Source organism: Natator depressus, chromosome 7 (genome assembly GCF_965152275.1).
Source record: "Natator depressus isolate rNatDep1 chromosome 7, rNatDep2.hap1, whole genome shotgun sequence".
Lineage (NCBI taxonomy): Eukaryota > Metazoa > Chordata > Testudines > Cheloniidae > Natator > Natator depressus.
In genome coordinates, this window is record NC_134240.1 from 10,470,165 (window position 1) to 10,541,519 (window position 71,355).

General features: G+C 42.0%; 1 protein-coding gene across 2 annotated transcripts; it reads right to left on the reverse strand.

The window, feature by feature from the left end:
* Window positions 1-33,481: 33,481 nt before the first annotated feature.
* Window positions 33,482-59,080, reverse strand: EIF4E3 (eukaryotic translation initiation factor 4E family member 3). Of its 2 annotated transcripts, none has more exons than XM_074957495.1 (7): window positions 58,850-59,080; window positions 46,319-46,391; window positions 42,084-42,178; window positions 39,969-40,029; window positions 37,870-37,936; window positions 35,361-35,516; window positions 33,482-34,368 (listed from the first exon to the last, which is right to left on the reverse strand). In XM_074957495.1, exons 1-7 carry the CDS (start codon window positions 59,017-59,019, stop codon window positions 34,322-34,324), a joined length of 669 nt encoding a protein of 222 aa, XP_074813596.1. In that variant the 5' UTR covers window positions 59,020-59,080; the 3' UTR covers window positions 33,482-34,321. The 2 variants fall into 2 exon arrangements, with proteins under 2 accessions (XP_074813596.1, XP_074813597.1); XM_074957496.1 differs by lacking the exon at window positions 58,850-59,080 and adding an exon at window positions 55,754-55,863.
* Window positions 59,081-71,355: the final 12,275 nt, after the last annotated feature.

Below are 71,355 nucleotides of genomic sequence, written 5' to 3' on the forward strand. Positions count from 1 at the left end.
CACAGCAACACTATATCTAGTTCTGCAGTGCACTTGGGCAGGCCCGTCTTCACTCCTTTGGGAAGTGCTGACTGGTGCTGTCCTGAAGCTCCATTGCTTAACCTAGCTATGATGATTTCAGCTTCATTTAGTAGCTGTGTAGAAGAAACTGCACAAGAATTCACTCAATTCTGCTGCTGTACCCTATAGCTTCAACAAAGAGCCCTCTCTGGGTTGCAATCCAATAAGAAGCTCTCTCTGCCAGAAAAACCCTCTCAGCCACACACACAAGATCCTCAGTTGAGGAGAACCAGTAGCACATAAGACTCTTGAACAGAATCCTTATTACAAGATAAGAGCCCTTTTCCCTTCTTTCCTGTCTCACTTCAGTTCCACAAGCCAATCAGTTCTGAATTTGTGTACAATTATAGCGACTCACAAAGTGTCATTAGAGGAATTCTGGGTAGAAAGTTCATGCAAATTAAGTTCTCTCTGTAGCCATACTACCCTTGTTCACTAATAGATGGGTCAGAGAGCTCCTTCCCCTCTGGAGCGCCTGCCAATCTGGAATTCTGGGAAAATATCTTATGCAAACGAAGCAGCTCTGAGGCCATTCTTCCTCCTTTCATGAGCAAATGGGAGCAGAGTATTCCTTGCACTCTAGACTATCACAAATACACCACAAAAGCCTCACCTCTGTTTAGGTCAAAATTTCTATGGTAAGGGATAAAGAGCAAAACACTTTTTATATGATAGTCTACATAAAAAGCAACAACCACCAAATTCAAGTGTATAAAATAGCTACTTGATCAAAATGCACTATGCAGGTTATGTTGGCCTAACTCCTTTATACAAATGATCACAAAGCTCTTTACTGAGACTCATGGTGAACACTTCACAGAGATAAGTTACTGTCCTTTTCGAGAAGGCAGAGCTAGAAAGCAACAGAGTAAGAGAGGGGAAATTCGGAGGTAGCTATGCACAAAACATACAGATACCTTTGAATAGTAAAGTTTGTCTGCAAATGTTCTTAAAACATGTCCTGAGATCACAGCACCTTTATTATTAATAGTAGTGTAGCTATAGTCATGGCGCTTTGTAATAACCACCTGTGGATCATTCCATTAGTATCTACGGATTAAAAAATAATAAAATAAAATTTAAAAAATCTAACCATCACTGAGTAGTTTAGAACACATTAGGGGCCAGATCCTGAGCTTGTGTTGATTTAAATGCAGCTTCAGTGATTTCCATCAGTTGAGAATCTGGCCCATCAGCCTAATCCTGCTGCCAGTCACCCGTGTAAATCCAGAATAACTCCATTGATTTTAAAACTTACACCAGCTGGGGATCTGGCCCTATATGTCCAAATTATTCTAGTATGGTTTGACATTGTGCCAATCACATGGATACAGAGTGTCTTGTAACAAATCCCCACATTCAGTTTTAAAGGCACAGGATCCCAGAGGAGTTATTCTGGATTTACATCAGAGTAACCAAGTGAAGGATTTGGCCCAGAGTATATTCAGCAAAAGATTATCTCATTGGTCTAGTGATTACAAATTGAAAAGAATGAGGCTCTTTTAAATGAGACAGCGAGAGCAGTGGATGGCAGAATAAAGGAAGCTGAAACTCTGGTTTGTAACAACATACAGAAAAAATGAAAGCTGCCATAACTGGTTGGCAAGAATTAATTTTGCCACTTTCCATGTAACAAAACATGAAATTTGTAGTAGACAAGAATAAATAAGGGCATTTTACCTTGATTCACTTTAAGCCTGCAAAAGCAAATTATTGGGTAGTTCCAAGGTGGGGTGGGGGGTGGGGGGCGGGAAATCAAGGGGAAAAATATGTTTCTGATTATTCTGCACTAATGTTGTGTTCTATCATTATGGCAGATTGCTTAATTGTGCTGCTGATTGCTTTTTCTGAAATCTTCGTACAGATGTAGGCTTTGCAGCACTGTGGAAACACCTAATTAGCAGGAGGAATGTTGCCTCAAATTTTGTTACAAGATTGTACACTTTTAAAAATTATGAAATATACAAAGTTGACTTAGTTCTCCACCATTTCTTGTTTACTTAACCCATCTCACCAGCCACTTATTCATCCCTGTAAACAAGGACCAGTGGGGAAATCAAAGAGCTTGTACTGCCAGATACAACATGGCATGAGAAATCCAAATAAACAGTTTAGATCACTTATCCCCACCTCACCCCACAAAATCCACCATTTATAACTATCTCTTGTGCATTTACTGTATGAATTTCTAGTCCTTGCATGTATGTTTGCTACTAGATGTTATCTATGTGCTTCCCAATATGCAAACTAAGGTTTCTCTTCATGAACAGGTGCATGATGCTGTAATCTTACTGCACGTTCAGACACAACATTCTTAATGATCCATCACAGGGAATAATTAGATGTTGCTTAACTCTTGTTATACTAAGCTGGGGACGGCATTCATCCCAGCTTGTTCTGAATAGTCTTGTAACACAATCACTGAAAGAAGAAATGCTTCTTTTGAATCAATTAATTTGACAAGATACATATGTAAATAAAATGGTGCTTTCTTTTGTGCTCTTTGGTGATAACTCTCGGCTCACCCAATTTTTCCCCCATGCTAATGAACATAATAGTACGAAGCTTGTTGCTAATAAGTCAGGAATGTATTAATGGTAATTTGCTTATAGAAATAATAGACAGAGCTTTAATGGTAAATATTTCAAAATGGGTTGGAAGAAATATAAAACCCTTATGCCTCAGGGCTTAAGCCAACCTCTAACTATTGGGGTTAGGAGGGAACTTCCTCTGGGGATGGGCTATAATTGCCTGTGGCAGGGGTTCTTGTTTCTCCTCTGAAGCAGTGATCGTTGGACACTGCTGGAGAGAGGATATTGGCTTGGATGGACCTTTGAGTTGATCCACGATGGCAATTCCTGTGCTTCTGTTGCACATTGAAACCCTGGACTAGGCTGTTATTTAGATTGTAAACCCCTTGGGGCAGGGTCGGGCCCATCTTTTCGTTCAATGTTTGTACAGCCCTAGTGGGGGCTTGGTCCACGACTGGAGCTCCTAGGTACTACCACAACTTAAATAGCAACATTTGATAATATGCCCACCTTATATTATGCCCATTGTTAGGGTGTATTTCCAGAAGTTAAAGATGATAGGCCACATCCTCGTCCCTTTTTCTGGCTGCTTGGTACCGCTGCCTAAAAAATTGAATGATACAGAAGGGTAAGAGCAGTAACCAATGGAAAGGGAAGAAAGAGTCCTCCTTAAATACATTGTGTAATGAGCTTGGTGAGATTAATCTGAACACCTGTCTAAGTCTCACAGTTTCCAGTAAAGAAGAGCTCCAGAAAGAAAGGCATGTGAATGTTACACTGTGAAGAATATGGCCCTTCGATATCCTACTGTCGTCAACACGTGTTGCTGTTTCCCGTTTCTTGATCCTAGCTATGGTATATGCACTTCTTTTTTGCTAGTGCTTAGCACAATAGCATCTCACCACTGTAGACAGATGCAGCCACACTGCACGAGGTTAGGAGAGCACCCTCCCTATTCAGCAGACGGAGAACTGAGACAAGAGAGGTAGAAAGAATGAAAATCACAGCCATGCATTTTTTCTACGGAAGCTCAGTGCCCAAATCCCATTTCAGTGGGATTTCGATACCTGACTCTCAGGCTCTTTGCAAATCCTAGCCTTGGAAGTCTTGGCCACACTAGAAGTCTGGGGTAGAGTCAAAAATATAATCCAGCTCTCCTGAGTCTCACTCTACTATGTAAGCACTAGGCCATCATTCCTCTGCAGACCACCCTTTGCTCCAACATGCATAGGATACGGATTGACAAGTATTTTCCAGGCAGTTAGAGAACATTGCTTTACCTACCTGGACAAAAGTCCCCATCCAATTACTGATTATCTGCAGACAAAGATCTGGATGTGAAGACTCTAACACAAACCACTTTCACTTTATATGCTCCTGAAACTCATACCATCATGTTATTTTGGGGTTGCAAAGGCCAACTGCAAAACTTCAGTTAATTTTATTCAGAAGGGAAGGGACTTAGAGGGGGGCACAGAGTCCCAGTAAATTTATCACAAGGTTCATGAATACAAACTAGGAATTCTGGGCCAGTGAGTCAAGTCATTTTTAGAAGGGCTAATCAAAAATACAGAGTCTATCCTCAGGGACTGTGGGTTAAGAACACTGCAATGCTGCAAACACAGGAGCTACTCAAGGCTGAGCCTATGTGTTCATGTACACGGCTCCTCACCCAGAAGTGTCCCAAAGCCCTTCTCCAGACCCATTTACCTCACCCAGGATCGAAATGCAGCCACTTCTAGGATGCAACACAACAACTCTTGTACTGGGGCGTGTACTGTACTGGGGCAAATAAGTACAATCCAGCTCCGCTTCTCCCTTCAGAATCTGTCCCAGAAGCTAGGTGAGTTGAACCAATGGTCCAAAAATTGCAGAACAGCAGAGTCTTGATATGTAAATGTCATTTATTTAGATGAACTGCTGCGACAACATAAACACAAGGGGCAAAGCACGCCTGGGTAATGAGTCAGAGCAGCCAATGATTACAAATAACATACTAATTATCATTCGCGAAATAATTGAAGCCTGCTTTAGTGAATTATTTTGTTTGTTTTAAAATGGAGATGTCATGAAACTAATAGAGTCTTTATTTACCTTCCTCTACATGCAAACAGGTGTAACAACCTTGAGAACTTGCACAGCATTTTACATCCATCAGAGCATTTAATAAAATTTCTGTTTCACAGATGGGGAAAGCAAGGCTCAGAGCCATTCAGTGATTTGCCCAATCTGGATCAAGCCTTATTCCTCTAGGCACCAGACATAAACATGGTCCCTGCCCCAAAGAACTTGTAGACTAAGTATATATGGGCCAGAACCTCAGCTGGTGAAAATTACTGCTCAAGTCAATGGAACTTTGTAAATTTTGAGTACCGAGGGTCTGAGCCATGATGTTTAGCCCTGAGGCAGGACACTCTGCTCTCAAATACTAACAGGAATGTTTAACTTTATGTGGGCTTCTAGCTAGTTGTCTCAATTGGCACTCCCCTCCCCTGGTAATAACCAACAGCAGGTGCATGTCCTTTAGAAGGCTATCCATTACATCTGCCTGTTCCCCAATAAGTGGAGGAAGGTGTTTCATGGTCACCGTATGCATTAGGATTGAATAATGTTTGGCTATATTAATCTGAAGTGCACAGTGGGGAATAAGGTAATTTTTCCACCCTTCTGATTATACGTAAAAATTTTATATGCGCTTTTTGTGGGTTTGATTGTAATAATTTGGGATGCTTCCCAATTTGCTCCTCTCCCATGACAGATTTTTTGGATCAGCTGCTAGAGCACACTGATGGAACACATGTTATAAAATATTTGTTGCTTTACCATTTTAAGTGACCTAGTAAGACAAGGTCACACACTTCTGGCACATGTCCCATATGCACTGCCTCCTTTGTCTCTGAGGCAATTGTTTAATAGGAACTGCAGTCAAACAACAAAGAAGAATTAAACATTTTTAAAGCAGTGTGTTGTCTCACATTTATACCTACATGCATATCTACACACATACAAGGCTGTCAGTGTTATGCCTGTGTATCTGACAGCACCTTTGACTTTGGCTAAGAAGACATGCAGGATGAGGACTGAGTCAGACACACACGCAGTAATGCATGTAAATCACTTTGTTACTCAAATTCTGTACTTCTTTATTAGAAATGAGGCACTCAAGTACTTGAAAATAATTTTAGTGGCTGTGAACTCTGGCACCCAATCGATGAAGGACATGACAGTCAATTACCCTTTCACTTTATTTTTGTCCCCTGCAATCAGTTTGGATCGATATTTTCAATCTCAATTGATAGCAGATATCAAATCTAAGATAATTTGCTCCATTGTTCTGGAAGTACTATCACATTGTGTACAGGTGGCCGCAGCATTTATGTAACCATTGACTTCACTTCCACCTGGTCCAGTCTGGACTAGAGATGTGCTGTCCAAATTGATGGAACACATCATGTCAGCATGAGTGCGTGTCAACAATCAGTTCAGCATGAGTGGAAGGGAGAGCAACGGAACTGCATCTCATTATGCCGACCGGTATTTATTTGGAGAATTAACTATCTGAAAATATTCCAAGGGGAAAAAAGGTTTACGAAGGCATGAAGAGGCAAAAGGAAAATGGAAGGGGGTGAAAATGCGGACGCTAAAGTATGCATAGGGGGAATGGATAAGTTGCAGCTGCAGCTTTATGAACAATACTGTATAAAGCCAGTATGTAGATTTCAAAAGGAACAGAAAAGTCTAGCTCAAAAACACAATCTAGGGTGACCAGATGTCCTGATTTTATAGGGACAGTCCTGATATTTTGGTTTTTTTCTTATATTGGTGCCTATTAACCCCCCACCGTCCTGATTTTTCACACTTGCTATCTGGTCACCCTAAGTCGAAATCCCTCTTAGTGATGTGAAAGGCAGTGTGGCCCAGTGGCTAGGTCCTAGCATTGAGGAGACTTAGGTTCTGTTCCTAACTTTGCTGCTGACCTCTGCATAACTTTGAGCAAGCTTTTCTTTCCCCACCCTTTATCTTGTCTATTTATATCATAAGCTGGGGCTGTTTCTTGCTATGTGTTTATAAGTGACGAATACGATGGGGCTCTGAGGATGGTTGGCCTTAACGGAATATAGTAAAGAAATTGCCCGTTGGTGGTGTGTGCTTTGCAGAGGGGAGGAGGAGAAAGGATAACAGTCCTTGGTTTCAGCCTGCTTAGCTAATCTTTCAAATATTTTTCTAAAATGTCTGTTTCCAGAAGTCACTTTCAAAATTGCCCCTAAAGATGCCTGTTTGCACAGGTTTTGTATTTGGAAAATACACTATTTATTCCACTATTTTGTATAGTGGAATAAATAAATAAAATAAATAAATAAATGATTAACTTCTAAACAAATCAACACACAATAATGACATGGTGGAGCAGATCTTTAGCTGCAACCAGCCAGAGCTCAGAGCACATGATAAGATGCAAAAGTGACTTTAAGCCACCTGGATGCTCCCTCAGCCCCATGGCCATTCTATCCTTACACAGCCCCTTACCATCATATCTGATAGGGAACCAAGAGAATACGTGACTTGCCCAAGGTCACACAAGAAGCCTGTGACAGAGCAGGGGACCTAAACCTAGATCTGCAAAGCCCTGGGCTAGTACCCTAGCCACTAGGCAATTCTTCCTTTCTGCCCCATGTTACTCCCCCAGAGCAAGTTAGTCAAGTTGTACAAACTTGTGTGGGCTGCCAACAGCCCCACACGGCTGCTATGGCAGCCAGAAATCACCAGGATGCAGGAGTGCCCCAACTGTGCCCGATTCCCATCAGCCATGACCGTAAATCAATAGTTAGCAACCTACCTAAAAGTGTTGCCTGACATTCAAAGGTTCTATGCAGCAACTGCTCCCAAGTGGCACCACGCCAAAATTTCAACTTGTCACCTGCAGCATTGTCAGCTCATGTAATATTATGGTGACTCCGCCATATTTGGGCTCTTTCTTAATGCCCCAGCTCCTGGAGTCATGTGATCACAACAGAATTTCTGCTTTCATTAAAAAAAAAGTTGTCTAGCTCTTAGGGGGGAAAAAGCTGGAAAATAGGCACCCTAAGGACTCAATACCCACAAGGCAAATAGTAAGAACCCCAAATGTATTTTTGAGGCCTGACTTGTGCTTTAACATTTGAGATGGGCAATAATACATCTATGGATAAGGGCCCCTGAAGCTAAGTTGACCCACAGGCATCACACCAAACGCTACAGGATCAGACCCATGATGGACTAACTTCACCGGGAGGAGGGGGAAAAGAGCAGAAAATGTAAGAGTCAAAGTTCTTTAAATGCATGTGTCAGAATGCAGCACAAATAGGAGTTAGTCACGGTTCTTGCAGGTATGTACTGATTGCTCATTATCAATGAAGAATGCATGCACATGTTGCACAGGGGGATTTTATGTGCGGTTAGCATGAAGTAATAGCTATGGACCTGTATATAGTGGGGGTTGTTCGTGCTAGCCCTTCCCCCCTTCAACTTTCCCACTACTGCTACTCGTAGGTCAACCACACTGGAGGAAATACTCATTAAAAAAAATGGAGGGAGGTAGTGTAGCCTATTAGGCAGAGCACTGGACCGGGACTAAAGGAGCACTAGATTCTATTCTGGGCTCTGCCACCTGACTGCTAGGTACCGTGGGGAAGTCACGTCACCCTCTTTGCCTCAGTTTCCCCATCTGTAAAATGGAGAATGCTGACCGCCTTTATAAAACGCTTTGAGATCTACTGATGAAAAGCACTGTATATAAAGAGCAGGGTATTACTGCAGATAAGGCACTGACATCTTTACTGCCATGGTGTACAGAACTACACTGATCAACAGTAGAGTAAAAATTATAGCAGACATGGGAACCTCCTGGGCACTGGGGTTTCTTTGTCCAGCCTTTTACAGAGAGGGCTTAAAATGGGGATTCTGAATGGAGCCTAAGGTCCCAACTCCCACTGAATGTTTATGCGAATTAGGCATCTAACTCCTTTAGGCTCCTTTACCTACCGACTTGCGCAGGCACAGGCTGTAGAGAAGATTCCTCGCTGGGTCTCGTCTACACTATATACAGGCCCCACTTTTCAGAGGGCAGCCCAGTTAACAGAACCTGACTAGCTCACACTGAGCTAGCGGATTTCATTGTTCACTTGCTACAGAACTATGAGTAGAAGCTAAAGGTAATGAGGATAAACCATTAGCTATATGACTGCAGCATGGAAAGGTGCCAAGATTTCCTCTTTTTGTTGAAACGCAGTGCTTGTTATAAGATTGAATATCCATTTGGGGGCAGGATTTACCTATTTTCCTTAGCGCACTCACCTCTGAAAGCACTGTAACGCTTTCCTTATTGGCATTTTATTTTGAGGAATAGGCTTGTGCGAAACTATAGCTGCTGGGATCCCGAATGGCAATAGATTTGACCACATGACCCCTGGCCCAGTTGCGCTAAGTGCCGTCAGTCAAGTTGCATATTAGGAGATACTTATGCCATTATTGTTTCATTGCATTTTCCTAATGAGGCCCTCTCTATGCAGTGCTTGTGTAGACACAGCCTGGTGCTGACACTACAGGGGAAGGTTTTCAAAGGCACAAGAGACAATTAGCTTCCAAACACCCACCAGAAAAAAACAAAAAAACAAAAACAAAGCCCCCCAACTGATCAAACCGGTTCAACGCCATCGGGAGTCAGGCCCAGCAACTATCGACCCAGTTAAAGGTATTCATAGCCCAACGAGTATGTTAGGAGCTAATGAGTTCAAACGAGACAAGGAAGACAAGAGAACAGACAGAAAGTGCTTGAGGAAGTCATTTTCAGCAACGTTAGGAATTTCCTTCATTTTCATTGTCTGGACTTAACTCCAGTTATTAAAACTAAGCATGAGTTTTGTAGACATTGCCTGCTATTAAAACCAACCAACCAAAAAAATAAATCACCCCCCTCTCTCTTATTGTCTAACCAAGTTAGAACCCTACTGTGGCCATTTCCACTGCTGTTTTCAGAAACAACGTGCTTGGCTTTAGTGCTCCTTTGGCTGCTGGATCATCGCTGTGTTGTGCCAAATGCAGTGATGTCTGACACAGTGTTCTGTTACATAACAGAATGCGACTGAGATGGCCAGATGTGGCATGTCATAACAATGATCAATTGGCATGGAAAATGCAAGAAGAAGCTGTTTTCTGCAAACAGAAGTTAGAGATGGAGTTCAGCATTGCCAATATACATGAAAACTACTACGATGGGGGGGGGGCAGAGTGGGTCAAATGCAGGCAGCTGAGTTTTCCTAGGCAAAGAGATTACCCAAGAAGAGCCGATGTTGATCATTTCTGTTACAAGCAGGTGTTTGGGATCTGGGGGATCCCTTGATTACAGATGCAATTTTGTAAGTGTGACCATACAAGCGCACTGAGATAATGAGCTGCCCTATCTTCATGAAACTGCAGTGACTCCTGAGCAGTTTTCCTTCTGTGGCCGCACAAGGGTCCTCCCTACTGACTGCAGACAGGGTCAAAATCTTCAGCATATCGCACGCAGCATTCAGGTTCAAAGCTCTCCATGGATTCTAAATCCACGGACTGTAGCTGTTGGTCCTGTGATTGTCCTGAACTGGCTCGTTGAAGCTCCTTCCTGTGTCTTAGGTATTTCTAAGGCACCTATCAGCATACGATGTAAACCCTGTACAGCTGATACAGTCAACACTCGGCCTGGGACAAGAGAGGAGGAAGAACACTAAAGAAGGAAAAGGGAGACCTGGGAAGACCAAAGATGATAAAACAAGTGAGATGGGGTATTTTAATGCAGGTGGATGTAATTGGTGTAGTATTCAAAGAGCTCCCTAGCCTAGCTGTAGCAGGGATCAGACTGAGCCAGAACGCCAAGGCAGCAGGTCTAAGATGACCCCATCAGTTTAAGCTTTATTTTAAAAGTTGCATTTCTAACATTTCCAGTTGTTTCTGAAGGTGATCCAGTCGCAGTGCTGTGTGGAATGTACCAGTAGACCACTGGTAACAGTAGCTCTATGAGAGACCGGAAGACCTCCCAGTCAGTTCAATGGGGTATTAACTCTGAAACCTAATGAGGGCAATTTAAATGTCAACATTTAAATACCCCACTGCTGACCGTGTTCTCAGAAAAAGTCCAGCTATTCTGGGATAGTGAGAGGATCTGTAGGCAATGTCCAGCTATACCTATTTTCTAATCTGCCCCTTGACTGGCAGCAAGACTATTTAAATGTATTATTTTTTCCTACGCAGCCTTTTCCGCCAGAAGTTCTGCTGACCACGGCAGTTTAGCATGGAGGCCGAAGAGATGCCTTCAATTACTTTCTATCGGTGGGGAAATCTATTTGACATTCCTTGGTTTGCTCTTGAAGAATCACAGAGAGCCAAAGCCGCATCTCAAAGCTGAAGAGCGAAGCTAGTGCTAGGTTAGAAGTAAAAGAAAAGCAGGCCCCGGTTGTGTTCAGCCAAAGAAAAGCAGCAAGCCAGCCTTCTGAGTATGAGGAGGAACTTAGGTGTAATCTGAAATACTTAACTGTCAGACATCTGGGCCTCATGAGTGTAACAAGCATTTTATGGGGGAGTGGGACCCCACTGTGAGAGATTATTAAGCAGCAGAGATACTTGGTCATAACACCATCTCAAGGGCCCAGTCCAACTCCCCCTCCAGTCAGCAGAAAGATTCCCATGGACTTTGATTGCCTGCCTTGCCACAAACTTTCTGTGTGGCCTTAGGCAAGTCACTTAGAGTAAAATTTTCACAAGTGACTGAGGCACTTAGAAGCCCATGACCCATTGACTCTCAATGACTTACACTCCTCAGTCACCTCCGTGATTTTGACAATGTTCCCCTCAGCTTCAGTCCCTCATCTGCATATGAGGGAGAATAGCCCGGCCCTACCGCACCGGGGAGTTGGGAGGACAGATTCATTAAAGTCGTGAGGGGCTCAGATAGCATGGTGAGGGGGCCACAGAAGTACCTGAAATCTAACTGCAACTGGTTTACTGTTCCTGAAATTGGATTCCCATAGGCGTGTGTCTGATAGTGTCACTTTTCAGAAAGATGGCTGTTGACAAAATGGGAGTCAGACATCTAGGGGAAAATTCCATTCTCACTGACCCCCATGGTGCCCCCTACCCCACCTGGAACAGAATGTGGTGCTTTTGTACAGAACATATATTGCTTTTGCAGGAGAAAGACAAAGCCAGGAAGTAAGAATGTCCCACAGTTGCAACCAATTTTCTGACAGCCTGTTTCATGGCATTTGGGAAACATAAGGCCAGATTATCCCTGGCCCCTTGTATGGATGCACAAAAAAGTGGGCACTAGAAGTTTTCCCCTTTGGTACAGGAATACCCTAGAGGACAAAGTGTCTAATCCCCGAGGGACACCTGTGCCTAAATCCGGTCCTTACTTTGCCTGTGCCAAGTTTACCCCCATTGCTAGAAGGCTACTTTAAACTTAATTTGGTAAAAAGAAAAAACCACCACAGGACAAATACACCAATCTAGCTTCAACCCAGGACATGGCTACTTCTTTTCTGCAGTTATTCGCCCAAGGATACAGAAATCAAATGCATTCTGAAATTGCTGGCAACTTCCAAAGCAAATCTATTTCCTTGCTTTGTCTACATAGCTCTTTTCTGTGCTGTTTATACAGATTCCTAATGCATTATGCATTTAGTAAAAGCAGGAAGAGCCCAGCCCAGAACTCCATGAGAAAGTCTCACTGAGTCATTCCAGAATTATTCTTACATATGTCCTCTTTCTCTCTTGCCATTTTTCAGCAGGGAGCATACTTGTGTATGTAAATGAGTAGGATAAATACAGTTGTATTTATTTCAGTCCTTATAGCATATAGCTGACTTGCTCCATAATTTATGTTATAGTGCCATCTTATGGTAGCTTTATTACCATTATTTTCAGTTAGACCAGGCTTTCCAGATATTTCCCCACTGATCGGTTAGACTCCAAACATAAAAAAATTAAAGAAAGTTTTATTGCCAAAAACCGTATTACCAACAGCTAAGAGCTTCCAAAGAAAGTTATAGGACAGGACATGAGCAGTGAGCTGATAACCTCTTTCCCTGAAGATGTGCTGCCTTCTCATCCAGACTGCTGGAAATAAAGATGTGTAATATTATACAAATGTGTGTCTTCCATATTACTGATTGACTATCTGTAGCTGCAGTTTCTCTATTTTATTTTTTTCTGCTGAAACAAAGGTTCAAAGATTGACTAGAAGTCTGGAAACTGATTCTTTGGAGACACCGACATACCGGGGTACAATTCAGACCAATGGGAGACTGAGTCACGTCTACCCTGCAACCTTGGGTGTCTTACAATGACTTGGTCTAGTAGCTCCCACCTGGGCCACTCACAAACAGCCTTCCAGCATGCAAGTGTCTGTGTGTAACTGCAGCCTGACAGTTACACCCTGGCTCTCACCAGCCTGGGTTATACTGCAGGGTGACCCCAACACACCCCCCAGTCCAGGCTTTCCCCCTGGAAACATATGTCCTGTACTGCCCAGCCCTCCCCTGGACAGTACAAATATTTTAAATCCATTATTCCTTGAAAGGGATCATATATCAGTTTATAATCTTAACTAGAGTTACCCAGACACTTCAATTTAAACACACTGGATTAGATAAAACAAGTTTGTTACTTAAAATGTCTCCCTTTGAAGGTGAGTACAAGCTGTGAGGCATAACACTCAAACGTCTGCAAGAAAAATAAAGATAAAATCCTTACTAGTGCCTACCTTGACAAAACTATAATATATTCAAGCAAAATTTCTCATCACCTACTTCCAGCAAGTTTACTGACCAAACTTCAGGTCAGGATCTCTTCCTCTAAGTCCAACAGCTGTTTTCCTTTATCTTCTTAGGTGCAATGCCAGAAACAGACAGGGGGAGAGGGTGTCTTAGGGTGTTTACTCCTGTTCCTCTTTGAAGAGCATTTCCAGCTGGAAACAGGTGACTAAGAATCTATGTGGAAGAATGTTCCCTGCTGGTTTTTCCTTCCACCTGTTGGAGTTTCCTTTGCTTCCCCTCCCTGCTTGATGACTCTATTTACTGCTTAAATGCAAATTAAGGCAAGCACACATTCCTTCTTTTGTTTAGGACAGACTTGAGTTCTGTCTGGGCGGGGCTGTGGAACATGTTAACAACATCATAGAGGGGAATCTTATCATTTCACATAGAGCGTTGCCACACACATTTTACCAGAATACTGACCAGCAAATAAGTTTTGAAATGAAACCTTACAAAGCATGCCTTTGTACAAAGATTCTTACAGTAGTGTGTAGGGAGTTAATACAGACGGTGTATTCTGCCACAGACACAAAAGAGAAAAAAAGTGTTTCAGATCTGAGGATTCCTTGTTTTCATGGATGTCAAAAGGTTCAGGCTATAAGAGTACCTACTGTGCCACTCATATTCGCAGTGAGTATCACTGTACTACAAAAATAGCTCCATTTGAATCTGTGGTTGAAGGTTGATCGTGGGTATTTGGAAAGCTACATTTCCGAAGAGCTTCCGTTCAAGAACACAACCTTATTCTTTCTAGAAGTAGAGAATAATTTACAGCCTAATACGGAAGATTTGCAGTGAAAAATGCAAGCAAGGTTTACAAAACAAAAAAGGAGAGAGAAGAAACAGGTCTGGTTTTTTATGTAGCTGTGCATGCACAGTATTGGCCCAGGTGGGGTGTTTTGCCTAAACATCAAGGCATAGAACAGGAAAATAAAACATTTTTTTTTCCAGCCACCCCTGAACTCTAGTAAGAAAGGCAAACAACATTGCAATAGACTAGATGTTAGTGACAGAATCTACTCAATAGCTCAGCAGTGTAGAACATTAGTATCAGCTGGGGGCACAGCTCTAGATACAAATAACTTGAGTGAGCAGATGCAGTAATTCCTCCAGGAATCCTGCTGAGGCAATAGGATTTCCCCCATCCCCGTAAATGGACAGTAATTAATTACAGAAGAAACACTGGAGCCAAGAAAATAGGTTTCCCTGCAGCAAACAAAAATTAAATCCAATTTGAGCAAACAATAGCTGTGTGCGAGCTATTGTTAATAATAAACAAAACAACTCCTGTATTCTTTGTCAAAATACTGTGGGCAAAATCCTGACCCATTGAAGTCAACGACAAAACTCCTATTGACTTCAATGGGGCCACGGTTTCAGTGCATGAATGGGGTGTTTTAGAGCAGATTTCCGCAAAGTTACTTTACAGATTGTCTTGCTGTCTTAGGGCCCAATTCTGCCACCATGACACTGAGTGGCACCCTCCTGCCCAAGTAATGCCATCCAGTTCAGAGTAAAGGATGGCTCATTGTAATGCTGGCACCAACACTGCAGAGCTGTAGTCCCCGAGTCAAGACAGCTTCCTTTTAAAAAGGACAGAATTTAAGCACACCCTTCATTTTTTGGTTGTCTGGGAGCGGGAAAGTGGGGAAATAAAAACTAAAACCCCAGAATTGATAAGTGAAAAATATTGGGGGGAAAAAAGGAAATACTAAAACATCTTTCAACCCTGAAAAAAAAAAAAAGCAACTTCAAAATTGTGAACGATTTCATCACATTGTTTTTCAGCCAGCTTTACTTCGAAAGTTATTCCATTGAGTGCAATAAAACCTCAGAGTTACGTACCGACCAGCCAAACACACACAATCATTTTGAACCTGAAGTATGTGATCAGGCAGCAGAGACCAAAAAAAGCAAACACATCACAGTCCTGTGTGAAATGCAAACGACTACAAAATAAATGAAAAGTTTAAAAAAAGATTTGACAAGGGAAGGAAATTGCTTCTCTGTTTGTTTCATTTAAATTCAGATGGTTAAAAGCAGCATTTGTCTTTTGCACTGTAAAGTTGTAAAGCTGTATGAAGTCAATGTTCAGTTATAAACTTTTGAAGAACAACCATAACATTTTGTTCAGTTACAAACATTTCAGAGTTCCGAACAACCTCCATTCCCGAGGTGTTCATAGCTCTGAGGTTCTCCTGTAACTCGGGTCAGCCATGTTACAGGCTACAGTGCAATATTTCCAGCATGTGGGGTGAATATAACCCAAAGGGTCTGGACTGACAATTCAGCACAATTTAGGTCCTGTTAACTATGTGTGTCTGCCTGATGAGCAGAATGTTGGGAAGAGTCAGCAACCTTTTCGATACAATATACAAGTTAAAACTTTCACAGTGCTACACCATCCCAGGAAAGTGACGTTACTGCTATATTGCTTCTCTAAACATCTTTCCCCATAGGGAGTGCCTGTCTGTGTGCAAAAATAATACAAATGTCTTATCCAATTTAAAAATATTTTCCATACGTTCTCTCTCTTAAACTTACAGACATAACCACTAGCAGTTCCAAGACAAATATTTAAAGAGATAGTAATCTAACTGCCCTGTCTTTCAAAACAATTTCTCCAATTTGTGGGCCCAGATCCTCACGTCTAACTGCCTGCCTGCACAAACCAAGAAGTTAAATGTACAAATCGTTCTGTTTGCACATGTGAAATTGGGCAGAGAGTCGCGCCTGCTTTAAAAATGTTGCTCTAAAATAATTGTATTCCTTGCCTGACAATTTCCTCTGTGATGCTGGCATCATCAATACCAGGGGGAGAATATCAGTTCCACCGCCCGTCTAGATTTAACAACTCTAGTCCCAGGAGTCTTATTTCAGCTCTAGTGAAACAACAAGAGTTGGCACTTAATAAATATCTAATCATTAATTAGTGCACACAAACACCCTGTGGGAGAGGGAATATGGTTTAGTCTGAGAAATTGGATGACTTGCTCAAGGCCAGATAAATCACTGGATTAGAATGCCGGAGTCCTGACTCACAGTCCCACGTGCAGCCCATTAGACCAGTGGTTCTCCATGATATTTATTCATATCACATATTTATTCATATCACATTTATTCATGATATCCACAACCACAAGAGAGAGGAGTTTTCAGCCAAAGACCACGCAGTCTGAAAAAGTAACTGACATTTGTCAAAAATAGATTTTTCCAAGGAACAGTCAACGATGCTTTTTAAAAGCAAATATGATAGGAACTCATTTGTTAGGGTACCGATTTCTCTGGTAACCCAATGCTGCACGTGGTGACACCAGGGTCCTGCCAGGGCTGTGGTGGTGCAATGCCCCAGCAGCAATGGTTGAACTTGCCACTTGACCTAAAATTAAACAGATATTTAAAAAAATGAAATGTGAGAATTTTTCCCCCTTCTCATAAAAGATTCTCATTGAAATTTAGAGCATTTCAAAGTTTTCATCCTGCTCGGCCCAAAAGCCAGACACGGTAGGTCCCTGGTCCAAGATACCCTGGTTGGCACATGCATGATGAAAATTATTCAGAAGAATAATGATCATATACGGAAAGAGAAGAGCACACAGCTCCGGGCAGCATGTGAGTACGTGCCTAACCAAGCAAGGACAGTGTGGACCTTTGTTGCCCTCCATTAGCTACATACAGCTAATGGATTTAGGCCCAGGTCCACAAAGGTACTTAGGCACTTTACCCACAGATGTATATGCCTAAATCCTTATTAAGTGCCACTGCAATCAGTAAAACCCCTGCTCGGCTGCTGCCAAAACCTGTAGGTGCTTAAATTCACTCAAGCCAAAGTTTTTGTGGTAAGTTTCCCCAGGTGCCAGTTTCCGCCTCTGAGCGTGTGCAGTGCTGCCTTCCTCTCGGCATCCGGACAGCTATCTCCCACCTAAGTCCCAGAGCAATCTGTGCGCCGGGGGAAGACAGGCATTCCTCTGCCTAAATTGCATGCAGGACCCAATCCAGTGGGCGTGCTCAGACGCCCCCTAACTCCATACAAAATGGCTGGGCAGGGGGAGGAGGAGAGAGCAGCCCTAGGGTTGCCAACTTTCTGATTGCAGAAAACTGAACACCCTTGCTTGGCCCTGCCCCTTCCCCGAGCCCCCGCCCCGCTGCTTCCCCCTCCCTCCGTCACTCGCTGCCCTCCACCCTCACTCATTTTCACCAGGTGGGAACAGAGGGTTGTGGTGAAGGAGGAGGTGAGGGCTCCGGCTGGGGGTGTGGAATCTGGGATGGGGACAGGGATGAGGTGTTTGGGGTGCAGGAGTGGGCTCTGGGCTTGGGGGTGGGGCTAAAGGGTTCAGAGTGTGGGAGGGGGGCTCCAGACAGGGGCAGGGATTTGGGGGTGTTGAGGGCTCTAGCTGGGGGTGCAGGCTCTGGGGTGGGGATGGCGATGAAATGTTTGGGGTGCAGGAGGGGCCTCCGGGCTAGGGCAAAGGGATTCGGAGTGCGGGAGAGGGTGCGGGGTCAGGAAGGGAGTTTGGGTGTGGGAGGGGACTCAGGGCTGGGGCAGGAGTTTGGATTGTGGGAGGGGGTATGGGCTCCAGGCAGCACTTACCTCAGGCAGCTCCTGGAAGCGGTGCACATGTCTCTCCAGCTCCTAGGCACAGGGGCAGCCAGGGGGCTCTGTGTGCTGCCCCCGTCCATAGGCGCCACCCCCGCAGCTCCCATTGGCCACAGTTCCCAGCCAATAGGAGCTGCGGGGCCAGCACTCTGGGTGGCACCTGTGCCATGGGCAGGGGCAGTACGCGCAGGGCCGTCCTTACCCATATGCAAAGTATGCAGTTGCGTAGGGCACGAGGAAATTTGGGGCATCAAATTTCCTGGTGCCCTACGCAGCTGCATGCTGCTCCAGCCCCTGCTCCACCTCTTCCCCAGGGCCCCCACCCCTGCTCCACCCCCCCACCCCCAAAGCCCCCGCCCCTGCTCCGCCCCCACTCCTGAGGACTCCAGAAGCGGTCGGGCCTGCACTCACCGGTAAGTAGAGCAACCTGGCCCCAGCCTGCTCCGCTCCTCTGGCTCCCAGCCATGCCGCTGGCAAGTGCTGGGGGTAGGTTCCCCGCTGTCCCCCAAGCCTGGGAGCGAGAGGAGCAGAACCTGGGGCCGGGTCACTTCAATTCGGACTGCGTAGAGCACCAAAATAGCTAGGGACGGCCCTGAGTACACGGATCCCCTAGGCACAAAGGTGGTCGGGGAACTGGAGGGACATGCTGGCCACTTCCAGGAGCTGGCTGCTGCAGCCAACTGGACTTTTACTAGCCCGGTCAACTGTGCTGACCAGAGCCTCCAGGTCAGTCGAAAACTGGATGCCTGGCAACCCTAAGCAGCCCTCCTGTGTAAATTTGGGACTAGTGGTTATAGCACTTATCCAGGAAGCAGGAGACACTCTTCTCCCCCTGTAAGTCCTCCTCTGGCTGATGAGAAGGAGTTTGAACAGGGGTCTCTCACCTCTCTAACCATGGGGCTGTTATTTAAGATCTCACATGATGTTCTTTGCTGTCAGGCAGGTATTCCACAAAAACAACCTGGCTGATTAACTGGAAGGAGTTCCAGGGAGGATTTGCAATAACCCTTTTAAAGCTCTCTCAGTGATCGATAACTGGTACACCTAGACCATGTAAATGACAAGCCAGGTGCTCTTTTACTAGCCCATTTATGGGAGGCAGCAGGTACAGGGGCCACTCTTTGTTTTCATCAGGCTGCTGGTTCCTTGCAGAGGAATGAATCCTATCTTGATTGTACAGGGATTGTACTAGCATCACTATTTCAGTAAAGCAATCACACCCTTAACTGGCAAAACCACCCTCATGTGGACACACCTCTACCGGCAGAAAGGTACTTACACGGGAGTAACCGATCCTAATGCATTTCAGGGTAAAAGCTATCCCAGTATATGAAACATTCATACTGGTATAACTGTGTCCACATCAGGGATTGTACGAGCATCACTATTTCAGTAAAACAATCACACCCCTAACTGGAATAGTTACACCAGTACAAAGTCTGTAGCCTCGGCCTCCACGTTCAAGTCATTTCAAGAGATTAATTTTCACTCTCATTGAAAATGAGGACGACTTAACGCCAAACCTAGTCGTACGACAGTGGTTCCCACACCATGATCAGGAGGAGACAACTCCATGCACTTGCCGGTCGTCGGTGGAGTTACTGGTGACCTGATTTATTGCAAAGATGAGCCGGCATGCCCAGAAAAGCAACTGCAAAAAAACAGAACAAGACAGCCTAGATGCCTTCACTAGACGCTGCTGCTCCAGCAGGGTGGGGGTGGGGGGGAGTAGAAACAGGGTTTGCCCTTGAAGCCCTGAGCTACCAATGAGAGGGATGTTTGGAGGAGAAAGAGAAGGGCCAGGCAGCATGTGCAGAGGGGGAGTAAGGAAGTTAAGTGACAGAGAAACATATGCTGGGGAAGAGGAGGACTAGGCATCAGGGAAGCATTAGCAAGTGCGGAGGATGAGAAGGGGAGCAGGTGGCAGGGAAGCAAGTGCCAGGGAGCAGAGGGAGAGAGGAAGAGGACAGATGGGAGGAAGAAAGAAAAGCAGGAGCAAAGCAGGCAGGATGATTAACCGAATCAAGTGCCTTTAAGTCAGCTCCAAATGCATGGAATACTTCCCCACCATGTTCCCACAGGGATGTTATACTATTGTGGGGCAGGAGCAAGCGAGGACAGCTCTCCAGTAACACATTGTCTGCACAGGGGGTAAGGTTGAACACCATCTGACATGCTAACTGGGAGGAGCATTTCACAGCTGGCTGCAGGTTAGAGCTGTGTGGGAGGGCCTGCTGGTAGCTCCCACCTCTGTCAGCTACACAATTTACTTACCCTGTGCATAACCCCAGGCAGCAGCAGGGCCTGTGGCAAAGGCTGCACGTTCAGTTTTGAGAGCTCTTCTTACACTGTTCTCCGTACAGTGCTCTGGCCACTTTGTCCTCTGGTAGGAAGAATCGCAGTGGGGGTTAGACAGAGTCCCACTGTACTCAGCTGGGAGATTTAGAGAATGGTGGAAAGCAGTGTCCTGTTAAACTCAGAGCAGTGAGCACTTCAGTCCTGTATGGATCCTTCTCTTGAACCCTCCTTCACCGGGTTAAAAAGGAGTAGCCCTGATCCTGACAGGTGGTGCTGATTGGGTCTGAATCAGGTGGTGCAGAGATGAGTCAAGAGGCTTCCAGGTTAACTGGATTAGGAGATTTTCTTCTATGGCATTCCAGAGTAGTGGTATATTCCTGATGGGATCTATGACCCTTATTACAGGAACAGGATACAACAGAAAGGTTGACTTCTTTGCAAAGAGAGAGCCAGGGTTCAGCTTGACAGCAAGATGATGTTGCTTCCTTTGGTGTTATTGATTTAGACTGCCCTGAGATCTTGCAGTCAGACAATCTATTTGAGGTACTTATATGGCTGCCATCACCATAGTGTCTGAATGCCTCAGTCTTTCATGTATTTATTCTCACACCACCAATGCAAGGTAGGGAAGTGCTGTTCATCGTTTCAGAGGTGGGAAACTGAGGCACGGTGGGCACAGCTAAATTGCAGCTGGGAGGTGTGATTCCCAGCACCGGTAGACAGACTGAAGCCAGCATGCTAAAAATGCTGCAGCACTGGTGACAGCGCAGGTCCACTGCCTGAGCTCAGATCCAGCAGACAGGTAGGTTTGGACTCAGGCAGCTAGCCCAGGTCACCCAGGCTGCTGCATTAGCACGCTGGCTCGAGCCGGTCTCCCCAGCCTGGGAATCATATCTCCCAGCCACAGTGTAGGCTAAGCTCCAGGCTCCCATTGGCTTCAGTGGGCATTAGGATTTTAAATACCTTTGAGGAGCTGGGCCTAAGTGAGTTGCCCAAGGTCCCACAGGAAGTCTGTGGCAAAGCTGGCACCCCAACCACGGGACCATCCTGCTCTCCGCCCCCCCCCCCCCGAAAATCCTGGCCTAATCCCAGCAATACATATCCGTGGTAAGAGGAATCAGTATTTTGTGGGCTCTAATTTAATAAGGCAGATGTTATTCAGCTGCTCCTGGAAGGGGTGTGTAACTTTGGAAAGTTCCCGAGGGTTTGTCTTCACTGCCACATCAGCTTGAGCTATAAATTGAGTTTTGCCCCAACCTGATGCCCATTCTCCCCCCCCCCCACATAAGTCAAAGGGTCTGTCTACACGGCAACAACACACCCACAGCTGGCACACCTCATCTGACTCAGGGGCTATGAAACTGCAATGCAGACATCCAGGTTCAGGCTGGATCCCGGGCTCTGGGACCCTCCAGCCCAAGCTCGGACTTCTGTGCTGCCATTTTAAAGCCTCATGAGCCCAGGACCCGGGCCAGTTGCATGTGTTTTATTGCAGAGTAGACTTGCCCTCACTTGAGTGTACAGCACCTAGCACCTTGGAGTCCTGGTCCAGAAGTGCGCACTCATTTTGGGTGCCCCCTACTCGAGAGCCAGGGCTTATCTGCCTGTGGGGCTGAGCACCTGCAGCTCCTGTGGACATGAGCTGGATTTGTCGATTAGATGCTTGGCACCTCTGAAAATTGGACCTCTTTCAGATGCCTCCCATTTGGGTACCCAAACATAGAAGCATCCAAAAATTGAATGAACATTTCTGAAACTGTGACCCTAAATAGTTACACTGGTGCTAGGGAAGCTACTAGCTTGATATTAAATTGGGGAGCGTAGGCTGATACAAACTATGCCCCTGACCCTTCAATAGAATTCACTCATAGGGAGCCAAACCTGTATGAAGCTTTACTGAAGTCAATGGGGCCCTGCCTGAGCAAAAGGAACCATGCTAGTCGACCCCTTTTGCAGGACTGGGCCATGCATTAAAGTATATTTTAGCTCCCCTCCCCACAACACCAAGCAATCCATCACACAGAAGTGTGGTGCTGTAAGTTGGGGATGTGCCAAATCATTGACTGAGGTTTTGGATCTGTACCAGCAGGCCTGAGAATCTTTGCAGGCTCCCTGATAATGTAGGAGTTTCAGAGTCATTTGCCACCTGCCACATATTCTAACTGACCCAGGCCTGTTTAGTGCAATTTTGAATCCCTACAGGCACCTGAACCCTGTAATGACTTAGACCTTTGTGCCTCAGTTTTCTTACTTGTAAAATGGGGACAATATTTATCCCTTTCCAAGTGCTTTGAGGTCTACGGATGAAAAATGCCCTATGGGAGCTGGGTGTTATCATTAATAGAACAGTGCTTCCCTACGGGATTTCAAGACAAACCTGTCTCCTGCAGTGGGAGATTTCCAAGTTCCTGCCATCTCAGATGATTTCCCTGGGCATCCTCAATCCTGGGAATGCAGCCAAAGGCATCCTCATGTGATTCCAGAGATGCTGCCTGCAACAGGGTGAAAGCTGTCAGTGCCTATGGTGTGTACAGCGGGTAGGGCTTTGCCCATCCCCTGCAACTTTGTATTAATGCTGCGCTGTTAGAAGCCAGTTGGCTTTTGTTTTTTTAACCGTTCAGCCTCTGCTATGGTATTTCCAGGCTGTGCCAGCCACAAGCAGGAATGGTCCTCCCTGTCCAGCAGCTGTCACGGGATGTAGCAATAAAGGGGGAGCGCCACATACTGTGTGCTGAAGCTCATGGCCTCAGCTCTTTGTCCGCTGGGAGGAGCTGAAAGGTGTAGCCACAGAGGGATCTGGCAGGCTGTTCATATTTCCAAGCCCTTTGAGGAGTTAACACACACAAGCCACACAGACGCTTGGCCACTGTCTTGGTGGCAGGTGCCTGGGCTGGCAGAAGCACAGAGGTGCTGCACTAAAGCATCAAGACAATGAAAATGAACCTTTCACTTCTGCATTGGTGGGCTTCAGCAACGTGGAAGCAAAGGAAGGCTGCAGTGTGGCTTAGTTCCTGGATGCTCTGTTTTAAGTGCTTTCCTCAAGACAATGGCAGTGTATCAGAAAAGAACGACCAGGCCTGGTGAGGGCATCCTGAGCTATGGGGTGTTGTTTTATATGGGGCAGCTATCACTTGTAAACAGGGCTGGATTACCCAATAGGCAGACTAAGCACGTGCTTAGGGCACCAGCAAAGCAGGGGGCACCAAAAAAGAGAGATTTTTTTTGGAAAAAATTTGATATTTGATATTTCAAAAAAAGCATTGAAGTAGTCATCATGGGAAAAATCAGAACTTTGTTAGACTTCTTTACACTCTACTACACACTCTTCTCCCATTTTTCTGTTCTCTTTTTTATTACTTATCCCCACCTAAACCAGGGGGGCATCCTACTAACATAGATTGAAATAATGAGAGGAAATCAGATCCTGTCATGTATTGCAATAAATTTATGTTTTATTATTGATATATTCTTCTGAGTTATACGTACTTGATCAGTTTTTTTCTTATATATATATATATATATATATATATATATATATATATATATATATATACACACACACATACATATACACACATACACACACACATAGTGTACATTGTGTAATTTGTTGTTTTTTTTTTAAGTTCAGATAACTGAGATAAGGGGCAGGGTGAAACGTAACCAACTAAGTGGAGCATAGAAATGTAAACTGGTGGAAGAAAAGAAACAAAAAACTAGTGAAATTTTCCAAAATCGTCCAAAGCTGACATCATTTTTCAAAGCGAATCCATCAGAAGCAACATCTTCTCACTGTAGCACAGACATCATTCCAAAACCTGCAGGTGTTTCACAGTCTGACCCTTCTTCTATTGGTGAAACAAACACCATGCCAGAACATGTGGATGTGTCAGAGACTGTAACTGATCATCCTACTCCTGGTGGTAAAACAGACTTTGTTCTAGAAGGTGTGGATGTGTCAGAGACTGAACCTGCTCATGCTGTAAATAATAGGAGAAAAGATCCTGGTATATGGGTTGATTTCAGTACCGATGATGTAGCTTACTGGATAGACTGTGGACCAAATGACTGTCAGCACCACACTGGGCTATTTGAGAAATCACGTTGGACTTTTACCAAAGGCAGGCAAACAAGATATTGTCCACAAAAAATATTTTTTGGCATGAAAGCGAATGGTGAGAAATACACTCGAGAATGGCTACTGTATTCACCATCAACAGGGTCTGTGTACTGTTTTGTTTGCAAACTTTTTCCATATAATCCTTCAACATTCCGGTTTGCTGCAGATGGATTTAGTGACTGTTTTAATTGAACAACATGAAAATAGCACTACTCACGGAGATTCAGTGTTGACATTTAAATCGAAGACAGGGCTTTGGATTGACACAAAAATTGGAAGAACAAATGAAAGGAGAGCGTGTTATAGCTGTTATTCAAACATTAGCTGAACGTGGTCTGCCTTTCCGGGGATCAAATGACACATTTGGATCATTGCAGAATGGAAATTTCTTGGGATTGTTGGAGCTTGTGACTCAGTTTGACCCATTTTTAGCAGGCCATATCTCAAAATATGGGAATGCTGGCAAAGGTAACCCATCATTACTTATCCAAGACAATACGTGATGAACTCATTGGTCTAATGCGTGACAAAGTTCGTTCAGCTATTGTGGATGAAGTAAGTACTGCTGCGTACTTCAGTTTATCTGTCGACTCTACACCTGATCTTTCACATATTGATCAGTTGAGTATTGTACTAAGATATGTGATTCCCACAGATGGAAAACCAGTTGAACGATTTATAACATTCCTCAATTTGAAAAGCCACACTGGTGACGAAATGGCAAATCAAGTACTGCATTATCTGTGCCAAGCTTGCAAAATAGATTTCTCAAAGTGCAGAGGTCAATCTTACGACAACGCTGCCACCACGTCAGGGCGCTATCAAGGAACGCAGAAGAAGCTTTTAGAACAGAACAAATATGCCATATTCATACCATGTGCTGCACACTCTCTCCATCTTGTTGGCCGCAGTGCTGTTGATTGTTGTCCGGCGGCAGTAAGTTTTTTCTCAACAGTCCAGTTACTTTATACATTTTTCTCTGCCTCAACAAACCGATGGGCAGTTCTTAAAACATACTTGGGCAATGATCGTGTGTTGAAATCTCTTTCTAATACTTGCTGGGAGGCACACGCAGTGGCAACAGGTGCAATTCTGGAGTCCTACTCAAAAATTGTGGATGCATTAGAAAGTACAGCTGAAGACCAATCACAAAAGGGAGAAACTATATGAGTGGCAGAAAACATTGCAAACAAGATGCAAGAACTAGAGTTTGTGTTCATGTTGACCATGTGGAATGAAATTTTACAACACTTTGACCACACAAGTCAAGCTCTCCAAGAAAAAGAATTGGATTTGAAAACACATGCAGACCTCTGTCAATAATTAGCAGACCACTTACACACTTTGAGGAATGATTTCGAAAGATGTGAAGACATATCAAAAGATATCTTGCCTAATACTAACTACAAAGAAACCCAGTCCTGCAAGCGAATCAGGAAAAAACAAGCAAATGATAGCAGTGCAACAGAAACAGCATTGAATCCTAGAGACAAATTTCGCTTATCTACTTACTACGCTATAATCGATACACTTGAAGCTCATATGAAGAGGAGAGGTGAAGTGTACAAAGAAGTATCAAGTAGATTTTCTTTTCTAAACTATATGGACTTATCTGATGAACAATATTCACAAGGCTCCCAAAAGCTAGTTGAGTCATACCCTGTTGACTTGAACATGAATCTCTGTGGAGAAGTATGGCAGTTCCACGGTTATATGTGCACAAAGTTTAATGAAACAGGAAAAATGAAATTCAGTCACATTGATCTTCATGACACAATACTGAAAGATGGAATACAACGTGTATTTCCAAATGTAGAGATTGCACTATGTATTTTTCTAACATTGATGATTACTAACCGCTCTGGAGGACGCTCTTTTTCTCAGCTGAAAAGAATAAAAAACCCTTAGAGAACAACAGTGTGTCAGGACAGACTTGATTCACTTTTTCTATTGTGTATGGAAGCGGACATGCTTCGTTGAGTCAGCTTCAATGAACTCATCCAGAATTTTGCAATCAGAAAATCTAGAAAGAAGCTATTTTAATTTCAGCATACATGTAAGTTGTGTGTCATTTTGAAAAATAAAATTTTATTTTACAGTATAGTATTGTTTTTATTTTGAATTACATATGTGGGTGGGGGGCACCATAATCTTTTTATTGTTTAGGGCCTCTAAAGGTCTTAATCCGGCCCTGCTTGTAAAACTAACCACTGTTTTGATGCGGCACACGGACGTCGAGATTTTTTTTTTTTCAACTACGAAGCATTCCTAGGACCTTGGCCCTGGCTTGTAAACCTGGTGGTGAGTGATCTCTGTAGGAAAGAATGCCCCACTACATTATACAAATTGTTTGATATGCTGGTTACACAGATTCACAACCCAAGAGTAAGTGGATTCAGCCCCTCCCTACTGATAACCCTGCCTTTCCTTGCAGACTAGGAGCATAAACATTCTCCAGGCCGCCTTGCGTTTCAACCTGTGGTCCGCAAACCGCTTGGGGTCCGCAGACTAGGTCTAAGATTTCAAAGGGGTCCGCATCTCCATTCAAAAATATTAGGGGTTTGTAAATAAAAAAAAGAGGCTGGAAACCACTGGTCTAGTGCCATTAATATTGTGACTCTCCTGTTCCCATACAAATTACTCAGTCTGCAGAAGCCGGTATTAAAAAACAGACAGCACAACATTTGAGAGAGAGTTGACTTGGAGGAGACAAGTCTCAGTATGCAGCAGTGTCCTGTTTAAATCCATGATAACTGCAGATGTGTAGGGCCTCCTGTTGAAGAAAATGTAATGTGCTTTACAAGTTTCATACAGGAATCACTTCACCTGGGTTTGAGCCTAGAGATGAGTAAAATGTTTCATAGCGCAAAACACTGCACAACACTTCAGTGCGAAGTGGGTGAGAAAACTCTCTCCACCACTGAGTTTACACAGGGTAAGCAAAAAGCAGTTATTCAGACTGAAATCTGGCTAGAACACCAGGGCTAACATCATTAAATTTGCAAAAGATCGGTCAGGATTTTTTGAACAAGGGGAATACATCCCTCAGTATTAACATCTGATGGCGCAAATAGCTCCGCAGAGTCACTTATAGTGCCTTCTAGCACCATGCTGGGACACACGGTTAAGGAGAAATACTTACTGTCTACAACTTCCTGCAATCCCCTGGATAAAAGACTGGCAGCCAAGTACTGCCTTGGCTTGATTTTGTTTAGTTTGTGAGATCTGATAATAGCCAGAGGCAGTACTGGCTGCAGGTACCATGGCATAACAAGGCTACCAAGGTGAGCCAGTTGGTAATAATACTGCTCATCGAGACATTAGTGAACAAAGAGGTTAACTGATATCAGTTGATGGAGGAAGAATAACTTGTTCAAGAAATTCAAAACCCAAGAACCATTTAAAATGCTGAGAAGAATCCATATCGAAAGCTCTTGCTCCAACAGCGGGAGAAGGGGAATTCGTGGTCAAATAATATTGCTGAAAAAGTATACATAAAACAGACACAGCTAGATACATTTACGGGGAGGGAGGATTAAAGGATAAGTGACAAGCGGGGAGTTGAGGTTTTGAGGCAAAGTGGCCTTTTCCTGCCTCTTCATTCTTAGGTCTTCACCGATTTCATCAAATAAGTGGTGTTCAGTAAACTGCTCCTTATTTATTACAGTAGAATCCTGTTAAGTAGGCTTCCCCAGAAGACAGCGTTTCAGCCCCATGAAGTGAAACTTACAATTAACAGTCACCATAGTAGCAGTAATGCTGCTGTCTAGAGCGCTGAAGAGTCCCCTCAGAGAGACCCAGGAAGCTGGGCGGAAGCACGACCAGAGACACAGCTTAGAGCCTGGCCACTGGCACATGGCTCGGTGGGCCAGCAGCCAATAAAGCTGTGAAAACAACAGCTGTATAAGACAGCCAGGTAGCCAGCAATCCTCATTCTGCACATATCCCCGCAGAGGAGGATTCAAAGCTGATAGAGGAGCCCGGTCAGAACAAGCGTGAGACAAACACCAAAAATCCCACCTATCACTAAAGCATTCAGCAGGACGCTCATCAGCTTTAAACGCCGCCACTAAGAACCAGCTCTGCCGGGCCTCCCTCGGTCCTCTGGAAAAAGCCTACTACTATTATTTATTGTTTGTATTATCGTAGCACCTGCGGCCCCAGTCAGAGACCTGGACCCCTTTGTGCCAGGTGCTGAACAAACAGAACAAAAAGACAGTCTGTGTGTACAAGAGACAACAGATGGCTACAGACAGATGGGCGACTACAAGGAAACCCTGAGACCAGATTGTCTACAGTAGTCAGGACAGACACGGGGTGGGGGAGGAGCTGTAACAAGCAGAGTGAACAATGTGATGGCAGCAAGTGTCATGGGAGTCCAGAATTTTCCGGGGGTGGGTGGGGTTTACTTAGGAGGGGATCAGCTAAATGGAAAGAAGAGAGAAGTGAAGAGTGGATGGGGGGTAGGGTAGAGAAGAAGAGGGTAGGAGGGGCAGATGTAGAGTGAAGCTGAGGTGAAGAGATGAGGGAGGGTTGGAGCAAATTGTCCATCAGCACAGGGCAGAGAAAGTCTGAAATTCCAACAGCTCTGCCCTGAATGCCCAGAGGCGTGGTATCCAGTAATCCCTGCTTTGGCTGCTCCTGTTCCTACGGGTTGGAGTTTACGCAGATTTCCCAGTTACCTCGAGCGTAACGCAGAGGGACTTCTTGAGCTGCTCACGCATCACTAATGGTCAACGGGCAAGCTCTAGAGCAGGTGAGAGCCTGGACAGCTTCTCAAGAAGGGCCAACCTTCCAAGTCCCTGCCACCACCCATTCCTGGGGCAACTACCACAACTGATTATACTTAAAAATCATCATCCAAGGCTGTTCCTCTCACCCCTCTTCCTCTGTTCTCCTCACTGCAGCTCCTTCGCCTTCCCGCCCACTTGCTCTGCTTCAGCAGCAGGCCACAGGCCCTTCCCTTGCTCTCTCCCACACCCCTGCGCTCCGCAGCATGCCAGCAGGAGATCCGTGCTTCTGTTCCCTCTGCACACGGCAGTGCATTCCCCCCTCAGAACACTGATCCACCTGGCTTCCTTTCCCTGCCTTATGCATGTGGTTCCACACTTCTCCAGCCAGTGTAACTACTCCCTAGCTAAGCTCTTCTCTTCCTCCCACCCCTGCAGAGATTGCTCAGCTCCTGGGTTTCTCTTCCGTTGGAGGCTGCTGTGGTAACTTCTTACTCAGATGGTAAGAACAGTTCCCAGAGAAGGCAACTTGTCATCACCTCCTGACAATAGCAGCAACTCCTTTGCTTTTGTTTTTTTCCCTTCCTCCCTTTCGAGAATATTTATAGACGATCTCTGGTGCTATTAATACTTAGCTGATCTATCAGAATTGGCAATTCGTTTTACTAGGAATTTGTTCATGGTCTATTTTGAGATTCTTTTGAAGAGTCTGGGGTTATTTTACAGCACTGCACTGTTCATTTAATCGTGTTCAATGAAGCTCAACTCTAGGTACAATAAGAAAAATACTTACGACACTTATGGAGTGTCCACTTTTCTGAACATTACTGTAACATATTTCAGAAAACATCAGACAGGTCAGTCTGAACTAAAGACCAATTGACTCAAATTCTGGAAGCTCGCTCGACTGAGGCCTGGTTTACACTACAGCGTTAGGTCTACATAAGGCAGCTTATGTCAACTTAATTATGGCAGTGTACACACTACAGCCTTGCTCTCCCCGATGTAAGTGACTTACTACACTGACATAACTGCAGCTCCACGAGAGGCGTAGGGCTTATGTTGGCTTAGTTAGGGTGATTCAGGGTCTGTGGAGACACTGCGTTACTTACTTTCGATGGTGGCTGTCATTCTGGTCAATTTCACGTCTCCAGCATGGAGCCGTGAAATTGACAAGTGGGGCCGTCACCAGGGTGGGTGGGGGGCTCCAGCTAGAGCCTGACTGCCCCCGGGCTCCCCGTTGCTGGCCGTGCTGTACCTGCTCCACTCCTCACTCGGAGCCCAGCTTCCTTCTGAGCCCCAGCTCCCCACTCCCAGCTCCACTGGTGCCTGAGCTCCCCTATCTGGCTTGCGCCTCCCAGCTGGGCTGCTGCCCGGAGGCTCTCTGCTTGGATCCCCAATTGCTGCCCAGAGTATCTCCACTCCCTGCAGAGAGCCTGGGTGCTGCCTGGAGGCTCATGGCTCCCCACTGGAAGCCCCCCGGACTCCAGGCAGGGAGCTCCCCACCGTGAGCCTGGCGGGGCAGCCAGGCTCCTGGCAGCAGGGAGCCGAGAGCCCAGGGCCAGCAGGGCTCCCGGAGGCAGGGAGCTGAGAGGGGAAGCTGAGCTCCCATCTAAGAGGGGCAATGTGGGGGGCTGAAAGTCAGTGGAAGCGCTCCTAGTGAGGACATGTGCCACGGACAGAATAGGGTAGTGTGGGCATCAACCACTATAGTAATTGCTGCAGTGGTTGTAAGTCGACCTACCACAGGTTGACTTAAGTTTCTAGTGTAGACATGCCCCGAGCATTGCAAGCATAAAAATATACATAAAATGAACATCAGTGTTGTCACGTAGACTTACATTATGGATTTTGATCCAACCCTAATTTTAATTTATAGACACGCAATTTAATGAATTGGAGCCTAAGCACTACATTTTAGAATGAAAGGATCCTTATTAATTTCAGCCCGGGAACCAAAGTTACCCTGTGGATGTTATGGAAGTTATATATAGGGTTTATTAAAATCAGAAAGAAATGTGAATGAATGAAAGTGGAAAGGATACTGACGGTGGGGATGAAATATTAAAAAACATGGAAATTTATAGTTAATGATTAAGCCTGTTCTAATTAGTAAAAACAGGAAGTAGTATACCCACTTCCTCCCAGCAGTATGCCCAATATTCAGCTATGCTGGACAAACCGAAGATATATTATGCTGCTTGCAGGATAGCTGAATGTCTAACTTCCACATAGCTTCCAACTCATGCTAGCTCAGAGACTCAATGCAATTCCCTAAGTAGAAGCATTGTGCTAGGCTGGCAGTGTTCAATTGCATTATCTTGCAAACACTAATTAGTGTTGTCTCATTGAAATCAATGCACATATGTACTGTATAGAATAAGCACTATGCAGGACTGAACCCTATTTTACCAGTTTATGCAGGACTGAACCCTAATTTATCAATTTATTTAACCTTGTATTAAATAACCCGACGAATTATAATATTATAATTATATTATATTATTTAAGTAACAATAAGAATTTTTGCTACAAATCACAAATCAAGCAGGAAAAAACCCAAAGCTGGTAAGTAAGCAGGAAATCATATACTAGGCCATTATATAGTGGGCATTCAGAACAATGCAATCTCTAATAAATTTCACACAAATAAGACACAAATGAGTACACTTCAGAGGGAGAGAAAGGTACATTTCTTCTGCCAGTCAATGCATTTTCAGCACAGCCTCAAAATTCAGTACTAGAATAACGTTGCTAACTACTTTCTTTTTAGGATGGAAAAACAAATAAGAATTGCAAGCACACTTAGGGACTGACATCAAAGGGAGTCTTTCCACTGACTTCAGTGGACTCTGGATAGCCCATATGGAGATATGAGATAAGGTGGGCAGAAGTAGGCCAAAATACGGACCTGTGACAATGTCTCTTGCACAATGTGTATGATTTCCAGCACATTGTAAGGAGAGTGATCACTTTAGATAAGCTATTACCAGCAGGAGAGTGGGGTGGGGGGGAGAGAAAACCTTTTGTAGTGGTAAACACCCATTTTTTCATGCTTTGTGTGTATAAAAAGATCTTCTATACTTTCCATAGTATGCATCCGATGAAGTGAGCTGTAGCTCACGAAAGCTTATGCTCAAATAAATTGGTTAGTTTCTAAGGTGCCACAAGTCCTCCTTTTCTTTTTATTGTAAGTTAAATATTGAATTTTAAAATTTCTGAAACAAATTTAAAGATTTCAGACAGATATGGGGTAACCAAGAGAATTCAACTTAATGGAAGGAAATCCTTGAAATTTGTAACTAGGCTTTAGAATAGCACAGGTGTTAAAGCTCATTTAGACAAACAGTAACTAGTAAATTTCATATTCTGAGACACTGAGACAATGCGAACTGTAAAATATCAAGTCATTAACATAAGCACAAAGTCTCTCTGCTTTTATTTCAGATCAAACTACATGCAAAGTTTAATAGCACATATAAAGAAATACAAGTCTTTCAAAATAAAAAAAATCCTAAAATCAGATTTACTACTGAAAATACGAGACAGTTCTGATAAAGATTAATCAAACATTCCCTTTCTTCATATGTTAACAAAAATATATATATATATTTGAATTTTTAAAAATATTTTGATGTATGTTCAGGATTAGATGTACAGTTTCTTGGAGACTAATTTTCATCTGACTATATCTAGTTTAAGAAAGCAGTTCTAGTAACACAATCTCAGAAAGCAATTATTGAAGCGAGTCTTGATTTTAGAAAAATTTTGTTTAATAAACCTCATTAACTGCACAATTATAATTCATAAATACAGATGAAGTAAAAAAATTCAAAGGGAATTTTTAATTTATAAGTGTAATTAATTCCAATGGTTGCCTCTTAATATACTAAATATGTGGAAATCAGTGCAATCTGAACAATTTCCAAACAAACACACCAATCCAGTAATACTCAGTGGAGTATACATTCATTTTTACTTTGAAGCTTCCTTTAGTAAAAAGAACTAACTCAATAAATCTTTGGTACTATAATAAAACATACTGAAACCTCCAATAATTAATATAGACAAAAACACACTTGGAGTTTAACATTGTAAATATTCACATTCATGCTGTAAAATGTTAATCAACTTCATTTTTCTAAATTAAGAACAACCTCACTTAAGGTGCCACCATAGCTTGAAACTAAATACAGTGGGGGTTATCTGTTTGCACTGAAGCCAACAGGAGTTTTGGTACTGACCTTTATGGGTGCAGGCAGAGGCCAAATATGATCAAAGCATGGTGAGAAAAGGATCTATTTAGTAAAATGTGTTAGAATTGACTTGTGAAACATTTTTTTTTTTTTTTTTTTAGTGAGTGCACCGAAAAACTTCATAAGAAAGCATACAAAACTGTTTCAATATCATCTCCTCTAAAATAAGAGGTGAAGGGTTTTCTATTGACAGATCTCTCATTCTAGGCTGAATGTGTTTTTTTGAGATAGCTTAAATTAAACACTGGATAACAACTCAGAGAATTTAAGTCAGTCCCAATACAAATGTGCTCTTTGTTTGCAGGATCTCATTCAGTGATTATTATTTATTTTTACAGTATGTGTGCTATTATCAGTGCATGACCACATGACTTGATATTAGAATAATGCAGTGCAATTTCTCTCTCGGGACAAAGACAGCGAGTAAATCTTAACATGATAGGAATGTTTCAAAACAAATACTGAAAACACGTTTGACCAAGCCAGGATTCCTCTATGTACAGCAAATCTAGAAAAAGCAGCATATCATGTTTGTGCATATTTGCAATTTACTAAGTACAGTACAACTACTTCAAAAGAAAGGAAAGTCTTCTAAGTTTAACAAAACAGAATTACAAATACAGTCTGAACAAAAGAAAAACAAGGGGCCAATTCCCCCTCCCCCCAACAAGGAAACTAAACTGAGACTGTAGAAAGCTAAGAAAGTAAGGAGCACCATGTTTAGTAATCAAGGCAACCATTTTCCTCATTTTGAGTAATAATGGCCCAATTTGAAAGCATTAGAAACAAACTGAAAATGACGAGCAGATGTGGTGCTTCTGCAAGGCTTCTGCCCATCCATCTCCCTGCTTAGACCACTTCCCAAACTCAGACTACAAAGTATGAGTTTTTTACAGGGTGCAGTTAATGTCTTCTACGTCCACCTTCAAAAGCATGATGCTCTCTGTGAGCTAACGGGGGAAAAAAGGAAAAAAACTCAACTTTTAAATTGACTATATGAACAAGTACGAAGTAAAAAGATGCTAAGGGATGGAAATTTGGGGACTGAGGTATATTTTAATGGATAAAAAGTATTCCTACTGTTGCTTTTGCTATTAGTAAGAAATAGTCTGTTTCCATTAAGGCATTAAGCTTTTTGTTACAAATGCCTGTACACTTAAGGCATAATGCAAGATCTAACATGACTGTACTTACGAGCCTGGCCCTGCAACCTTTACTCATATGGATATGAGTTGCTATATCAGGTCCTAAGTTTTTTTGTGCTGCAGCTTGATCCAAAACTCTCATTGACTTCTATGGGCTTTGAATCAGACCCCTGGAGGAATTCCCCCATTCTCTTCTCCTTCCCAGTCCAGCACCATGAATTAGCAAAATAGCACCCTGACTTCAACAAAGGCAAGAATTTTACCCAGAGTCCCTACCTGGAAGAGTTTACAGTTTAAATTAAGATGAGAACAACAGGAGAAGACAATAATAAGGATGAGTGGTCAGGGAGGACAAGAGAAAAGACAACAACCATTTTTACTAGTGTGTTTATACAGAGCTTAGCAGAAGCCCCTCTCCTCCCCAAATCCTGACTGTAGTTGCTACAATACCAATAAATATATTAATTAACAATAGCTCACAATCTTGAGGGTTATGCAGGCATTTTTTTATTATTGCATTTGCAGACCAAAAATACCTTGTGAATCTGACAAACCAATTTGTTAAAACTTAACTACGAAAGCCAGTCTCACGATTTTGTACAGAGGAAAAAAAATCTCCAATAATTAGAAAGTAAAAATCCTCATGCAACAAGAGATGCTACATTTCTGAATGCTAAAAATTCAGTCAGTCAGTCACTTAACAAGGTTATCCTATAGCATACATTTCATCTGCGATCACTTTCGCTAACAAAAACTGGAAATCCTGCTATGAGGAAATAAATTGACAAGATACTTACGCTTATAAAACACTGCTTTAAAGGAGGTGTGTGGCAGAAGTTCATAGATCTTTTCTAAAACTGTTGCTTCACTTGCCAAAGATGCATTCACATTCCAGACTTGAACAACATCTTCTCGGTCACGAACACTGACACTAACCCCTATTACTTCATCATCTGTATAGAGGAAGAAGTGTTGAAGAAATAATCAGTTTTTTTAAAAGGGAGAAGAGTCTATTCTGGCTAGTTATGCTACTGTGGAACATTTTGTACAAAAAAAAAATAAATCAAACATGAAATGAAAACGAGCGGTCTAGAATGAAGGGAATACCAGTGTAGAAACCATAGGTATGCTTACTTGCAGTAGTTATTGTAAATAGTACCTGACAGTGAAATGGTGCAGTTCATAATCTATAGCTATGGCTTTAATTCTGTGTTGCAATAATATAAGGAATTTATGATGAGGGATTTAAAAAAAAAAAAAGTCTGTCACCACTATGTAGGAAGCTTTATTTTTCAAAGTATGAGAGAGACTGTAAAGTTTCCAGAATGTAAGCTTTAATAGGGCTGCCACACAGTTTCCTCAAGCAGCAGCAGCAGGATGAAATTAACAAGACTATGGTCAGTTTCACACAGCTGCTCCCAGCATTCAGAACTCTGTGTTCTACTGCTGAATCACTGAGATTGGGACAGAATTCTGCACAGAGGATTAAGTGTAAATGGCATACATGCTTTTTCACTTCCTGATGTCAGCTTAACTACGCATATGACTGAACAGGCACAGATTTAAAAAGTTTCTTACTGTGGAAGGATGTGGGGCACCTTTATTCTGTTTCCTATAATGCAAGCAGTCAGAGAAGTTTATTATCTGTATACTAGCTCAACAAACCGTTGCTGGAAAAAAATCCAAGACAATGACCAAGCCAAACACACCAAAAAGAGAGACAAATACTACTTTTCTGCTCTACTGTACTGATCAGGCTGGAGAGAAATTCCCTGGTTTGAAAGGTCTTTGTTGAATTTCATTATGGAATTAAGAAACCAAGTTCTTTTCTACTGAATGATAAATCAGAAATGGAACAACTGCAAAATGTAATATTCAGGGCATTAAATAAACATCTGTCTAACCAGATGTTTGTGTTTAGGACATATAAATGTAGTTATAAACATATATTTTTATTTTTCCTTGATCAAACAGAAAAGTTAGCTTAGTAACAATTTTTGAGCATTTATTTCCTAGCTCAGTGGATTGACAAGTTAGCCAAGCATTTGCCTTCTCCAGTAACTATGGACAATTCCTATAACTCAGCCTTATATTCTGAAACAGACAGACCTCTACCAGTGTTTGATGACTGGAAAATGTAAAATATGATAATATGTCTTAGGCACGGTTACACTCACAACCCCTCTGCAGTCCATTCCTAAATAAAGCATGCAATCTCAAGTATATTTTTAGGGACTAGATTTAGTTTGAAAATACGGTCATTAAATTATTGCATCTGAACAATATCACTTATTGAGTGAATTTAGTGGTTCCACGTAACAGGCAACCTATTTCAAGTACATTTTGTGTAAAATTAACACTAACAACTAATTTGGTTCAAGCAATATCAAATGAGAAGAAGGGTGGTCCACTGATTAGGTTGCTAACCTAGCACTCAGGAGAGCCCGGTTCATTCCCAGCTCTGCCACAGAATTCCTTTGTGACCCTGGACAAATCATTTAACCTCTCTGTGCCTCCACTCCTTATTTGTTAAATGGGAAAACAGTACTTCCTTACCCCACAAAGGTGTTGCAAAGATAAATACATTAAAGATTGTGGGGCATACAGATACTACAGTAATGAGGGCCATAAAAGTGCTTAGGATAGATAGATTCTCAGCAGTAATGGTACAAAACACCCCATAACAAGCAAATGGATGCCTGCTGAGACTTCCAGAATCCTGGCACCATGGCATTAGTATTAAACTATTAGAACACCTGCTGATACACAGATGTTTAAAACCTAGAACATTTGCCAGCCCCCAAGGGATTCAAGCTGGGCCATTGGAGGCAGGCAAGAACAATAATCTAGAGCAGAGGTTCTCAACTGGAAGTGGGAGGGGGGTGTTGCAGCCTCCTCAAGCTCCAGCAGCACCCCATAGGACAGAAGTGCCAAACCCTCAGCCCCATCCCCCCACCCCTCCTGGCTGAAGCCCGGAGCCCTGAAGCGTCCCCACCCCGGCTGAAGCACCTGTTGGGCCCTGGAATTTTTATAGCATGTGGGGGGGAGGCGGGGGGGCTCAGAAAGAAAAACACTAAGAACCCCGATCTAGAGCTAACTCTGTCCCACATAGCTAGCCAGGAAACCTTGTCTGTCCTCTTTTGACCTGTGTTCATGACAGGGAGAATAGGTATGCTTATATACTGTGACACAATTTTTAAGTGTTGGATGTTTTAATATTTTGAACAAGAACCTACTGCTTGGGACAGGGGCTTAAAATAAATCTACAGAAATAAGAAGAAAACACTAAGAAAATGATCTCTTTACCTGCTGCAGAGCAATCTGTAAACTGTTCCCCAATAGTTGCCAGCAATAACTCTTTCCAAACTGCAGACTAACAAGAAAAAAAAAATCAGTTATTATTCCAGGTTATTGATCTTTCAGTGTATGTGTAAGGTTTGCTTGCTCAGCCTTGAGTGCAGTTTCTGAGGCTGTGTGTTATAAGTGCATCTTATGTTATACTATTCCTTATTTGCACAGAGTTGGAGCAAGAATTTATAATACTTATAAGTAGCATAACTTGACATTCTTCTATTAAATGTTTAAATATAAATTTACCTTCTCTAAATTTGTGACTGGGACTCAACCTAAATAGTTAATTAATGTAAAGTACAAACGTAGATTTATCTCAAGTATTTCTCCTGCTTATGCAAGATAGAAGACCATTAAACTGCATTTGTGAATGCTTGTTTCTATCAAAAATAAGTACTGTTCATTTTAAGAACCAATCTGTACTAGAAAAATTGATAAATTTATATTTAAATCTCATGTCTTACTGTCCTTTGACTATGAAAAAAGTTTCTTTCAACAAATTCAAACGCTAACTAGAGAATTACAATTTTTTTTTCAAAAAAGTCTACCTATCACACAGTTGTCTTTGGCTATGTTAGACAGACGATACTGTTATTTCCTTTTTGTTACTATCTAAGCCAAAAAAGCATTCAAAACTTGGAACCCTATTGCTGATAAATCACATGCAACTCTGGGCTAATAAATTAAATAATATGCTCCAAGGTGTGTGCTTACCGGGAAATAATCATATTTCTAGAGCATATGGCAACATCTATCTTTATCTATACAGCCATAATGGCTTTTGCATATGCTGCTTTTAAACAAACCATGGCCTCACTATTATTTCAATTTAGTTTGTGCTTTTTAGTACCATTAAAAATGATAAATTAAAACAAAATAAGGTTAAAACCACAAAGCACAAACACAATGAGCCAAGAAAACTTTCCCTTTGTTTCTGAACATTCTTATCCACCTTTGAGGATGCAAAGAATTAGCATAAAACATTTCATTGGTTCATTATCAGCCAATACAAGGTACTGTATCAATCTATAGTAAGGAAAGACAAATTGGAGGTCATGCAACAAGATGCAGTCTGAAGATGTCAATCTGACAATCTTTGACTTGATGTGTTTTTTCTGTCAATGGAGCGATTCATATATTAATGTAGAGACTGATCCTGCAAACTCTCATTACCAGCGCAGAGCATAAGCCACCAAGCATAAACTCACTCCTGTGAGTTGTCCTATGGTCTTGTGTGCAGGAAGCATTTCATCCCATAAAAAATGTTTGCAGGATCAGGCTTATGAGAATAAAAAGCACATTAGGTTGTGTGTTGAAAAACTAATATTATTATCAGAAAGAAAAGGAGTACTTGTGGCACCTTAGAGACTAACCAATTTATTTGAGCATGAGCTTTATATTATTATATTATAATAATAATATTATTATGCAGTACTTATGGCAGTGAAGAACATGACTGGTTAGTGACAGTGTGGTCCTCGCTATGTAGGCCCTACTCCTAACACACTTACTTAGATGAGTATTGTTATGCACGAGTAGTTCTACTGAGTTCACGTCAGTGGGGCTACTCACATGTGAGAGTTTTGCAGGACTGGTCAATCATTGCTGCTCCAGCTATAATTAACTATTAACTTTCAATCACAATGACAATTGTTAAATTTTATCTTGTGTATCCGTAAGTGAATAAATCAAGTCTTGAGATGGAAGTTAAAAATGACCAAATAGTAGGTCTGCCAAATGGAGATGTTATATGAAACCTTTCACTATAGCTTTTATTTAAATTAATAAAATATTGTCAAATATTGTTATAAGCAAAAAATAAAAATAAAAAAATCAAGTATTGAATTATCTACACTAACAAATTTTCTCACCTTCGTAACATAAAAGGTGTTAGACTTTATAATGGTGTACTGACATCACTCAACACAGTTCAATAACCAAACTAAGAACTCCACAAAAGGAATTTTTATAAAGAAAATTGTCATAATTTTATATATGGAAATTAAGCTGAAACCCTGACTAGTCATTTCCAGATAGAAATGAACATTTCATACCGTACTTTCTTTAGGGACCTTCATTTTCCATACACCTCCTTTGGCGTTGCTTTCCTCTTCCCTGGTTGTGGGAAATATATCAAAGAAAACAAACCATTCAAAACCATATGTAGGTAAAGTTTACATACAGTGTGCTTTTCATAGTATGATAAAAATTTAAACCTATTTATGGGGTTAATTTTTCCAGGACAATCCCATTTGAAATGTGAGCACTAATTCCAGGTAATAAGGCTTGTGCTAGGAATTCTGACACCAGAGAGAAATCATTCATTCTTCGTGTGAAGCACACCTGTCGACATCCAATCCCTCTCCTATGTGGTGTGTGTTAGGAAATAATTCTATTTTCCCTGATCACAGGGCACCTTTGAAATGGCTGCAAATTCTTAGAGAACACATGACCACAAAACATTCCATGGTTTATTGCGGTAACCTCGTACTTCGGCAGTTCGTTTCTTCTCAGGTTCTTACTAGTGAAAACAGGAGCTTGTACATATTTCAGTTAAGTTCTGTGATCACTGGAAATGAATCGTCCTTCAAAAAAAATCAAGTGATCTGGAGTTAGGGCTGACAACACTTTTAAACCATGCTTCGTAATGCTACAGTTATTAGTCACAGCCTTTTCCAATTTGTTCTGTTGCAGCTAATTTATAAACTTGAATTCGTATTTTCAGTCACGGCTCCACAAAAGAAAAAGTGCAAGAACCAGTTTTTAAAAGGTATACACTAATATGTTTAATGTACAATGTCTGAACTGCTGAAAACTGTTTGCAGCCTCTAAAGATTCCCCAGCCAAAATGGACTCCCATCAATGGGGGTGAGTGTTGAGGGAAGGCTTGGGAAGGACATAAATCAAGGAAAGCACATTTTTAAACACCCACAAAAATAGATTGGTATTTATAAAAACATGGCCATAATTAGCCAAAAACCACATTTTAAACCCTAATTAATCTGAGAATCTCAATAAGACCCTAGCTTCCTGTGCAATAATTTATTAATACTTACTAAGACAGCGACTTAGTGATGAGATCAACATTGCGCATTCCTTTCCTTAAATATAGTACACTGAATTTCTTTGACAGAGGAGTTTTAAAATAGACCCACATCATCTTCAGAGAAGGTCTTTGAAGTGCACCCCCCCCCCAAAATCACTGACCAAATCAAAACTAAAAATAGAGAAGAACAAAACCAGAAAGTTCTCTCGTTTATCCTTTGACATTGCCAGCGAAAATATCAAGGCTGGTATATGCATATCCCAGTGTCGACATTTACTTAAAACCAATTTAACCTACACTGTTCAGCAGTAATATCTTTTAAAAGGAGTTCTTGTGCGGACTCGCTAGTAACTTGAACCTACAGTAGTCTGTCAAAATTCAGTGAAACATTTTATGGTCTATTGTTAATATGTAAAGAATTGTAATTCGATCACAAGCCAAACTAATAAGAAACCGTGCAAAAAAGTAGCCAGCCTACACAGAAGGTTCCTAATCCATCTAACTAAAAAGTGCATGAACTATATGAGTGGGAAGAGAAATTAAACTCAGTTTATAAAGAAAAAATTGATGGTTTATAGTTTTGAGTTTCCATTCTACGAACAATAAGTTATCAAATCGGAATGAGCTGCAATGTACTGTTAAAAAACTTGATAGTCAATCCTCCCTGATCTAAGCCTAAAGGAATGTGTGTGTATGTCTACAGGTATGTGCACATATGGAGCATACTTGGCACAGTGAATATTACCAACGAATATTAGTCAGTTGCATTAATGTCCCCCTATTTTATGTGGAGAGAAAAGAAAAATCAGTAAATTAAAAATAATTCAAATACAATTAATCAACATAAATGTGTACTATACTATTAGCCCATATTTTTTTCTTATAGCCCATATTTCCACATGCTAATTTTTAATAAATGCTCGATTTAAGATAATTAGCTTTTAAGCTGAACAAGATCTTTAGTGATATATGAAAGTTACTTTTGAATCCCAAGTCGAGCTGATTAAAGGCAGTACAGTACAGACATGCAACTCTTTGCTCTCTCCTTCCACCCATTATTTATTATTTAGACAACATCATAAGTGTCCCTATCCCCAGGAGCTTACAATGATAAGATACTTACCAAAGTGGCCGTCTTTCTCCCCGCATTAAATGGTAACTACATCTCAGAGGCAAATTTGTCACAGCAGGAATATTATTATAGACACTCCAGAAAATCTTTAAAGAAAAAAAAAAAGAAAGCTTCTAGTATCATTCACGTATGACAGTGAACTGTATACAGATTTACTTGCTTTGCTTGTACTTCATAAAATTATCAAGATTCTTGCTCATAGAAAACTATAATTTACCCTAGTTATGTATTTAAGCTCTTTAAAGTTAAAGCTCATCACAATTTCACTTTCAGCTTTTTTGTTGAAGAGAACATAATTCAGAAGTGGTAATATTTTAATTACAAGTCACTAAAATTATGACAAGTTGTGTCCTATTAGGAAGCCACTGTTGCTTAGCAAATGCATATTTCTATGAAGGGTGAAGGTGGAGAGAAGGGAAACAACTGCTCTGTAATGAAGTTCCCAAAGTGCAGAATACTCCACACTCCGTGTCCTCATACGTGAATGTGGAATAGAAGTAGCAGCTCTTAAATCTACTATTTTAACCGAGGCTATGTCTACGCTACCATGGTAAGTTGACCTACGCTACGCAACTTCAGCTACGTGAATATCGTAGCTGGAGTCGACGTACCTTCGGTCGAGTTACTGTGGGGTCTACACCGCAGGGGGTCGATGGGAGAAACTCTCCTGTCGACTTACCTTATTCTTCTCATAGGAGGTGGAGTACAGGGGTTGACTAGAGAGTGATCTGCTGTCGAGTTGGCAGGTCTTCTCTAGACCCGCTAAATCGACCGTGGGTGGATCGATCTCAGAGCATCAATCCCGGCTGTAGTGTAGACCTGCCCCTAGTAGCATGCTGTATATGCTGAAGCGATGTGTGCTGTATCACAACCTCCAACCGACACCTTTTTACCCTAACAGAGCCTTTGATACTAAAGCATAATGGGTGTGAGGAAGAAAACAAATATATTAAATATTATCTAAATCTGAGTTACAATGGAACATATATCCAAAGCAGTTTGAGTAAAACTTCCTTAACATGCCTTTTAAAAAGAAACAAACACTTATTCTGTCTATTTACTAAACAGTATACCATAGAACAGTAATCCTCTAGCTCTTCTGTCTAGAGATTCAGATCACACCGCTCGTCATGGTAACTTGTATCACAAGATTACATTTTAGCTCTTATGAGCATCATGCCTAGTTGGTGATCCACCTATTTTGTCAGAGCTCAGGCAGAAAGAGTACTGCCTATGACAAAATATGATATAGCATGGTAATGCAAGATTGGGGATTTCTGAACAGACCAAGTAGCAGGGGAACCATCAGACTCTACTTCTCAGAGGCAGGTAAGAGAGGAAGCCACCATTGAGGGGATGAGGTGGAAAAAGAGCAGGAATAATCCCATTTTAGCCCCCAGAAGTGGTAGTGGGGGTTGGAGGAGAACAAAGAGATCCCTCCTTCCCAGCAGACAAGTAAAGGAGAAGCAACAAAGATGTTAAGTCATTATGTTGCATCATAATCATGCATTAGTGCAACTTTACAAAACAAACTTTGCAACATTATAATATGATTTTGTGGCTCTCTGCAATTCCATCTGAAAGCTACTTTGTTACCCAGCTGTTAAAAGTCGAGTACTACTAACTAAAGCCATGAGAACTGATAACAGAAAAGTCTGACAGAAACAGAACAACTGGGTGAGTTTAGATTGTCTTCTGTGCCCTGCTTTCACCAGTCTAGTAGTAAGCAATAATCTGCCGAAATTGAAAGAATAAGGGAAACCCTTTGTGTCTCCAAGGTTTTGGCTCACACCTATAATATTCTTGAACTTGTATAGGCTACTATGTTCTGTACCAACTACCTTTGATGAGATAGCAAATTCTAAAGAGTACAGAGAAAGTCACTGACCATTTCTTTTGTTTTCCACAGGGCAGTCTTATCAGATATAGGTTAGTACATACTGAGGCTAAACCTATCAACAGACAAGTTATAGGCCAAGCTGCTGGCCTGCGATAATTCATCTAGTGGAAACAGCCTTCTCAGGGGACCTGAAGGAATTCTCTAAAACTTCAACAACCTGATGGGAGGAAACCAATGTAGCTCTTCAATATAATAAGGTCCAGTTTAGTTAATTGTGTCTGGATTAAGAGTGGAAAAGGCAATGATAAGTGATGCTATGTACACCATACTCTGGGCTTAAGCAGTGCTCTCTTCACTTGTCAGAGTAAACCATTTCAGCCAGTTTAGACAGGGGCATAGTTATGCTGTTAAACTTAATTCCCTGGGGAGAAATCTCTACAGAAATCACCTGAACGATGTGCACATTCTCCTTTGTAGGTAGGGCAACAGACACCTGCAATAAAGGTCTGCAAAGCACAACCGCAAGCTACCCAATTGCACCCTGTTTGCCAGAGCTCTGACCGACACCCTCATTTTCTGAACATTTCTAAAGCTAATTGCCTCAGAGTGAACAGAGGGAAAGTGTGGCTGGGAAGGGACAACTGATACAAGGCATAAACAAAACAATACAAATGTCAAGGCAGTTTTATTTCAAAACATAGCCACCAAGACAGTGTCCCTTTAAAGACAGGGTTCTAGCCTCATCTCCAAATTGCCTGGCTTTTGTCACACAGCCCTTGTAAAGCCTCCTCTCCTTGACATTCACCAGGCTGCGATGTATGGGTCCCACCACACTGGGCCCAGATATTCTTAAGCTTCCCTTGGTCTGAGGAGGCTGCAGCGCTCTCTCGCTCTCTCTCCTTGGTCTCTCTGGCATACTTCTTGGACACAGGTGCTCTGTCTCTATCCCTTCACAGAAATTGACCCTTTTGGTCCAGCTGGCCTAGGCCTGCAGGACAATGTGCTAACACTGCTCCCCCTCACCCTGCTGGATGCCCCAACACATGATAGTAGAAGCAAACCGACACACACGATTTGCCAAGGGTTCAAAAGCTAATCCCTCTTCAGGTAGCACAAGAATATACAGACCTAGACAAAACAATAAAAGAACCCTCTCTCTGAACTCAGCTGTCAGTGCCCAGCTTCCCTTACTGCCTGCCAAAAAAAAGACTGATGAGAGACTCTTTCTTTTATAACCTCCTGTCCCTTATGTCAGGTGACCCTCTCATCAGCCTTGTTATGCGATAAAGTCCCCTACCAGATGGCCCTTTGTTTCATTACTACCTCCTGGAGTTCAGACTTGAAAAAACACTCATTTGCCCTGAGCGGTATCCACCTAAAGGCATTCCATTTGAATGGCCAATCATCAAAGTTTAGCAACCATCCATTGTTAATCTTGTACCAGGTGCAAGAACTTCTCCTGCCACCTCCAGTGGGTTTTAGCTCTATATGGAGTTCAAAGACAGCAGAAAAGGTGAACAAGATCCACATTCAAAAGGGAATTTGCAGTCTGACACACATACGCAGAGTCTCCAGTATCAACCAGAAGTCATAAGCTGTAAATAGATCCCCCAAATTGCCACCACAGAGTTTTAGCCTCATATCAGAATATCCTGGCTTTTTGTGAATTAAAGCCAGACTTTTAACATTATGTAAGAAAAACCCAACAACAGATACTTCATGCCTGCTCCAGCACTAATATGGACCCACACTCCTAATAAGGTTATTTCCATTCAGAATACAGAGTGCATGTGTTACCCACTGACTTTTTGCAGATACAAAATTATATGACAGGTAAAAGGGAAAACACGGAATGATATTATGCAGAATCTCTCATCTGCTGCAAGCGTTCTGGAAAAAAGACAAAGCCTTAACATAACAAATCAGTTCACAAGAAAAAAAGTCACAAACTGGGTACTCAAAGAGAAGACTTCAGTGTACTATATCTTCCATTGCTCATATAATAATTTATTACACTGGAGAATAGCTGGAGAAAAGGCAGACAAATACTTAAAGTAAATCAAGTTTCATGATCCAATTTAGAGGCACAGCCTGAGGCTCTGAAATCTTCTAGAAAGACAGAGTATCTGGCAAAAACAAGTGTATTACCCTGCAACTCACCCCTTTATGAGCCTTAGAAACCACCCAGGAATCAAACACGCCACCAGTGAAATTCTAGGGAAGCCTAAGGAACAGCATATACTATCAACTGATACTTACATTTTGTACCTCAGAGAAGTGAAAGCATGAGAATTACTCATCTGGCACATGGTTGCCAATATAACCTCATAACTTGAGTGTTATTTCTCGTGTGTAGCAATTTCTGTAGTTCTAACTTTAATCTTACCTGTACTGTCTGTACTGTATAGATCTTCTTGAGATTCGATGCACATTCAGCTGCTGTGGTACCTGGAAGTGACCTAAAAAAAAGTTTATGTTAATAAAATACTTTATCCAAAAAATGATTACTTGATTGTCTTAGCAAATGACTGACACATTTACAAACATATCAAAGTTATACAATCAACTCCAATCACTATAAAAATTACTATAAAAAGTTTTAAAAGTAAAGGCTGAGCGTTATGTTTAGTTTAATTTGAGAGTTGTCAGGATATTTTAAAAATATTTATGTTCTAATTAAACTGTACATTAAATATTTAAAACAAAGATACAGCTGCTTGTTCTAAAAAGGGACCCACCCACTTTAATTATGCAAGAACACTGGCCTGTAATTATAGGATTGTTCACATTTGCTAGATTACTGGTGTGGATTTTGAGAAAGGGAAAGAGTAGCTAAGTGGGTTTTCTATTTGTTTATAATCAAAAGGAGTCCTCGGAAATAAGAAAAAATCCAGATCAAATTTTGAACCATGGGTACTGAGAGTGTTCCTTTAAATCAAATTTCAGGGTTAATGTTTTTAAATTTCAACTAGATTTACATCTGATTTATCTTTGAATACTTATTAAAATATTTAAATGTCATACTTTAATGTTCTCTTATTAAGGAGTTTTAGCTGTATTAACAATGCAGTTCAAAGCAATAATTATGATTTTTTTTTTAATGAAATCACCTTTAATTTACATACACACCCCACTAGATGGCAACATATTACAAACCTTTACAACTAATATAGCACCTGAAATTTAAAAAAAAAAAAAAAAAAAAAAACACACACAAAAAAAAGGCAGCTAATTTTACCAACTGTTAGCTGTAATTTCTCTTAGGGGAAACAGAAGCACTTTTAGTCAGATGTCACATTTTAAAAATGGCATTGATTACACAGAGATCAAACAGGTAGATCCAGCACACAGGGCTACCTCTTTGGCTGCAATGTCAGCAGTTAAAGTTGCAGAAAATTTACACAGGGTCTTGCTAGCGTTATGCTTAATTATTTTGAAAATACGCTGACATTCCACCAAAACCTTGATACTTAAATTCTCCCTCAATTGTGCACAACCAAATGATGAAAGATAAAACAGACATACATAGAGAAAAATGGAAAAGAAACAAATGATACAGGAAGTCGCCCTGCAAAAACCAGGCAGATTTCACATTAACAAGAAACATACAGTACATATGCACCGATGCAAGTATAAACCCTAAATGGTCAGCTCTCTAGTTCTTCCTTCTTGTGATCCATGCAATGCATTCAGTCTGTGTCTACACAGAGAATTTCAGATAATTCTCCCACCATTGGCCTAATGCTGATACAGCTCCAGCATCAACACCACAGACTAGCCCACTAGCATTTCACCCCCCCCCCCCCGAGTTGTCTAGCCCTTTATGACATGGAGGTGAAACACCTTAGCCCTGCATATGTTGGTGTTTACACCATTGCTATGACAGATACAGTTGCATTGTTGATAGCAGTTGCAGTTGTAAAGGCACTATCTTCATCTAGTGAAGCCACAGGGCAAGGTCCTCAGCTGATAAGAGTCGGTGTAACCTCACTGTAGTAATGGAACTATGTTGATTTACACCAGGTGAGGAGCTGAACTAATTCCTCTCAGCTTCTCCAAACAACTTCCATACTATTTTCATTCCCTTAAAATAGCCTGAAGATTTTATAAGATGAAATGCATGCAAAGTCAGATGCAAAAGACTGCAGAAGCTTGAAACAAAACAAGTAATCAGGAAAACAGGAGACAGTGAACAGAGTAGTCAATTGGCATGGCATAGGAGACTGTGGGCCTGTACTGAGAGGATCAGTTACAACGGTGCAAATTCAGCACTAATGGTTTTTGTGTACATTAGCACCACTACAATGCCCAGTGACCTAATGCAAAATACAAGAGTGGTGTATCTTGCAGGCTGAGCCTGAACAAGTGAATAGTGTAGCTATTATTTCTTTGCGGCTCCACAGCGTAAAACACTCAAACAAATATCACTGAATGGCAGGTGTGTATTTTCTGATATTGCTACTGCCGGTGGAGCTGCACAAGTGCTGTGCAAAACTGCAAACAACTGTGTGTGCGGATGACACACGTTACAAGCATGACAGGTGCGTTCAATGGACAGAAGGCAGAGAGAAGACAGCACATTGCTCTGTCTGCGCTTTTGTCTATCTTGCCTCCCAAATCCTGAAATGCTTTGTCTTCTTCTTTGATCTGGACAACTCAAATTGGTCTCTCTCTTCAAACCAATGAGTGCTGTCAAAATTCTTATTTCTCTCTTCTTACTGGCAGTAATACATTTTACATTATTTGTGTCTTTAATCACCACCGGGTTAAAATGGTAACTTCATGAAAGTCATACTGAGAAAGCAATAAGGAGAAAAGAAAGATTGTACTTTGTCTCTGTTTCAGGAATACATGCTGAAGATACAGCTACAAAGCTGAATGTTTTTTTAAGAACACACAAAAGATAGCTTAGAACAATTATTTATTTCTTCAATGCAGAGCAGACAGCAACGTATGTTTGACTCTTTTATCTGTTGATGACAATGGCATAGACATTGCATTGTGCTGATGGACCCAATGAGAAAACTGTGTTTAAATAAATGAGTTAGAACAGTTACACTGGTGTCGCCTTGTTTCTAAAGTAGTCACGGATTCAGTACAATGTAGATTATTTCTAATGGCAGTGTGTTTTATACACTATGAAAAATTTACTGGAAGTGACATTCTGTCAGCAGATCTGCTAAATTAAAAAGAAATATTTGCCCTATGTCCCTTGAATGAATTATTACAGTGACAAATGAAGATTTGCTTCACATACACACACCACAACTTACTTCAAGTATTTTAAGTCCAGTGAACCTGGTCTTAATTGAGCAACAAAAATCATTTTCATGACAGAAAGATTTTTCTAATAAATGGAGAGTAGGCTGACAGCAATATATTTGGCAATACACAGAAGTAGTCTCTGAGACCAGAAGATTGCTTAATAAGGGTAGTAGTCCTTTCACAACTTTTACTGCATTCACACAGCTCTTTAATAATCAGTGTAAAATACTGTGGCTATACATTTGAAACAATGCTATTTTGTCTCTTCTCACATCTTAAGAGTCTCTAACATTTTGTGTTTCTTATATTGTAATTCCGTGGTCAAAAGACATGGGTGGATTGTTTTGTTTTTAAATGTATCAGATAGATAACAGTCTGAAAAATTAGTTTTGACATGCTTTCCTTTTGCCTGTTTCCTAACTTCACAGTCATACATGGACATAATTTTGCCTTACTATACATTACATCATCATCCCCACGTACGTTCACTGATGTTGCTGTTGGAGCGTTGTGATAAGATGAAAACCTATTCCCATGAATGGTAAATAAGCATTATGAAATAGTAAACTTCAAAAGCCAGCAGGGTGCCAGCAGTGGATATTTATCACATTTTTATGCCACTTCAAGAATCTCTTGGGGAATAAAGAACAGAGTACTCCACTTTGGGGCCATAAAATCATTCATTTTGATAGCTACAAATCACACGTTCCAGAGAAACAACATTCACAACATTACAAGCTGGCAGAGAACCACCACATTACTCATTTTAAGGTTTAGATGGAAGACTATTCACTGCTTATTTTTAGCAACTTGACTGACAAGTACTACAGGTGCTGTGTGGACAAGCTTGCATAGCATATTTCAGCATTACACCCAACTCTAGCAAATGACATCAATCTTCTGTCATGAGCATGACCACAAACTAAAGAACAGAAAAATATCTGAGCTGCAAAGAAAAAATTAACACTTAAAGAAAAGCGATCACCATAACTATATTAAAATGACTCAGTAATCTTGATTGAGTTGCTATCTAACTCACTTTAAAATAATTTTCAAAGTCCTTAAGAATACGCCTCTGTACTTCTAGATTGTTTATTTGTGAAAATTTTGTTTTTCTACAAAAAAGCATTATTGGATTAGTGAGAAAAAAAACTGCTGAAAGTCCTAAAATGCAAGCAATGGTCAATCTGGAAGTTTTAGCTTTGCACTAGTTGCCACACGAAATGGAATTACACATTTGTTTATGGGACAAAAAAGCGCAGCCCAAGCCACAACTTGGAGAAGAAGAAAAAGTATCCAAAATATAGACAACAGCTAGAAGAATGGAGAAATGTCTAATTTGCTGCAAAATGTACAGAAAACACTGACAGAATTTGGGGTACCTTTTATAGTGTTTCAATACCCGGAAGTGCAAGAGCTCAGTCTAGATTATCAGAATGGTTCCTCTTGGGCCTTAAATCTATTAAACTATTAACTTTTGTTGTAGAATGCACAGGAAGAAAGTTTAGATCGTTTATAAATTGGCACAAACAATTATGAAAAAAAAACAAAAAAAAACTTAGAAAACTCCTTTTTCTGAATTCTTCCAACAAATGATGCAACATACAATTATACTGATTCACAAATTCACAGATTATAAAGCCACAAGAGACCAGTGGGATCTAGTCTGACTTTCTGCATATGAACTAATGGAGTCTACATACAGAAATAGGAGCCCTAAGGAGATCTAATTGCCCCTTTCATATAAAGAGTTTAATTCTGGAGCCTAATGTTGATAAATTAATAGCTATTAGTTACCTTTCTACAACTTGAATAAAGTCCCACCAATTTCTCCTCCCTAGTTCTTATTAACCACTGCTCCAATCACAATCTTTCTCTATACAATTTTAAAATTTCCCTCATGGAATTCTTCAGTTTTGCTTCATGTTTGTTCTCACACAAGTTAATATAAAATTATCTTAATATAAAGTTACCTTTCTTGCGCCTTCTCTTGATAAATAAGGCCCTTATGCCAGAGAAGTTTAAATAGCTTACATAGGAAATTACTTTTCCTTTCTGTGAAAACACAGAAAAACAGCTGGTCTAACCGTAAAATTATCAAGACTATTCCTATAACACTGAGGTCTTTTGATTTATTTAAGGCTATCATCAAGTATTGAAAAAGAGGAGGTCATTTCCCTGAATTCATATGATAAATGTGTGACCCTTAGTATAGTTTTCCACAGCACAGAGACAGAAAAGTTTTGTATCAGCTGACAAATTCTAATTTTAAAATGTACCCTTGACTTTCTTTGAGGTTGCTATAGTCGGCTCAAACCAGGGCTCTCAATCATCTCCAGACTCCCTCAGGGTGTGTAATGGATGGTCAGAGCCACGGTAGTCAGGTCAGTCAAGAATGTAACAGATTTATGATGAGTACCTCTAATGTATCTATGTTATAAACCGGACAAATTGCAAAAATATTCCTATGCTGGATAGGGAAGATGTGAGGTTCTAGTCAGAGGCAATGAGAGCCTCTATTGGTGTTCCAACAGTAGGGAAACTGTCATATGCCAAGACTCAACATATAAGCCTCCTCACTACCCATTCAGGTAGACTCAGCGCATCGTATTCTGACCAAAAGGTTCTTAGACACCACAGAGATGATTACAAGATAGATTAAGTTATGTTAGTTATAGGCTTTCTTTAGAATCATAGAATTGTAGGATAGGAAGGGACCTTGATAGTCACCTCGTCCCCTGTCCTGCACTGAGGCAGGACTAAGTATTATCCAGACCAGTGATACTCAGACTGAGGCTTGGGAACTGTAAGTGACGCTTTAATGTGTCTCCTGCAGTTCTTTGACCAGTCAGGAGGCTTTTACTCTGTTATTAACCAATTGTAGTTGATAAAATAATAATACAGGGTCAGGCATGTTGCTATGATATATATATAACTAAATATTTCCCAGCCATACTATAGTAAATGAAACAACGAATTCTCACTACTGTGGCTCTTTTGGGTAAGGCTGATCACTAACTTGGCTCCTGAACCACTGAGGTCTGAGTCTCACTGATCTAGACCAGTGATTCTCAAATGTTTTTTTACTGGTGACCCCTTTCATATAGCAAGCCTCTGAGTGAGACCTCCCTATAAATTAAAAACACTTTTAAATATATTTAACATTATAAATGCTGGAGGCAATGTGAGGTTGGGGTGGAGGTTGACAGCTCGCAACCCCCCCCCCCCATGTAATAACCTCGCAACCCCTGAGGGGTCCTGACTCACCATTTGAGAACCCCTGATCTAGACCATTCCTGACAGGTGTTTGTCTGACCTGTTCTTAAAAATCTCCAAGAATGGAGATTGCACAACCTCCCTAGGTAATTTGTTCCAATCCTTACAGTTAGGAAGTTTTTCCCTATGACTAACCTAAATCTTCCTTACTGCAATTTAAGCCCATTACTTTTTGTCCTGTCCTCAGTAGCTAAGGAGAACGATTTATCACCCTCCTCCTTGTAACAACCTTTTATGAACTTGAAGACTGAAAAAATTGGGGAGGGGGAAATATGAGAATCTTTCCTCATAGGTCATGATTTCTAGACCTTTAATAGTTTTTATTGCTCTCCTCTGGGCACCAATTTGTTCACATCTTTCCTGAAGTAGGGTGCCCAGAACTGGACACAATACTCCATTTGAGACCTTATCAGTGCTGAGTAGAAGAATTAATTCCTGTGTCTTGCATACAACTCTGCTGCTAATACATCCCTAATGATGTTTGCTCTTTTTTGCAACAGTAGTACATTGCTGACCCATATTTAGTTTGTGATCCCCTAGAGCCCCCAGTGCATCAACAGCCACTTTCTGAAGCATACGGCAAGAGGGCTTATCAGGCTTATTTACCACCAAAAAGCTGGTGGTTTTTGTGCATGTGGTTCTAAGAATCAGTGTATTTTATATAAGACATTGATGCACTGAGATATATCCTTGTGCTCTCTATCGTCCAGTTTATGCACCAACTTATTATAATATATGTGCATCAGTATTTATTTTGTTTTAGGTTAGTACCACAGCAAATATCAATTCTAAAAAATGTTTGTGGGGGTGATTTTGCTAGTTATCATAACTATTATTGCTGTTCAATATGGGGGTGGCGACTGATTGCCCACTGTTAATCTCCCCTAAATCTTTGATGCAAGACTAAAATAAAGGACAGCTTTCCAGCTCTTAATGTCCAATCACCTTAACATTTTCAAAATAGGTAAAGCAAAAGTGCCATTCACTTTTCTGGGAAGGCCAGAAATTAATCTTTGTAGCTCTTCATTGCTAAATTCTATGTATTAAGAAACAACATAATTTTTAAGCACCGAATTACAGAAGTTGAAGGATAAGACTAATATTAGGCAATTCAGATCATCTATCTGGCAATGAAGGATTTATCCTAATTTTAATAATAGATGCAGACAAGAGCAGAGATTGACAACAAAGCCTTGAAAATTGTTTGCGATGGCAAAACAGTGCCTTTCATTTGCACCTCTTACGGAAGTAGTTACAACATCCCTTGCCCCACTCCTATCGGTTAGGATACTGTTTTATTCCCTTATAAGGTGGCATGGACAAAAAGTCTCTCTCATACTTATGTGAAAAAAAAAAGTACTATCAACAATGTTATCATTAATAAAAAGTCAGTAACTAAAATATTTACTTGGCCAATAAGACATCAACTGTTTAAACACAGGATGTTTCATGATTTTTGTTTTTGGGTCTGGTTACTATCTTATTTCACTTCTTTATATATGCCATATAAGTGTTAAATCCACAATTGTATAATTTCAAAATGGTCACTAAAATACACAGATTTAATTGATTGGTGGAAATATTTAAAACTATATTTTAAACTCCTTTATTTGTAATTACAAAGCTCATAATAACGTTTAAGGGAAAAGGGAAATCTAAATTTTTGACAGGATAAGTGCTGGAAATAAAAGTTTTCACTTCCCTGCAGTGGACTAACAACACTGCACTAAATCTGTCTATGTTTAGTCACAAGAAACTACAGCCACTGATATTTTTTCCTTTTTTAATACAAAAAAGGTTTGTGGTTTTTTGGTTACAGTAGTATTAATCTATGCTTATAATGTAAGTAATTTAGCTCAAAAGCACTGCTTTTGCAGTCATGCAGGAACAGAATTAAGTCATGATCCTACCATCTAACCTACATAGCGGATCCTTGCACCCACGTGGAGTTCCACTGAAGTAACTGGGGCTCTGGAGAAGTTACCCAGAGATCAGATTGCTGGATCCAGCTGTAGTCTTTTCCTAGCACAGCTTGAAAACTAGCAGCTAGTGCTACTAGCATATTATTTTAGTTATTCATTAGAAAGGTTTTTACTCGGGGTATGTCTACACTACCCACTGGATCAGCGGGCAGTGATTGATCCAGCGGGGATCAATTTACCGCGTCTAGTCTAGATGCAATAAATCGACCCCCGAGTGCTCTCCCATCGACTCCTGTACTCCAGCTCCGTGAGAGGCGCAGGCGGAGTCGACGGGAGAGCGGCAGCAGTTGACTCACCGTGGTGAAGACACCATGGTAAGTCGATCTAAGTACGTCGACTTCAATTACCTCATTCATGTAGCTGAAGTTGGGTAACTTAGATCGATCCCCACCCCCCAGTGTAGACCAGGCCTCAGTGTAGCATTAGCCATAAATTGTTGTACATTGGTCATATTATAGGCTGTGTTCAAGTTTTCTGGGGCTTATTAACTGCTATAAAATTTGCTCAGTACTGACATATGAAATTGATATACATGTGTAAATGGATATACATATTAGTTTCAATTGTAGCTTTGTTTTTTATACAAAGATGATCTGCAGATCTAAATTCCAAGATCAAATGAAACAATTGTTCTGAATGCCTCCAGCCACCTTAGTATTGGGGGCATCCATGCTCCTTACTTACTATTTTCTTTTCTTTTTCTGCAAGACCCAAATTCTTTGGAACTGTCGAATTCTCATTTAACACAATAACCCAGACATCACACACACCAGGAAACTGCTAACTGCCTAACGAAAGTCTTCAGTTTTTAAAGCATTGTTTTTAAAATGCTTATACCCTATGGAATATGATCATTTTTGAAAACTTGCAAGACTGCAGATTATTGTAAAAATCACAAGACTTCCTTTCACTCAAAGGCTCAAGATCCTGAAAGCTGATTCATGTGGGCAGAACCCTACACCTGTGCAGAGCCTCAGCCCCATGTGGGCGTAAGGGTGCATTGCTGAGTTGGAGTGACAGGCTTCTGTAAGACCCAATGGAGGTCCATGGGCAATACAATGTCACCAACACAGTTCATGCTGCAGCATTACAACAAACAACAAAAGCAGGTAAACTACAGCAGGTGCAGACTAGGGATCCTGCAAAAGGAGGAGGAAAACAGTTTAATTTTCATGTGCTAAATGCTCCTCTCTAGTTTCGGAACACTTAGAACATAACCTAAAAGTAGAATTTAGCATCACTTTTTAAAAAGTTATATCGTCTTTTTTAAAAAAAAAAAATAAAAAGCTGGAAGCTACCTTGATCTTTTATGATGCAGCTGAATTATTAACATTTGAAGATCATACACATGACCTTCCTTGTCCGACTGCTGAATAATAATTTTCTCCAAGATACTTCCATCATTCTCATTTTCCTAAAATAAATATGGGGCAAGATATCAGCACACAATATCTAATGAGGAATACTGTAGTCAGACATACTGAAAAAGGCTTACTGCCTGTGAGAATTGCAAGCGTACAACTTTACATATTTGAATGAGATAATACTCAGCTTCTAGGCGGAGGCATGGCCAGGCAGCTCTGTGTGCTATCTCCGCCCAGAGCGCTGGCTTCGCAGCTCACGGCCCGCGCCACCCTCCTTCAGACCCCCCGTCCAAAGTTTTAGTTAGGGGTATAGTAAAAGTCATGGACAGGTCACGGGCCATGAATTTTTGTTTACTGCCCAGGACCTATCCGTGACTTTTACTAAAAATACCCGTGACTAAAACATAGCCTTACCCATGTTTCAGCTACAGAATAAGGTAAAGCTCCTAAAAACAGTCAAGTAGGTAAAATGTTAGGTGACCATTAGATATTCACTTTGCTTAACTAATGTAAGATTTAGCTACTTCCTCAAAAAAGCTCACTTCTGCTGGACCATCTACAAGAAGTGATACAGTTTTTAAAAGATTACAAATTTAGGCCACAGTCCTTCAAATAACTCAGTGTTGGCAGATCCCTGCACCCTAAAATCACGCTAAAGTCGGGGGAGGAGGCATTGCCCATGTTGAGTCAGTTTTTCAGGATCAGGGCATTAAAGAAACTATAAAGGTGTGTACATGACTTAAGTGAAATAACAGCACGATCTTATAAATATAACCATTAGCCTACTATTATTTCCCTTACAACCATTATGTCTAAATTTAGGGCTTGAAACAACACTATTACCTGAATCAGTGTTTATTATACTATGAACAAAAGGCATTTCTGAAATGTATTTTCTTAATGTTATGACTACAATATTAGAAAATGTTAAAGCTACCAACTAGTGGTATATAAAAATGTTTCATTTATTTAATGTCTATACTACCTACATATAGAAAGTTTTCCCATGTGTAGTACACATGAAAGTCAGGGTGAGACAAATAACCCATCATCGTTCAACCTGTGTTACAAAAGACACTGGTGAAGATCAGAGCTGTTTTTGAAATGTTTTTATGCTTATTTTTAAAAAGAACATCATATCAAAACCCTAGAGTATTCTGTGAGTAATAGCAGTGATCAATGGATACCTATTTGCCAAAATACTCTAGGTTGTTTACCATAAAAACAAAAAAAACTTAAATTGCTAAAACGTTGTATATAGACGGCCTGTAGCATCTGAACTGCATTGTCAGTATTCAATTTAGATCGTAAACACTACAGCACTGGGACAATTTCTTCTTCTGTACTGCACTCAGTGCACTGCAGGTGCTCAATAATTAGCAAGAAGAGTATTTCAGGAAACTTGGTGAGCTCTTACTCCTTTAAAAATTCATTTATGATCTTATTAAGTGTCAGCATTACAAACAAGTTTTGTTTTTATTACTGTCGTCCTTCACTTCATGTTCTAATTTGTTGTGCTGAGAGCTGTTGTGCACATGTTATAAACAGCTGCCATAAGCATGGCAACATTTCAGCAGCAGCTGAAATGATCCCTGCATACAGGTTGAAGATTCGTTTGTAAAGCCCTGTGGGGGGAAAGGTGCTAATGAAATCCAAGATGTTGTAAGAAATTGTATTAGTTTCAGGCCACAGCTGACTAATAGGAAGAAGCTTTTTATTTATGGCTCCTGGACTCATTCTCTGTTTACAACCCAGTTCTGTAGGATAACAAGTCAATCTCACATTATGAAGTTTGGGTACAGATGTGTGTATTAGAGGGTGGGCTTCAGGATTTCATTCTAACATGGGGTAAAAGCAGTGAGGGTGAACCAGTTAGGAATGGGGTGAAGGGATCAAGCTTTGACTTTAGAGTGAGGCAGTCAAAAATGGGGGCAGGCATTAAACTTTGACTCTAAGCTGGGCAGTCAGGAATGGAGTGGTGTCAGGCGGTGGGTCTGGACAGGGGCAGTTAGGAGTGTGGGGGTGAGTGGGCTGGGACAGTTGGGAGCAGTGGGGTGCCTGTACTCTGCACTAGGAGAGGGTCGTCCCTGCCCCCCGTGGCTCAGCCCCATGTATTTGGGGTTGGGGGTTATGGAGCTGGTCTCTCCCCCCCGGCAGAGGCCTGCAAGGCAGAGAAGACCAGACCCACCACCTATCCCCGGTCTGAGAGACACAGCAGTGCTGGACCCTGGGCCTGGGGGTCTAGCAGGGCCCTGCTCAGAACAGGGGTCTCTATGCTGGGGGGGGGGGTCTCATGGGGCCTGGCGGAGAGTCCCTGGGTCCGGGGGGAAGCGGGGAGTCAGGCAGAGAGTTCCTAGGCCCAGGCGGACCTTGCGGGGGGCCGGAGGAGCGGGGGCGGTGGTATTGCGGAGGGTTCCTGGGCGGAGAGTCCCTGGGCCCCAGGGCTAGGGGTCAAGCAGACAATCCCGAGGCCCAGGTGGGTCTGATGGGGGGTATCGCGCAGGGTCCCTGTGCCCTGGGGTGGGGGGGCTCATGGGGGCTGGCCAGGGGGTACCGCGCAGGGTCCCCGGGCGGGGGGGGGAGAGGGGCTCATAGGGCCTGGTTAAGGGGTACCGCGGAGAGTCCCCGGGTCCGGGGGCGGGGAGAGGGGCTCATAGGGCCTGGTTAAGGGGTACCGCGGAGAGTCCCCGGGTCCGGGGGGCTCACAGGGCCTGGCCAGGGGGTACCGTGGAGGGTCCCTGTGCCCAGGGGCAGGGGGCTCATAGGGCCTGGCCAGGGGGTTCCGAGCAGGGTCCCCGGGTCCAGGGGGGCTCACAGGGCCTGGCCAAGGGGTACCGCGCAGGGTCCCCGGGTCCAGGGGGGCTCACAGGGCCTGGCCAGGGGCTACCGCGGAGGGTACCCGGGCGGGGGGGGGGGGGAAGAGGGGCTCATAGGGCCTGGCTAGGGGGTACCACGGAGGGTCCCCGGGGGCTCATAGGGCCTGGCCAGGGGGTACCGCGGAGGGTCCCCAGGCCCCGGCCCCGCACTCACTTGTCCAGCCAGAAGGTCCACGGCGAGTGCAGCGGGATCCCGCCCGGCTCGGGCTCCAGGCTGCGCAGCTGCTGGTGGTTGATGGGCACCGGGTCCTCGTCGCCCTCCTGCTCGGGCGGCGGGTGCGGGGGCTCTGGGCCCGGCTGGCTCTCGGGGGGGCTCAGCGCCATCGCCCTGCGCTTCCTGCCGCCGGCCGAGGCTGTCAGGGCCTCCGCTCGCCGGCGCCAGCCTGCCACCCCCGCGCCGGGCAGCAGGGGGCGCCGCGCCCCAGGGACACACGGACGGGGAGGGGAGGAGATAGGGGGGCGGGGGCAGCCATCGGGACCCATAGAAGGAGGGGGACAGACACACAGGCAACGGGACAGGCAGGCAGACAAGGGCAGTCGGGGATGCCGGGGGAAGAGGCACACAGACAAGGAGGGAGACTCAGACACGGAGAAGGACAGACACCCAGAGCCTAGTAGCGTTGCCAACCCTCCAGGATTTAAAAATTAAATCTTTCCTTAAAGATTATGTCCTGTGGTGAAACCTCCAAGGAATGCGTCCAACCTAAATTGGCAACCCTAAGCCTAATGGAAGGGGACAAACAGACAGACAGGAGAAGGGGGGAGGACACACCGACAGAGGGACACAGACCGGTCAGTGCACCACGCCAGGACACTGACCCCTACCGAAAAGGAGAAAGACACACGAAGACACCCCCACAAAGGCAGGGACATCGAAGGGTGCACACGTCACTGTCCTCATAAATGAGGGCGAACCATTTTTTAAAGTACATGATCCATTTTCCATTATGGCACTTCCTATACCTGGGAAGTTTGCCAGATGCATTACAGTTGGAGAAGACAGATTCCCTGTCCCAAAGAACTCCCAACCTAAGGCCCTGATCCCGCAGTAGGCTCTGTGAGCAGGCCAATTCACGCATGTTGACATCATTGTCAATGGGACTTTAGCTCCTAAGTCCCCTTTCAAAAATGAGACTTGGGGTATGTCTAGACCCTCATAGGGCAGACAGCCTACATTAACAAAAGGATTTTTCCTGTTAGTGTAATGACACCACCTCCCTCAACGATATTAGGTATAAGTACATTGATGGAAGAACTCTTCCATCAACACAGCTGCATCTGCAATGGAAGTTGTCAGCATAGCTACAGTCAATAAGAATGCATTTTTTCCCACACCCCTGATGGATTGTAACTATGCAGATATAACTTTCAAATGTAGACCAAACCGTAGGCTCCTAAATCACTTAGATCTTGCAAGGCTGAGCAGAGCCGTGCCTAAATACCTTTAAAACCTGGACTTTAGGGCCTAATCCTGCAAACACCTGGGTAACAAATGCATGTTTCATCCCATGGAGTGAAACGGGACTGCTCATGTGTATCTTCAGGATAAAGGTATAAGTAGACCACATATAGGCAATGGGAGGGATACAGCATATGACAAATCTTTAGTTCATTTTATTTTTATTCTCTATATACCTTTTTGATCACCCTTTTTTATTGAATGTATTTACCTTTGTCTATGGAAAGCTGTTCCTTATGTTTCAGAAAGCACACATGCTAGAACCTTACTCTAAGTAAATACAAAATAATTTTACTCATAGTAAAGTTAAGCAGGTGCATAAGCAATAGCACGATTGGAGACTATGAATCATATAGGATTCTTGGAAAGCATATTTAATGGGCTGAATAATTTCATATATACCTCATCCTAAAAGAACACCAATAAAACCATTTTCCTTTTAAAAAACAAATCCATCAGTAAGGTTACCCATAACAAACAGGATATGCATTACCAGGGAAACAAAGTTAATGATTATACTGAGCAGATGGAAACTGCTAACTGCTTTGTCAAATCAAATAAGATCTGGAAAACTAGTTGCATCATCTCTTGTTATTTAATTTACTCTTCAAATAGAAGGCAGAAGATAATGACCATTTGGAATAGTTTGGATTCCTGTATCCATAGATATGCCTGCTGTGGACTCTCCTTTTATTTTGGCAGTGAACATCAAAAATTGTAATCTTGCAAAAACAACAACATGGGGCTTTATCCAGCCAAAATAACCCATGTGGTGTTTTTTTCCTCAGAAGGAATAGGGGATGAGGAAGGGGCCAATGTCTCTTGACCTAGAAGGACCATATCAAGGCCCTATGACTGCAGTAGTTCAGTCACCATGCCTATTAAATTATTGGTATGCCTTTCTGAGATTCCCATCAAACATGTCCATCGGTGCCAATAGATGTGGTGATTTTCTCATACGCACAGCTGTTACCCTAGAAACGAGGCTGAGACCACCAACTCATTTCACAAAATCCAGCAGATTACTAGTTGTTACTAGCCATCAACCTAGACCACACTGAAACCAGTGGCCTCATCATGGTGAAATGTTCCATATTTCATTAGCACTGAGCTATCCAGCCTGCAAACCCTATTTCTCAGTTTTAAAAGAAATTGCTGTTATCATGAACTCTGTAAGTAACAGTACACAAAAAGACTCCAGAAATAGAGAACCAAATCACACCAATTCAGGGCTTGTCTACGTGGGAAAGCCATTACAAAATAAGCTAGTAGTGAATTTAAAGCGCAATAGCTATTCTGCTACAACTTTCCTTCTGGACACTGGCACGCATGCCGTTTTATGGTTTAGCTTAATCCCCTTCCTAAATTAATTAAGCCAGGGATTCTCAAACTGTGGGTTATGACCCCAAAATGGGTTGTGACCCCATTTTAATGGGGTCGCCAGGGCTGGTGTTAGACTTGCTGGGACCTGGGGCCGAAGCCCGAAGGCTAAAGCCCTGGGTGATGGTGCTCAGGCTTCAGCTTTAGCCCTAGGCAGCGGGGGCTCAGTTTACAGGCCCCTTGCCTGGGGCTGAAGCCCTTGGGCTTGGGCCCCCCACCTGGAGTGGCGGGCTCAGGCTTCAGTCCCCACCTCCTGGGGTCATGTAGTAATTTTAGTTGTCAAAAGGGGGTCGGGGTGCAATGAAGTTTGAGAACCGCTGGATTAAGTTAAATCACAAAAAGACACTCTTAGTGTCCAGAATAAGAGCATCTACCTGGGGAGCTCGTGCAGATTGGCTATTTCCCCATGCAGACAAGCCCTCAGCCATTTTTCCAAGATGTGTACAATCTAAATTCACCCCTAGTTTATACTAGTGCAAATGAGGGCTGCCAGTGACAAAAGTCTACAGTGGGGGACAGAGGATACAACGAATGCTGGAAATCCCATATAAGAGGGTGAATCTGGCTGGGGAGTGGAATGCAGTCAGATGATGCACTGGATTAGCGCGTCCTTTATCTACGAGGCTTGTATGGAGCCTCTGATAGAAGCTAAAGCCACCTTCCTGGGTTGGATCAAACAAAGAACAACTATGAAAACACTGCCTGTCCCCTACAACCGTAGGATGAATCCTGTGTGCATCACAACAAGCACCTCCTTGCACTAGCAGGTTTGAATTCAGACCAATGAGGAAACATCTAGGGAAATAATCATTGAAACATTTAAAGATTTTTACAGGATTTTGGTTTAAAATACTGTTTTAACGTTTGTCATATAGTTAAAGAATTTATTTTTAAAGTGACACACAATGATAAAAGCCACCCTGTGCCATCTCCTCTTACAAAGTAAATACTGGTCTGTACTGGAAACTTCTGATTTCTGTATTTGTAAAGCCAGTAAAGAATTTGATAACAACCCTCAAGCCATGATCAAATTGAGGAGATATATGAGTATGCCATAACCTCAGTTCTCTTAACTGACAGTTGGAGAAAACAAGACGGCTGGGAGTGGGACATACACTTGTCCAGGTTCCTTCCCCACTCTGAACTCAAGGGTACAGATGTGGGGACCTGCATGAAAGACCCCCTAAGCTTATTCTTACCAGCTGAGGTTAAAAGCTGCCACCACCAAAGTGTTACACAAAGAACAGGGGAAGTGCCCACTTGGAAACATCTCCCGCCCCCAGTATATCCCCCAAAGCCCTACACCCCCTTTCCTGGGGAAGGCTTTATAAAAATCCTCACCAATTTGCATAGGTGAACACAGACCCAAACCCTTGGATCTTAAGAACAATGAAAAAGCAATCAGGTTCTTAAAAGAAGAATTTTAATTAAAGAAAAAGTAAAAGAATCAGATGGTAAATACCTTACAGGGTAATCAGATTCAAAACATAGAGAATCCCTCTAGGCTAAACGTTAAGTTACAAAAAGACACAAAAACAGGAATATACATCCCATTCAGCACAACTTATTTTATCAGTCATTTAAACAAAATAGAATCTAACGCATATCTAACTAGATTGCTTACTAACTCTTTACAGGAGTTCTGACCTGCATTCCTGCTCTGGTCCCAGCAAAAGCATCACACAGACAGACAGGACCCTTTGTTTCCCCGCCCTCCAGCTTTGAAAGTATCTTGTCTTCTCATTGGTCATTTTGGTCAGGTGCCAGCGAGCTTATCTTAGCTTCTTAACCCTTTACAGGTGAAAGGGCTTTTCCTCTGGCGAGGAGAGATTTAAAGGTGTTTACCCTTCTCTTTATATTTATGACACGCCCCCCCAAATCACAGATAGGGTGAAACACTGGCTGGGATTTCTTCCTGGAGCGCTAGGCGAAAACAGAGTTAATAAGACACATGCACCTCTAAATATACTACCAAGTCTATAAAGACTAACAATATTTTCCACATCTCAAGGAAGATTTTAACCAGTTGATTCTGGGAAACTTTCACGGGAGAGCGTATCAGCCACTTTGTTAGAAGCTCCTGAGATGTGTTGCATATCGAAATCAAAATCTTGGAGAGCTAAACTCCACTGAATAAGTTTTTTGTTATTTTCCATGGCAGTAGGAAGCCACTGTAGCGCAGCATGGTCGGTTTGCAGGTGGAAACGCCGTCCACAAACATATGGGTGTAGCTTTTCCAGAGCGTAGACAATGGCGTAACATTCTTTTTCACTGACTGACCAGTTGCTTTCCCTCTCAGACAGCTTCTTGCTGAGAAACACTACAGGGTGGAATTCTTGATCCAGTCCTTCCTGCATTAAAACTGCTCCCACAGCACATTCAGACCCATCTGAGGTTACTAGGAACGGTTTGTCAAAGTCTGGGGCCCTTAGCACAGGGTCAGACATGAGTGTCGCTTTAAGCTGGTTAAAGGCCTTCTGACACTCTTTGGTCCACTGAACGGCATTTGGCTGTTTCTTTTTGGTTAGGTCTGTCAGTGGGGCGGCGATTTGGCTGTATTGCGGTACAAATCGCCTGTAATATCCGGCCACGCCTAAGAAGGATTGGACCTATTTCTTTGACTTTGGGACAGGCCACTTTTGTATAGCATCGACTTTGGCCTGTAGGGGGTTGATAGTTCCTTGACCCACCTGGTGTCCAAGGAAAGTCACTCTGTTTAGGCCGATTTGACACTTCTTAGCCTTAACAGTTAGTCCTGCCTCCCTTATGCGCTTGAAGACTTTTTGTAGATGTTCCAGGTGTTCTGCCCAGGAATCCAAAAATATGGCCACATCATCAAGGTAGGCGACTGCATATTCCCCCAGTCCTGCTAGGAGACCATCTACAAGTCTTTGGAAGGTGGTGGGTGCATTCCGCAGCCCGAAAGGGAGTACATTAAATTCATACAGCCCGACATGTGTGATGAAGGCTGACCTTTCCTTGGCGGATTCATCTAGCAGTACCTGCCAGTACCTCTTGGTTAAGTCCAAGGTAGAGATGAACTGGGCCTGTCCCAGTTTCTCTAATAGTTCATCTGTGCGTGGCATTGGATAGTTGTCTGGATGAATTACAGCATTTAGCTTACGGTAGTCCACGCAGAAATGTATCTTCCCATCTGAATTTACGAATTTACGTATCATGGCCCCCAAAGTCCCATTAAATTTCTCTACCAGGCCATTTGTTTGATGATGGTAAGGGGTGGCAACCAAGTGATTCACCCCATGAGCTTCCCAAAGGCTTTCCATAGTTCCTGCCAGGAAATTAGTTCCTGCATCTGTGAGGATGTCGGAGGGCCAATCTAGCCTAGCAAAAATTGTTCAGGGGAACCAGACTGAGGCACTGGGACTTGCTGGGGCGTCTGAAAAAGTTAGAACTGCCTAGGTCACCATCAGGTGATAGTAAGGCACAGACATGCGTAGACTGTTTTAAAAAGCCTTTTTTCTTTAATGCTTTGTTCTTCCTGCTAAAATAACTAATACTTTGGTTTTAAGAAAGCTGCCTTGATCGCTGTATGTCACAGATGTTGAACAAGTTAGACCAGCTGAATAAGCACAGCTGATACACAGGCTACTGTAGCCAAGGGCGAGACTGAGAGAACTTCAAAATTCCACCCTGGAATAGGTAAAGGCCAAGGCCTGGCACCACTCAGAGAGATCCGGGACGCAATAGAGGTGCAGCTAGCTCTGTAACTGTAGCAGTGTGCCTCTAGCATCACTTTCCTGTGCCTAATTTGAGTTCTTGCACCTCTCTGCCATAGCAGAGCCTCAACCAATTTCATGCTGTGGGCAGGTGATTAGACACACACAGTGCTGGAGTAGGCTCTTTGGAAGCATCAGGAATGACTGATTTACAGTCAGTTGGGAAAGACCTTTTGTGATAGACAAATGTAACCTAATTGTGAGCTCACCTGTAAAAAGTATATGAACATTCATTAGATTTTACAATAACCTACAAGAAAAAAGTTGATGGAAAGTAGGTCAAGTTTTTTTCAGTAATGAATGTTATAAACAGGTGCAAGAGAACCAGACAGACTAAATCAATTCAAACAAAAAGGGCCACATTGTTGTAATTCAAGACTATCTTGAAATCATGCTTGGTAAAAAAAAGAAGATGTGGAACCAGAAATTAATGAACCAATACTGGTGTGCCAGATTGCACTCTAGCTAATTGCTAGAATGATTACTGTAATACTACCCTATGTATTATTGTGCATTCATTTATTTTCCCCAGCACATATCCAGTAATATTAGCACTTAATTTAACTAAAGACATATTATTAATTTTACATAACATATTTAAGGACATGATTATCATCAGTGATCTAAGGACATTTATTCTACACCATTTATTCTACCATCTATAGACATGGTACCAAGTTATTTCTTAATCTACCTAATCATGAAAGATCTGCAACCCTTGTTTGGAAGATCCAACATTACTAGTTTCAGGCCCATTACATGATGGTGGACTACATTTGATCTATTCTGGCCTCTGGTTGTTTTTTCAGGCACATAACACTATATAAGTTCATTAGTTTCTTTTTAAAAGGCCTCTGGTTAATGAGTTCTATACTATTCAGTTTCTAACTAGACATTAGTTGGTTTTACTTGCAATATACTAGTTCTCTTTTCCTCTTTGTGTTCTCAGGCCTACATAACTGATACCTGCCAACTAACTGAGGCTGAACCCTCGTTAAAATTGCTTTAAAAAAAAAATAGATGTCATCTCCATTCTAAGCCAACTTGGGGTCTCCTATCATCGATGGCCTGAAGTCAAAGAAAACATCCACTGACTCCAATGAGACTTGAATCAGGCTCCAAGTTGAATGGATCCTCTTGCTGATACCGCTTACAATTCAGTTGCTGATTCTGGTATTCTTGAGGCTCACAGAATGGGCCAGCAGCTATGAAAGCTAATTTCTACTGGATATAAACCTTATGTTACAGTCACTACTGAATCATTGACTGCGACAGTGCTGTGGGTTGAGGCATTGTGAGAAATAAAAGACTTGCTGATGGTAGGTGGAAAGAGTGACAAGCAAACCGTCCAAAAGCCAAAGCAAAGTTTAGAATATAATAAAAGCATCCTTTATAGCCCATTATATTTACTTCTAAAAGGTTAAAGGAAATGTTTTTAAATGCCTAAAAATATGTATAATGTTGAACTGCACTGTTTTTGGCAAGAGATCCCCCATCTAGGAAAGATTTCATAGCCAAGCTGTTAAGCAGAGGTTGTCATGGAAACAGAATGTATTCAAGTGATATGGGCAGTGATATACTCTATTTAATGTGTTCTTCATTTGCTGCAAATTGGGAACATGGCAGAGCTAAAATCCATTATGTAACTTTATTTTGTTAAAAACAAATGGGCTTCCCTTTATTTTGTTACAAAGTACGGACTCAGTCCTGCATAGTGCACTGTTTCCCATTGGTATATCCAACCAGAGGTGCTCAGAGTTACAGCCAGGGGTGAAAGTAAGGCGGTACGGGCCGGTACAGCGTACCGGTAAAAAGTAGCCGCCAGTCCCGGCCCGTGCCGCGGCAGTGCTTTAACGTTGCTGCCCCTTTTGCACCCCCCATCGGTGGTCCTGCCAGGTCCCTCCCAGCAGTGACAACCCAGCAGGGCCACCGACGGGGGGCGCAAAAGGGGCAGCGATGTTAAGGCATTAAAGTTAATGTTGTTGCCTCTTTTGCCCCCCCCCGGCCGCCAATGGGGGGGGGGCACGGACTGCAGCAGGGGTGACCGGAGCCCCGGGCCCTTTTAAATCGTGGCCCCGGGTGGCACGGGCCAGGCAGCTCTGATGGGTTGGCTGGGGGACACTGACCCCAGCCCCACCCCTGCCGCCTGAGGCCCCGCCCCTTCCAGGGGGGCCACAGCAGCCCCATACCAGTAAAAGCTCAATTTTACTTTCACTCCTGGTTACAGCTGTGGTGCAACCTTAAAAGTCAGGAAATGCCATAACTGAGTACCTAGCCAGGCATCCTAAATGTAGTTTGGAATTTACTAGTTTTTTTTCTTAGGAGAAACTAAGGATGCTCACAGCTGGGCTCTCTCTTGCAAAATTTGTGATGTGCCTAGTACTCATCTTTGACCTTTACATCCTCTAGACTAGTGGTTCCCAAACTGGGGTTCATGAACCCCCGATACGGGGGGTTCTCAGGAAAAAATTCCCTAATGGTGGGAGCTTAGGGACCCCAGACAGCACAGGGCCAGCAGCCCGGAGCCCCTGGACTTCCAAGAGCTAAGCAGATCAAAGCAAGCATATCTATCACGCTGAGGAGATTTAAACTTCAAGACTCCTTATAAGAAAGGGAGGTGGGTTTTTTTTGCTGTTTATTTTTTATTTTTTGCTGTTTTTAAAATTAAATAGGTAGCTAGTATTGTTTTTAAAATTATTATGAAGAACAAGCTTAAGCTTTGTTGTAACATACGTTGTTTTCCTGGACTGCTCAAGACCTGAATGCTTGTGTAGGGGGAACTCTGAGTTGGCTTCTTAAATACCTTCATGCTGTTTCACATCTGATACTACTTGATGAAAAATAGGAGCCTTATTCAAGGTGATACAAGCTACGAAAGTGAGATCTTGTAAGAGTGTTGCTGTTTTCATAATGTAATTAAAATACTGTAATGATAAATAATAATTAATAAATAAATGGTGCGTAATAAGCATGTCATTAAAACAAATTTTATATTTCCAGGATCACTGCTTTTATAATTTATACTCAGGTAAAGGAGAAAATCCCTGGAAATATTCATTTTTAGGAGGGGGTTTGCGAGACTTGACATTTTAGTGAAAGGGATTCACAAGTTCTTAAAGTTTGGGAACCGCTGCTCTAGACCCCTTGGTACGTTACAGAGCAAACAGCAACCCACTTCTCAGAACCCACGGCTTCTTCAGTACATTTTTCACTATAGAGCATTTTTAAAAAAATAGTTGTGATTTTTGATTTTTTTTATACAGTGAGAAAGGAAATATACATATTTAGAACACAGAAAAGGGACTGAATTGGTTTTGTTCAAATTTTTTAAAAAAAATCACTTTTGGGAAGGATAGCAAGCTTGTAAAATTTCCATCCGGAAAAAAGGTGACCCAAACTGACCTTGCAATGGAAACCATTATGGAGTTTTTGCTATAGCAGTTGCTGCCACTTCTATTATAATTGCAAAGAAAATTGCCCATACAGTTACACTATGAAAGCCATTAACATGCCACACATAGATTATAGAAGATAATGCATTGGAAAGCATCCAGGGGAAAATGTCTTAATGTCTTAAGTGATGACACAAGGGAGCAGGAAATTCTGGTTGCCTGGTACAGGTTGATCTTCAGGTAAAAGGTTAAAAAATTTTCTCAGCATTTCAGTACTGAAGGTGTTACATAAATGAATACAATGTAAAATGGTCAGTGGAATGGTTATGGTATTTCACAATCTCCTGCTCTTGTGATTATGAAAACTGGCTGAAAGTTTCTTTTTTTCTGGGGTGGAAGAGCCCGTCTTTCTTTTTGGACTTTCCCTGTCGTTTAGCTCCTGGAGGCAAGACCTAAGGTGAAAGATGTGGAAGGCCAAACAGCTTACATTGGCTGAAAAAGGCTCTGCAGCTAAAGAAGAGGTTAGAAGAGTAGCTATGGGGCAAACATCTTGGGTTCTAAACAGGCTAGCTCTTCCAAGCCAGCATCCTAATTTGAGCTTCTGATACCTTCTTTCCATCTACCATAATGTATTATCTATTGCATGACTCACAACTGGTAGAAAAATATGCCTTGATATATGCCTCTATATAAATCTACCCTTTTGAAGACAAATATCTTAATGATAAATAATGACCATTCTTTCCTGTTCTAGATCACCTTTGATTCAAGGATCCCAAAGTGATTTACAATGCATTAAGCCTCAGTTCCTATGGAGCAGACTGGAAGGTTAGTACTAAGAGCATAGATAGTGCCGCTATAGTATTCTCCTAAGCAAGATGCTTCAGAACTATTTTGGGAATTTGCAACTGGACAGAGGGAAGGTTGAGGATATAACAGGGGAAAATACCTTCCCTTCATACTCCAATGGAAAAGGTTATGGAAAAAAATCTGGCCCTGATCCAAAGCCCACTGAAGTTAACATAAAGACTCCTGTTGACTTCAGTGGGCATTAGATCAGCTCCTTAATCCTCCCATGACCAGTTCTACTGGCTTTGGGGCAACACAGCTTCAACACAGCACAGAATCTTTGCCTCAGAGTTAGAGCTTGGTATGGAACCCAGATCTCCAGACTACTGTCACTGCTAGACCACCAATGCTCACTTATAGAACATCTCTGCTCCCACTGTCATAAGGCACTGGATCAGGCCCTGAGACACTGAAAGGAACAAGTACTAAGCAGGGCAGGAATTTCACATGCAGAAATGCAAAGAAAAAAATTTGATCCGAATAGTACCTTAAAACCAGGATTGGTTAGAATAGTGCCTTAAATCAGGTATAAAGAAAAAGACCCTCCAAGCATCTTTCCTTTGTCTCATGTCGCCACGAAATATCTGTAATATGCTTCACTTATTATATGCATCTTCCCAAATATGTTTTCTTTATTTTGTTACTGGTGTCCTCCATTAGAGCAAAGATTTGACTTTTTTTTTTTTTTTTTTTTTGGAGAAATGCTGTTGGCACTGCAACTGACAGCTCCTGAGCTGGTGTCAGCATAAAGATGGAAATCTTTTCATGTTGTATGTAGTATGGTTCATAGCTGAAGGGAACAATATGCAGGAGAGAGATCCTACACAACGGGCAAAACATTTCAATTTGTGTGCTAGAGTGGATTTGACCTGGGAACTGCAAAGTTTGGGAGCAGCATCCGTAACTTAAATAGTGAAGAACTAAACAAGATTCCACAATAAAGGGAAGAATATGAAAAAGGAAAAGAAAAGATATGGTGGAGTCTATTCTCATCTTTTGCAGATTATGAGCTAGAATCTGTTTGATGATTCAGCCAACAATCTTCTATACCAAAGTCAGCAACTTCCATCCCCTAGGCTACACCAATATACTTTAGAAATACAATACAATAAGAAAGCAAAGCCATGGACCTCTGTGTAAGTTAGCCCCCAGAGGCAGACTATCTTCATGGATGTAACTGAAACATGCAGATTTTTAAAAAAAATTATAAATTTAAAAAATAAAAACTACAGAGTTCAAACAAAGTGTGTTCCTTAGTTCAGATCAAGATTCTACCTTATGAAACACAGACTTCGGTGCAAACATTTTTTCTTCACATAAAAAGGTGAGGCTAAATCAAATGGGTCAAATTTTGCTCAATTGTGTCGATGTAAATTGGGGTTAACGTCATTGAAATCATACTGTAAATGAGATAAAAAACAGGCCCATAGCCTCCTATTAAATATTAAAGGTCCTATTAACATATTGTTTGTATATGAGAATGAATCTATTCAAACAAAAAAGAATACTAATGGTTGTTAGTATCCTGGCAACGCGACAGATTCCATGAAAACTTGGATTGTAATAGTAATCCTGTTTCACCAATATGGTAATGCTTTATTTCCAGCTTGTTTGAAATAGTTTTGTGACTCTCAATACCATCAACAGCCAGATAAAACTTATTTAAGTGTTTATCGTATTACAGAAATGGATTTGGCACATCAATCAACATAAAATGGAACATTGCATGCTAGGACTCAGTCGTCATGGAGTTCAATCCTGCTCCGACTGAAGTCAATGTCAAACTCCCATTTTCTTCTATGGGAGCAGTATCAGATCTTGGGTGCCTTATTGAACTTGGTGA

Excerpts from the sequence above, each read along its gene's own strand:
- EIF4E3 (XM_074957495.1), bottom strand. The coding sequence starts at position 59,019 with ATGGCGCTGAGCCCCCCCGAGAGCCAGCCGGGCCCAGAGCCCCCGCAC. Across the intron at positions 35,517-37,869 it reads TACAGATTGCTCTGCAGCAG|ATGATGAAGTAATAGGGGTT; the intron begins GTAAAGAGATCA and ends TCCTCTATACAG. Across the intron at positions 34,369-35,360 it reads TAAAGCAGTGTTTTATAAGC|CTCACAGAGAGCATCATGCT; the intron begins GTAAGTATCTTG and ends TTCCCCCGTTAG.